This window comes from Coptis chinensis, chromosome 2 (assembly GCF_015680905.1).
Source record: "Coptis chinensis isolate HL-2020 chromosome 2, ASM1568090v1, whole genome shotgun sequence".
Classification (NCBI taxonomy): Eukaryota; Viridiplantae; Streptophyta; class Magnoliopsida; order Ranunculales; family Ranunculaceae; genus Coptis; species Coptis chinensis.
The window spans coordinates 6,056,262-6,116,436 of record NC_141457.1 but is presented as its reverse complement, the minus strand read 5'-3'; the positions used below and the strand labels follow the sequence as shown (position 1 = coordinate 6,116,436).

Here is a 60,175-nt window from a genome sequence, read left to right as displayed (position 1 = left end):
CTGCTTTGGGCATGCTTAAGATGCCTTCTTTTGGTTAATAACGTATACACCAACAGCCTTCTAATTAATTGGTTTCTAGCATAATTTTTAGTTCGGTTACAAAATCTGGCACACACAAAAAGTTTTGTTAGTTGCGTTGACAATGTGCAGGCGCACATTCACCAAAATGTTGGTGTCTTTATACTATTTCTCAAGTTTTCAGTTCGCACCTTCAACACAATTTTACTGGCTTTAAACTACTTTGCATGTTTTCAGTACCTACTGTCTTTCTGCGCATTCTTCTCTAACTGATGAGCACCCAATAACGCAAGACTATTTATTAAGTAATTAAAACCTTTCGCTCAGCTGCGCTTATAAGAGAATGCACACGCATTTGTTCCTCTATTCAGATTTGTTTGCTTCTGATTTGCAACGTCGACTTCCCATGTTACAGACGCCCAAAAGAATTGTGAATTAACTTGGCATATTTACCCGGCGTGGTTTTACATGCTTATCAGAAAAAAAATGTTTAGAGTTGGAGGAACACTTTTTTTTTATGTACTGAAAACCTAAGGCACCCAATTTTTTAAAATCTTACAGAGCCAATATATCATTTTCCGACTTTTGCGTGGTTCCTATATGAAAACACAAATCTTCAATTCTTAACGCTTGGCCCATGCACTTCGTCTCCCCTCCCACTCCAAAAAATTGTTCCTTTCCTCTTCCTCTAATTAAAGTTTTTAAGCAAACTCTTTTAACAATTTTAAATAGTTTTCCACCCATGCCTTCCCACTATATATCGTTATATATCGTTATTGAAAGGTCTCCTCAACTCCTATAAATACATTGTCGGAATGAGTTCATAACCAGCCAGTTGTTCATAATTTTGTCATCTCTTCCACGAGGTTCGTTTTTTTTTCCCACCCATTTGCTTAATTGAACTAAACTTTTTTTTATACTTACGATTTTGTCTCTTTGAATGTCCAGGTCCTCCAAGCACAAAGTTCCGACAAGTTACCCTGTAAGTTTTCTTCCTCATTTGCAAATAAAAATTTCATATTGTACTACACACTTACCAATTTCATTCAATTATGCTTTATTCTAATTACATCTTCTTTTTTGACACAATTCGTCACAGGCAATGGAAAACGGCAGCACAGTTGCAATTTCTTTCAAACACTTGCTAAATGACGTTACCCATCAAATAGGATTACCACTACCTATCTATGATGCAGTTTTCAGGTTTGGCCGTTACGAATCTTGGGTCGATATACAGACCCTTACATTCATCACATCTAAGAAGAGATGTTTCGGAGATCCATCTATCAGCCAAAATGGTTCTGATGAGGTTGCCGCCCGAAGAGCGATCAAATACCTTCGTTCTATCTACCATTTTGATCTTATTGACTTCAACTCATGGGAACTACGCCAAATGCGACTTCAAAATCAACAGCTCTAAGCCGAGACTCAACAACTTCAAACCCAGAACACTACCCTACTTCAACAAATTGCAACTCTGCAAACACAACACGTCATTCCTAATGTGATCGTCATTAGTGATGATTAGGAGAGTGTCGCTGACGACTCTGACTACATACCATCTTCGATGGACATGGGGGCATAAGGTGACCCTTGAAGAAAAAGAAGGAAATTAATTCCTTCCTACCTATTAGTTATTTAGTTTCCCTTTGCTTCCTGGATTGCACAACTACGTTTGCAACTTGCTTTATCTTAACAGGCTTTGTTGGTGTTTAGTACATTATGGAGTGTCGTTTATATATACCATGTTTGAATGAACCTCTGTCTATCTCATTGAGCTTTTTCCCCTATCTATCTCATCAGTGTTGTTTGGCATTTTTTTTTGTGTTTTTTTCCCCCCTATTTCCCTTTTTTTTCGGTCAACATCAATGTTGTTTGCTTAGCACATACCCTTCTGCCAGCAACCAATATATATTTTCTTCTCAGTTGATTACTGCTGCCTACTTCTATTAAAAGATCGTGTCTACTTAAGTTTAAATTGACTGAGTCTTTTACCAGTACTGAGCCATAAGTCAGGTATACAGCTAACCATTTCAGTCACAAACTAGCCAAGCCTTTATTATTTTATTGTCTTTCAGCTCATTAGTCCAGCAAGAATAGAGAATGGTAATTTAATTCAGTGGTCATTGTGGTAGCAGACGGTTGAGCTCTTAAACCAAGAATCTAAGACATTAGTTAACGCCTTAAAAAACCAAAATTATCGCCTCTCCAATTGCTCTTGAGAGCCCGCATTGTGTGGCACTTGAGATTGGATTCATGACCAGATTAATAATGTGCTCAAAAAATTGTTTACAGCCCAACTTAACCACATAAGCCAATGCCTACAGGATCCACCCAACAAGTGAATGCATTATTCCAAGTAGACCCATGAAAATAAGGTTCCCAAACCACCTCTTTTTTTACAACACGTACTAGCATGCACAAACAATCTTTGTTAGGTGCCTTAGAAAAGACCTCGGTTGCTACATATCCCACGCATAACGAATATGCATCTCTATTAACCAACATTATACGAGCACTGCTAGGCAGACCTTCTTTTTTTACCACCTTTTTGCGACACACTGTTTGTTAAACGTTAGCTTGCATTGATACACATGGGCGCATGTGTCAAGACAAATCAAAGATTATCTTCAGTAGGTCAGTTTGGCTGATTAAATTCATTGTTATGGGAATCATTACTCACATTATATTCAGTTACATTGCTTTTCAAACAAATTAATTCTGCTTTGTACATGATCTATTATACATAGTTAGTATGAAAACTACCGCAATTATGACATTAAAAACTTTTTTCATTCTACTTATTTTGACTCACTTAATCCTATATGAATATGTAACTCCCATACTCATCAATTCCCCACCCTTTTACATTCACTACATTACTTCCTTCCCCTATAAAAAATAACCCTCAATTCCCTTTCATGCGATAAAACTTGGTATCTATTTCTCATTACCTCGCCATAGAAACAAGCCTTCTCTTACCAACACCCATTCCACAGGTACGGTTCCTACTTGCTCTTCTTTATTGTTCATCTAATTTGTACATTGTCATTTATTTATGTGCCTAATGTTTGGTGGCTCTCATATATCTTTTGCAGCAAATGTCTCACTTATCAAACGAAGGCCCAGATACAAGCAAGCCACCAATAACATCCTATGAGGACAACTTCCCAATTTATAAGCCCGAAACTCCACCAGGCATTGTCAGTCTAAACGCAATGATGTATGTTTTTATCGTCTCACTGAGTCACACCTAAACTACCTTAAACCAAAACTCAAGGTTGAAGAGACCCCTGTCAAAAGCACCAAGACGCCGATCAAAACCTCCTATGATAAAGAGTTTAATCCCACTTCCATGGACGACATAGATTAAGTTGTAATCCTCACTTACTTCTGTTTCACCTTCACCAATAAATTTTTGACTATTTAGTTTTTCAAATACTAATGATTTCCCAATTCAAAACGTTAAATGCATGAAATGTTATTGACATGTTTCCCAGTGTTGTCTATCAAGCACTGCCAAAATTTTCAATATATTGCTTTGCGCAGCATCAACTCATCATCCCTGTAGATCATAACTAGACTAACCAATAACCATATGAATTAACTGCTTTTTAATAATTTGTTGCCACTTATTTTGAACGGTGTACTATGCCAAACTCTCCCACAGACAACAGTTTTCTCCTTTCTTTGGTCGTCTAAGTGGCATCATGATGGCTTGGCTGTTGGCTGACCTTGCCTCTTTTTGTGTGAGATGGTATATGGATGGTGTATGGTCGTTGAACAAAATAGAAGCATTTCAAAACCTAATTATCCCTCAATAAGTAAAGGATGAGTAGGATATCGTTCCACTTTTAAGTTTATGTTATGTGAAGGACAGGACTGGAAAGGGGCTTTAAGGGATTAAAAACTATGATTGTAGAGACTTTAGATTCTAATGTTAAACTAAACTAAATTAACTAAACTATTGAGAATTTATAAGAGAGGGAATTCAAGAGATTAGAATCCACCAATACTTTTGATTCAATGACCTTTTGCTTCATGGTTGTTCTCACAAGTAGACTACAATTAGGCAATCGAGCGAGTGTCGATGCCCTCTTGGACGAAACATCATTAACGAATAACTCTACTTAAGGTTGTTCATGTTACTAGTATCTTCTTTCCTTTTATGTGAGTTTGTGCAGTTATTCAATGAATCACCATCTAAGGCAAACACAAGGAATACTTCATTTACTCTAAAATACTACACAACTAGAAGAAAAGTAGAGAATAATAGTATAATATTCAATTACAATAAATAAAACCCTATTCTAGCATTGTATTCAATTGCAATAAATAAAAGCATGTTACTAACAAATATTCAATTGCAATACATATAACCCTAAACTAGCATGATATTCGATTGCAATAAATAAAAACCTTAATCTATACTTCCATCCCCTGGTCTTGGCAATGGAACTAATAACTAAAAACATAAAGAACTAACCTAATTGAAGAACACCATGAACCAGAAGAATCATTAAACCTTAAGCAACGACTTTATCTTCTCCCTTGAAGGAGAAGATTAGGCTTCCATAAAGAAGGAAGAACGAGAAGAAGAAGAGTCGAAGAACATAAGACTAGAAAAGACTAATTTATTAAGACTTAGCTAGTTAAAACCGATCTTTTATTATTAATCTTTCTCTACCTCAAGTTCTGGAGACAAGAGTATAAGTGAATTGGCAAATTACATGAGGCACTTAGGTCCTCTATTTATAGAGGTTACAATGAGCTCTAGAAGCATTCCAAACCGTCATTTGTTTTCTAATACAAATAGACTTCTTTCAGAGTCCAACTTCGTCTCCAAAACTGAGAAGAAATTGGCTACAGTGTCGATCCATGCGTCTAGATGCACTATTCATGCGTCTGGACGCTCGATCCATGCGTCCCAAACGTGTAAGCCGATTTTGTCTCTTCTACTCTATCCTTCTATCCTCTTTTATGGGCTTTGGTCCAAGCAACGAATCCTTTGGCCTTGGGCTTCTAAATAGGCTTTAAAATAGGTCCAAGTCATAATTTTAATAGCTCTAATTCCTTGGCCTTCTCCATGATTGTCCACGGGCTTCCCATGTGATCCTTAATGCTCCGAATTGCTCCGTTTTACCCCTTTTTCTCTAATATTCCACAAAACTCACTTTTTCTCCTGTAGAATCATAAAACATAACTTATAAACACTATTAGTTCACTAAGATGGCTAAACAAGAGGCATAATCGAGGGTTAAATAGCACTTTTTGAGCACTTATCACAACTCCCAACTAGCCTTTTGCTAGTCTCTTAGCAAATAAGATAAAAAAAAATAGATAAATGATCAAAATCACATCCTAATAACAAAAATAAAATCCTAACTCATTTTCACAGGCATCGCGATTGCATTTACCATATGCAACATGGCTTTAAACCTTTAAGTTCCCTAAAAAGGACGAGTTATAGTCTCGTGAGGGTTTTCAGGTGATATACCAACAAAATCAATCAATAGCATGTTCAAGAATGATAGTATTTTTTAGAGAGAGAAATTCTTTACCCATTTAGTACTTACTCCAATAGACGGTCTCCATTACTAACTACATTGCTAGAAAGACTCATAGATTATGATGGGAGATAGTAAAAATTGACAAAATTCTCAATCAAGGCTTATGTGTGTACTCAGTCAATCTCCTATACTTTCCTATCCAAGAAATGGAATCCCTACTTTACCTTTAGACAGATAATATAATCTCGACTTTCAATCCTCACCGGTCATACTCTCAGAAAAGAATCTCTTAGAAGATGGTCTACTATTTTACCTCATGTATGTGGGGAAAAGAATAATGAATACGAACATCCCACATACTACCTTGAAAAATGGACTTCTGGGTGAAATTAGTCTCATGGAAATAATGTTAATCACATATGAAGTGTCGGGTCCTTCACTTTAGCATCCTCTCACCTATTCTAGACTTCGTACCATACTGTAATGATAAGTCATGGGTTGTAACTTGGCTTAAGTATTGGTTTATGAAGGAAAGGTAAAAATGATTCAAATATTGTTTCTGAAAAACACTAAAGGTTTTGCTTCATTCTTTGGAAGATTTCTTCAAATTCTGTATTGCAGAGAAAATTCTTCCTTTGTCTTAGCTTTTCCATCCATTCTGTTCAACTTTTTTTTTTTTTTTTTTAGCTCAGTGGTATATCCTTGATTAGTACTGGATATGCTTGTTTTTCACTAGCTTCTTTCACTTAGAATATAATGATGGTCTTCATTGTATCTCTCTAATATTTCCTTGTAATCTTTCTTGTGTGCTCTTTCTTCTTCCTTGTTCCCCTCGTATTCTCAGAAACATATGGGTACGGCTGATAAAGGTTTTTGGCTATACTCCTTGTCTGGAGTTGGGTAAAGGGTAAAGGGTTTTATGAAAGAAAATGGCTTATTGTAAGGCTCAAAAGGGTTTAACATGATGGTCCTACTAGGTGGGATAAAGGCTGAATGTCACTACTTGACTTATCAGTATGATACTCTATTTCGAATAGACTACAAGACCTAATGGCTATCTCTCCAGTTGATGTCACTTCGTGATTAACCAAATCAACGAATAATGAGACTATATTATAACGACATAAAGAATTGAAAGATGTTGAGTCACTAAGACTCGGATTTTTCGTAAGACTCTCCAAAGAATGGGTATAAAGCTCAAGTCTCACGGGCTAAGTCTAAAAATTCTACTTCCAGTTTACTAGGGGTTTAAATCTCTCTTCTAGCAAAAGTACACAAAACTGACCAAGTATTATGGTGATGGTGCCTTAATAAAGAATTCTATCAACAAGAACTATGTCCGAGCATAATAAATAGTCTAAGCGGTAATGAAATCAATAATATCAACTATCTATCAAACTCAACACTAAGCAGTATAGAATCTATATCCCAAACTCATCATTAAAATTCATTTTTCTCATGCTACTGATATAGGAAAAAAAAATTGTTTTTGAAAACTAATTTTCGAAATTTATTTCTCAAGTACACCCTCCCCCAACTTAACATATGCATTGTCCTCAATGTATAGAAATTAAGTAAATGAAATGAATGAGAAAAAGAGAAGATGTTACTATTGATGCCGAATATCAAAATTAATCCCAAAAATAAGAACATTTCCTTTTACCAAGATTTTTTTTTTTTTTTTTTAGGTCTTTTTAAGTCAGATCCCTAAGACTATATATCATGCATTATCAATTTGGAGTGAGGAGATCAGATTTTTCTTACCCAAATCTGACAAATGTTTGGAGGACGGGGAGGTCTCACCTTGTGGGTTGTCAAAAATACTCCTTGATATGCCGAAACGATTGCTGGTGAAGTTGTTTCTCTACCTTGAACTATTTCAGGTCTGATGATTGTGTGATAGGCCTTGTGGTTCCTCTGTGTAGAAGATTGACGAAAATTTTTCTTTTTAACAGGACAATACACTACACCAGAATTGTCAAAAAAGGACGGGCCATAAGACGGGCTTGGTCGTCTTTAATTTAGGACGGGCTTCCTAGTCCCAATTGAGAAAAAACCCGTCGTGTGGTTTATCTTGAATAATTGTGTACGTTTTTTTTATTGTAATTAATATAAGACGGATACTTAAGTCTTAAATGGGGTTAGATATTGTCGCTATGAAAATACCCCTCTTCAGCCATCGCACACCTCTCTCCAAAACTATTCTTATCTCGTGTGTGCTTCCCTTCTTCCACCCCTTCCCAAACCCTAGTCTCTCGGAACCTTGTTCAACACACAATGCGACCGGGCTTTGTTGTTGGTGAGTGAATAAGCGGTCTTGTCATTATCAGGTGTGATGTTCTCAATGGAATCACCGTTAAGTAGTCGCTCGATTTAGTGCCTCTTGGATCGATTGCTTTATGCTATTCTTGTTCTTGACAAGCTCCCCGGTGTCAGTCTTGAGATGAAGACGAGAAGACGGTCTCTTGAATCAATCTCCTCGCTTATTAAACTAAACAATCATTCTTTTTAAACGAAAAAAATCAGCAACAGTCGTGAAAAGCAAAGACCTCCGTAGAGCTAGATTCAACTTCCCCCCGAGCTTGACCGAGGAAAGATAATCGAAGAAAGTGTGACTGAGGTATGGGTTTCTCATTTTTCCCTTTACAATTCTTGTTTGGTTTTTCAGTAATCATTTTGATATGTTGGACTTGTGGGTTAGGGTCTGAGAGACGTGCTGAGAAAATGAATTTTTTGTTGGGTTTAGTTCTATTTTTTTAAGTGATTTGGATTGAATCCCTTGAATCATTGTGTTTTAATTGTTTAATGTTTTGATTTAATTGAGAGTTTCTAGTAATTTGATGGTTCAAAGGTATTAACTTTACTATTTTTATGGATTGGGGTTAATGAATATTGGGTTAATTGTATGTAATTTGGATTCAATTGAGGATTTGTATTGTTTTTATGTTGTGGGCTTGTTCACATGTAAATTGTCAATAAATTTAAGTCAACTGAAAGTTTCTGTGATTTTTCTTGTCTAAAGTTATTAGTTTTATTATTTTTGTATTGATTGTGTGGTTTATAATGGATTTGGTATCAACGTTGGTGGAATTTGATGAAAACCAAATAATTTGGGAAGTATTGGAACTGTGGATTCTTTCTGACTCGACGAAGTAATAGAATAGTTCCACACCCTTTGACTCATCTACATTAACGTATCTTAATTTGGAACATAACTTCACCAATTAAAATGTGCACATATAATTTAAACATGTGTTTTATTTTTTGCTATGTAATCATGTTGTTTGCACAAGACATAAAGATGAGATAGTAAGTAATTAGGAACTCACCCGGTTTCAAGTTGGAATGGGAGCAGACCTGGATAACCTGGTAGAGTCCTTACTTTTGAGGAGAGTGCTACCACTTCAAAGAAGAGCATTCCATAGAAGCGGCACAAGTAGAAGAATAAAATGCATTTCGGTTCAAGGGACTGTTGTAGGAAAATAGGATGGGCTTCTTTACTAGTTATGTTATCGAAGAAGAAGAACAGAGCAAATTTGATAAGAATAGGTCGAGTGTTTCTTTGAACGAGTTGCTAAACTCTGAAAAACGATTTGCTTTCTATAAAAAAACGAGTTACAATGGTTTATCTTGAGGTTCTTTGTGGATTGCATTGTTAATTGGGATTGTTATTGGATGGGTTTGGAGGCCTAAATAGGTGTGTTTAGAGAGAGATAAACTGGGTTTTTCCAGTTTCAAAAGATTCTTCATTTGTCGTTTGGTTCTTTCATTGAGTTCTAGCTCTAATTGTGGATATTTTTCTTGCAAATTTTTTCACGCTAAGTTTAAAATAGGACCTTACAATCTTTGTGGAGTAGCTAAAGTGGATTTGCGTCACATTTAGTTTTGTTTGATATCCATTGGTGTTTTAAACCAGGCCGAGGTCTTTGGAGGATAGGTTATTCTTCCATGAATTTTTGTCATTCTGAAGTTAAGTGTTACTTCTTTGGATTTTTATGAACACTTGTGATGACTATGTACAGAATATATCTGTCCCTACAAGGATTAGCATATCGAAGTCTCAATATAGATGAAACTCTTGTTTTTGTTTGAATTTATAATCTGAATATATTAATTTCTATTTATAGTAGTCCTTTGAGATTTTAAAAGAAAAAGCTCTAGGTTTGATCTCCTACAAAACCATTAAATATAAAGAACCATGATTCTCTTAGCATACATCTTGTAATTTTAACCAACAAAAATAATAGAATTATGTATATAAGCTGTCACTACAAAGATGCCACTAAGGAAATTATTACAAGTGGAAAGGGCAAAGTGATTTCCAACAAAACCTAGTTTTATCCAATGGTTTCATTCAGAATTTTAAATCACAAGAAAAAAAAACTAATTGTTGAACATATTAGTGTAACATCCATCGTTCAAGAACATATTTCTAAATCGGGTATTAATCTTGGGGAAAAAAAAGTTGAACTTGTTGGATATAACAAATAGCTCACAGACCAAGGTTCACATTCACAACCCGAGGTGTAAATTGAACACTAATTAACTTTTAGTTGATAATCCTTCGTGCTAATGGATGTATCAATTAAAGGATGAGTGTGACTTATGGATTTTTGTTTCAGTAGTTTGTTGGTTACTCTAAGTATCATGTTGTTATTACCCTTGGATGATAAGGTGGATAACATATATCCGTGGTTAGGCCCATTAGTTTGACTTGTATTAAGTTGTCATCATTTTCTTATTGCGGTGTTGGCTACTAGAATGTATTTAATATTTCTTCAAATTAGCTCCTCGAGCGAGGTGCCTCTGCTTTCAATTTACACCTCGTAGGTTGAGTAATTGCTAATGGACATATTGTCATATTGTTTATTATTGAATCTTGGGCTGTTATGTGGTTTATAAAATTTACGCTGTATAAGATAGTAATAATGCATTATATTTATAATGAGAAAGGAGTGCAGTCCTACCGCTTTATAACTTTACGGTGATCACCATCCGGATAGTGGATAATATTTATGTGGATGATGAAATTTGTCTTACATAAAGGTATATTATTGCAAGTCAACAGTTTTTACTATGCTATAAAGCGTTCAAGTGCTCTTTCTTCATCCTCTTTTCTGTTTGTATTTCATAGTAATTTTTTTAATGCTCCATCTTTCTTGTTTGAAACACAATTTAGTTGGATCTTGTGGTTGTGTTGATATGATGACCCACCTTCTAAGCTTATTTTTGGTGCAAAGTTTCAGCTTTTGTGATTTACCGATTCTGTAATTGTAGTGTTCTTAGATATTTCTTGTGTTGTGCGAGAAAAGGAAAATCTGTGTTTGTATGGATTCCCGATTGAGCGTGGGAGGTTAATTTACCTCTTGAGGTTCCTCCCGAGCTCCCAAAGCCTGCATTTGCAGTAAAAAATTCATCTCTTCTTGCAAATTTCATATATTTTTTCATGTTTTTTTTTTTTTGATACACCAATTGGTTGTGGTAACTGGTGCGCCCGAGGTCTACATTACATTGTGGGTTCTCTTAGACATATTTGATTCATAAAATTTATGGCTCCAATGCATTTAACGATTCTTATAGCTGTGCAATTGTGGATATATATGTTGTATGGTGGAAATACTGATTGAGAAGGCAAAGGTTGTGGGAGCTCTGTGAGATGCAGGCAAAGGTTGAGAAGGAGATGGATCTTTGCCAAGGTAATTTGCTTAACCTTGAGCGTTTATAGTTTAGTTTCTTTTAATGATCCTTTGATAATGTTAGAATTATATGCATAATAGGGATTTTTTCCCTTTAATTGTGAATCCATTATTGAGTAATGAGGAAAAATGAGATGGTTTGATCATGCTCACACTGAATTTACACTAGGCTTGTTTAACAGTTCTAGTTGGGTAACTGAAAGAGGCATGGTTTAAGGAGGTGAAAACGTATGGAGGTGCTAGTACTAGTATAAGATGTTACTTTTCTTGAAAAACCCGAATGAAGAACTATGATTCGCTTGGGGACATTTTCTTTAGCATTCTGCATATGAATCATTATTGACGGGTGTATGATTACGTATTTGCCGTTTCCCGTAAATATTGCATTTTGTTATGTCTATCCTTTGGTTTGCTAGACTTAGATGTCGACTTTTTGTTTGTTAAAATTTTGATTGTACTTTAGCTTCAAGTTACTTGAGAACATCTGACATTTCCGTGGTGTTTGAACATTGATTGTGATGCTTTTATGATCTAAATTGCATTGTCTGCATAGAAAGCAAGGTTTCTAGCTGATAAAAACACTTTTGTAGGATTACATGTGTGTTTATAGCCACACTAGTCTTGGTGCTCAAATGCTTATGGTCGGTGTGTTGCTGATACTAGTCATAGTGTGGTGGTGGTGCTGGCACGTGGTCTGAGTGTGTGCTGGCTGGTGGTGGTAGTGTGTGAGTGTGTGTACGTAGGTGGCAGCATGTGAGTGTGTGTGCGTGGGTGGTAGTGTGTGAGTGTGTGCAAGTGCTAGTGTGGTCTTTGTGTGGTGAGTGAGAGTGTGGTGGTTGTGTCTTTGGGTGGAGTGTGTCTTTGGGTACACCGCTGGTGCTTTGCCCTTTTTCTTCTTGGTGTCCTTTCTTCTTCTGCCATGGACCTCTTTGGTGGTGTCATTTCTTTGGTGCCTGCTGCTTGGTGGTGGTGTGTCATTGCCTCTTGGTGGTGGTGTCGTTTGCTTGGTGATTCACACGAAAGAACAAAATGTGCGTGCAAAGGTGATGAAGATAGAAATTTCAAATTGTTTTTTCATTATGTTCTTATTCTTCTTTGTATATTTTGAAAGCCTAGCTGTTGGCAATCATAAGTTTGAAGATATTGTAAATTGGAAATTATCAATGTATATATCAATTTTTGAAATGTGTTGTTTTAGTATGTTGTTTGACTAATTGATTTTATCATCCGAGAAAACCTTAAATCGGTGGGGTCCGGAAAAATAGATTCTACAAAAAATATATATATATATATTAAAAAAATTACCTTAAACTTGTAATGACGGAAATGCATGTCCTAAACTAAGGACCCAAATTCTGACGGTTTGGTAGAGTTCCAGTTTTGAAAACATATAGTTGCATTGGAAAACAAATATCGACGGTTTTGAGAGTCCTATATTTAACGGCGGCATAAACTGTCTCAAGTCCGTCGCAGTTCTAATTCAACTTACCACACTCATTCCGTCGTTAATATTAACGAGCAATTATTCGCGACAGTCACGGGACACTATTTTCGTCGTAAATCTCGATTTATGGCCGGATTAAACCGTCGTTTTGGCCATTTCTGGTGTAGTGAATAGTATCGATGTGCCCTTTACCACCACGGTGATGATAATGGATGTCCGGGCCGATCAGCTCAAGGTGGGCGGTAGGCGGTTCACATACTTCTCGTTCGCATTAATGATGGTGTAGAAGAAGCTTCAACCGGTCGCAATGCTTCTTATCAATATGGTCCACTTTAAACTTCGGAAGACTCATTTCAGTTTCTAGATTCTATTGTTTTTCTAAAACTTCTTTAAGCTGATTCTCTAGTAACTGACTTTTCTGGGCAGAAGTCTATTGTTCATCCTGAAATGTAGAGTTCATCTTCTCAAAGTATGATACTCTCTCTGCTAATTTTCCATTATGCTCACTTAAATCCTGAATTTTCTGGAGAAATTCCAAGAACATGGCTAGCAACGCCTCTGTGGTGGGGTTCTCAGGTTCATCACAGTTTTCTGTAGATTGAGCACTTTCAATTGTATCTTCAAATGGGACGAATTCTTGTATCATGCTATCAAGGAAGTACACCTCTCCACCTTCGGTGTCATCACAATCTTTATGCAACAAGTGAAATATATTTATGTCCATGGACATCTTACCAAAGTTGATCTTCATTTCACCGTTGTGACAATTTATCAAAACTTTTGCGGTAGCGAGGAAAGGTCGGCCTAGAATAATTGGTATTTTATCAAAGGCTTCTTGGGTGTCTATCACAATGAAATCCACTAGATAGTAGAAATCGGCTACTTAAACAAGAACATTCTCAACTATGCCTCTGGGAATCTTAGTAGAACGGTCAGCTAACTTCAATTTGACTTTTGTAGGCTTTAGGTTCTCCAGGCCCAATGCTTGGTACACATGATATGGCAAGAGATTAACACTAACACCAAGGTCTAAAAGAGCATTACCCGTGAATTTTCTCCTATCTTGCATGATATTGTAGGACTTCCTGGATCTTTGAGCTTGACTGGAGCTTGTTGATGGATAATAGATGTTATTTGTCCAGCTAGAAACGCTCGCTTTGGAACATGAGTACTTCTCTTTATGTTGCATGCATCCTTCAAGAATTTGGCATATGATGGCAACTGCTTGATCGCTTTGAGAAAAGGGATATTGATGTTATCTTTCTCAAATTCGTCCTTCATCTCTAAAAATTGATTGTCCTTTTTGCTTTGAGCAAAAAACATAGGAAAAGGTGCCTTTGGTACAAACACATCAGCATGTGTTTGCTCTTCTTTCTCTTTGGCATTCTTGCATATCTTGTCTTGTTCATCTTGACAAATGGGAGTGGAAAGGATTTCCCCCACTTTCTTTTGAACTTCATTTGAAATCTTGACCGATTGCTCTGTAGCAATGTCATCATGAGAAGGTAAGTCGACCTTGTTGTCTATCATCAATCCTGATCTGAGAGTAGTAACTAAGTTGACATGATCATGGAGTTGATCAGTACTAGAAGTTGTCCCAATGTGGCATACATTTTCACTCTTCGATATTGGTTCCAATAAGCTAGGTTGAGTGGCTTGTGTCTTTACAGACAAAGCAGTGGTGAGTTGGTCGACCTTAGCCTCTAGAGACTCCATTCTAGAACATTGACTTGCCTAAGATTGCTGGAGATTGAGCTGAGACTGTGCAAGAAGCTCTAGAACACTTTCAAACTTCTGATTTTTTTTGTGATAGCAAAGTAATAGCATTCTCCAGGTTGGCAGGTTCGGCATAATTTCTCCTAAGACCAGGCACTAACTCTCCACTTGTATTGGAATTCTGTTGAGAGTATAATTGTTATTAAGGGACCAACTGTGAAGCTTGACTTGTCTGTGGAATATAACTTTGATCTTGAAAACCTGGGGGTCCAGCGTTTTGTCTCCAATAATTACCTTGAAGTTATTACCACCTTGGTTGGGCCTCTGAAATGAGTTCACATTGTACTCTCCAATTGATGCATGTTGATAGTAACCAGGACATTCTGGAGTTGCATGAGAAGTGTCCGAACAGACTTCACAGTATTGGCTAGCTTGCATGACTGGGAGAGATTTAGCTTGAGACTTGTTGATCTTGGAGGGATTCATAGAGAACTGGTTGAATTTCTTACTTAGAGTTTCAATGCTGGTGGCCAGGCTTGCCAATGTAGACTTCAGTTCTTGATTTGATTGTTCATGTGCTTGGTAACCAAATTGCTTTGGCTCCCCCTCCATGCTAACGACATCCTCGTTGCTAGTAGTCCATTGTTGTGTTTCTTCAGCTAAATTCTCGAGAAAGTTGTAAGCTTCCTCTCCATCCATTGATGTAAACTTGCCTTTGTGCATTGACTGTATCATCTGCTTGTTCATCATCGAGAGTCCTCGATAGAAAAAATGAGCCAGTGTGCTCTTGGCATATCCATGATGTGGACATGAGACTAGCAGATTATTGAATTTCTCCCAGCTTTGATGATATTCTTCAGTCACTTTTCCTTTGAAATTGTTGATAGCTTGCTGCATGGCATCTGTCTTCTGGGGTGGGTAGAACTTGTTCATAAACTTTGTTCTCAACTTCTCCCAGTTGTCTATTGAATTGATCGGCTGTGCAGTTAACCATTCAGAGGCTTTACCTTCAAGTGAGAGCGGAAAAAGAATCAATTTGATACTCTCATCTTTGATATTCTGGCTCTTGAAAGTTCTGAGGACTGATAGAAATTTGTTCATGTGAACATATAGCTGAACATTGTCTAAACCATTGAACTTTGGAAGCATAGAGATTACTGAGGCTCTAAGTTCAAACTGGTTAGCTTCTGTCTCTGGAAAAACAATACTGCTAGGTGGGTCTCCAATGATTGGCGAATAGAAATCGCTCAGCTTCTTCCTCTGCTGTGCTTGCATGGGTGGGATAGCTTCAGGATTATTGGTGTCCATAACACCTCCATCATTGCGTGCGGCCATTGTATCAATCCTGTCTAGTATCCTTGCTATGCGAAGATGATGAAAACTATCCTACTATGCTTTAATGCAATTAAACTAATATGCAACTATTCTAAATTATACTAATATGCAAAACTATTTTCCTTCAACTAGGTTGGGCTTTGCAGCTAGTATCTCGCCCATTGTCTAAAGCTGTCTCTTCTAGGGTTATGGTGAATCACTTGGATTGCTTAAGTACCACTGCCCACAGACGATATTCCGTTTGTCAAGATTCAGACAAGAAACACTAGAGTTTGATGTTTCGCTGTGTTGGCTTACAACTTCAATTGTTGAAAAGGTCCTAAATGCAATTATACCAGAAAGCAATAAAACTAAACTACGATGCAACTATACTAAGAAAGCAATAAAACTAAACTACGATGCAACTATACTAAAAATGAAATAAAAAGAATGAAGATTCGACTAACCTTGATGGTAGATCTTGTCTTCGAGATGTCCTTCAAGCTTCTTTCTTTCTCAAAAGGATGGATGATGCAGCTAAAATTACCTCAAGATCCAAAATTCTAATCTTGAAAGAAAATATTAAACATAAACAACTTAAAACGGCAGCGGCGCCATTTGACCTTGCCTCTTTTTGTGTAAGATGGTATATGGATGGTGTATGGTCGTTGAACAAAACAGAAGCATATCAAAACCTAATTATCCCTCAATAAGTAAAGGATGAGTAGGGTATCGTTCCACTTTTAAGTGTATGTTATGTGAAGGACAGGACTGGAAAGGGGGTTTAAGGGATTAAAAACTATGATTGTAAAGACTTTAGATTCTAATGTTAAACTAAACTAAATTAACTAAACTATTGAGAATTTATAAGAGAGGGAATTCAAGAGATTAGAATCCACCAATACTTTTGATTCAATGACCTTTTGCTTCATGGTTGTTCTCGCAAGTAGACTACAATTAGGCAATCGAGCGAGTGCCGATGCCCTCTTAGACAAAACATCGTTAACGAATAACTCTACTTAAGGTTGTTCCTATGTTCATGTTACTAGTATCTTCTTTCCTTTTATGTGAGTTTGGGCAGCTATTCAATGAATCACTATCTAAGGCAAACACAAGGAATATTTCATTTACTCTAAAACACTACACAACTAGAAGAAAAGTAGAGAATAATAGTATAATATTCAATTACAATAAATAAAACCCTATTCTAGCATTGTATTCAATTGCAATAAATAAAAGCATGTTACTAACAAATATTCAATTACAATAAATACAACCCTAAACTAGCATGATATTCCATTGCAATAAATAAAAACCCTAATCTATACTTCCATCTCCTGGTCTGGGCAATGGAACTAATAACTAATGACATAAAGAACTAACCTGATTGAAGAACACCATGAACCAGAAGAATCATTAAACCTTAAACACCGGCTTCATCTTCTCCCTTGAAAGAGAAGATTAGGCTTCCATAAAGAAGGAAGAACGAGAAGAAGAAGAGTCGAAGAACATAAGACTAGAAAGACTAATTTATTGACTCAGCTAGTTAAAGCCGATCTTTTATTATTAATCTCTCTCTGCCTCAAGTTCTAGAGACAAGAGTATAAGTGAATTGGCAAATTACATGAGGCACTTAGGTCCTCTATTTATAGAGGTTACAATGAGCTCTAAAAGCATTCCAAACCGTCATTTGTTTCCTAATACAAATAGACTTCTTTCAGAGTCCAACTTCGTCTCCAAAACTGAGTAGAAATTGGCTACAGTGTCGATCCATGCGTCTGGATGCACTATTCATGCATCTCATACGCAATCAATGCGTCTAGACGCTTGATCCATGCGTCCCAGATGCGTAAGCTGATTTTGTCTCTTCTACTCTATCCTTCTATCCTCTTTTGCGGGCTTTGGTCAAAGCAACAAATCCTTTGGCCTTGGGCTTCCAAATAGGTTTTAAAATAGGTCCAAGTCGCATTTTTAATAGTTCCAATTCCTTGGCCTTCTCCATGATTGTCCACGGGCTTCCCATGTGATCCTTAATGCTCCGAATTGCTCCGTTTTACCCTTTTTCTCTAATATTCCACAAAACTCACTTTTTCTCCTGTAGAATCAGAAAACATAACTTACAAATACTATTAGTTCACTAAGATGGCTAAACAGGAGGCATAATCGAGGGTTAAATAGCACTTTTTGAGCACTTATCATTGGCACTAAAGCAAAAAAACCTTTTGGCCCAATATTAGTGTCTCATCATTCTCTTAAAACAACCATTTTTTGGCCTGGGGTTTTCCTTTTGGAATTAGCTGGACATTTTGTGTTTTCATTAATATAAGCACTTGCTTTTAACAGTCACAATTAAGGATCAGCCTTCAATATATGTTATGCACTTAAGGGAGTGATATACAATTAAGGATCATCAATATGTTGTTTCTTCACTGTGCCGTAGTTGTGACTTTTTCTGCATGTTGCTTAATTTCCTTGGGCCTCAACAGTTTCCAGCCCACTAAACCCTCCTTAATAATAACCTTCTCACACTCCTCTTTTTTCTCCGCCCTCATCCACAATTCGATTAAACCCCTCCATCTTCTGTAACCACATCATCATCATCACTTTAACGGATGGGGCTCTTCTCCTTCTCCCTCTATACATTTTTTTCCAACAGCTATAAATTAGTATCGGAATTCTGTATCCACCACATTTGTTCACCTTCTTCGTATCAAGATACTTTTCGTGTTACAACCTCAGCAATCAGGTTTTGTGCTTATTCAATCTTCTTCCTTACTGCATGCTGGCTACTCACTACTTAACTAAGCTACCATGACTACCATAGTAGACATTATCGAGAAAAGATTGTCATAGTAGATGTTCTACAAATCAATGTTGAGGCACCTAATGTACTGCCTCTTAAGTATTGTGTCATTTTTTGTGTTTCTTTAAGAAATTGTTAGGTAGCCACCATTATCAAGATAGTTTATTCCTAGGCATATGTGGGATTGTAGATTCAAGATAGTATCAAAATTGTGTACTAATACTGATTCATGTGTTATGCCTCCTCAGTCTTACTAAAAAAAAGTAATTTGCAGTATTTCCTTACGCAATCTTCATTTAGTTACATCCATTTCCCTATTGAGTTGTTTGTGTAATTTAATCAAACGTTGTTGCTGCCCATCCTAACCCAGTTGTACGGTCAACTTATTGTCATTCTTGAATGGGTTGTTAAATAGTTGTGGCATCTGCCTTCACTGTCGTTTCATCGACACACTTTTAAGCAATTCACGCTTTGTTGTTGTTTTAGTTATAATTTTTCTTTCTTTTCTCCTCCATTTTGTTTTTTTTTAATACCATACTGTTTAATTTGGGCCTTTTCCTATCCTTAAGCGTCTCCCAATGTCGATGCAAAACTATCAAGACCTTGATAAACTCCGCAACGGCTCAAACCGATATAAAGTGAAGGGCCGCATTACAAGGTTGTGGGAGTCAGTGCATTTGAAATATAACGACACTCTTAGTTTGGAGTTTCTTCTTTTAGATCCAAAGGTGATTATAATTCTATGTGTGCTATCTATTTGCCAAAACCATGCTATAATGGGTTGCGGACTTTACTGTTGTTTCCCGCATCATACACAGGGTGCTGACATCCATGTCATTTTACTAAAGAAATATTTTGGGAATTTTCACGATTTGCTTAAGGATGGTGTGTTAAAAGAAGGCAATGTCTACACCATGGAGAAATTCGATGTATGGCTTGCAAAAGATTATCGCCCGGTTAAGAATGAACACAAGATTTTTTTCAATGCTAGAACGGTGATCACACCAGATGATGTGGAAGGTACCCACATTGCAAGGCACAAATTCAACTTCTCACAATTCGACACCCTTTCGAGTAGAGTTCACGACAAGACTCACCTTATAGGTAATAGCTTGCTACGAGTTTCCTCTTAATAAACCCTTAACAAATGTAATCTAACATTTTATGTCAACAAAAAATTTAGATGTTATTGGACTCCTTAAGCGAATTGGTGAGATCACACACAAAAATGGAACTACTTTTCGAGAGATTGTGCTCATAGATCAGAGGTAACTTGCCGACGTTCGTCTCTAATAAGCACTATGTATTTTTTTTCCCTGACACAACTGATCCTATAATCAGTGACGTGGAATTAACTATTGCTTTATGGGGTGCTTTAACCGAAGAGTTTCTGGATCATCTTTTGACACAAGAAGATGTGGTCGTCATTGCAACTTCACTTAATCCAAAAGATTTCCAAGGTACACATTTATTCCACCTTCCTGTAATCAATTTTTTTTATACTACGCAAAGCAAAATGATGCATATTTCATGTCTTAATACTATGTTGTAGGCCAATTTTCTCTTTCATCGCTTAGTGGAACGAAGGTCTACATAGATTTGGACATCCAAGATGTTATCGACTATAAAAATAGGTCAGTGTATCATCTTATTCTTCGTATTTATCATATTACCTCATGATCATGTCATGCGTTACAATATTTTTCATTCTTAATTCTATAGCTTGGGGGATACCAAAGTGCAAATAGCAAAGCAACATTCATCTACAAAAGAGGGCTTCTCTGAGGAAGAACTGCTTAGAAACTGTAGGGTTTCAGTAGACAAATTAAAGAAAATGGGACTAGATGAATCCAATAAGGTAACATTCAATCCATTAGAGGCAACTTTGTTTCGTTGCCCAACATTCTATTAAAGTTCATTACGATTGTAAAACAGGGAGCAACCTACACTTGCAAAGCAACCATAGGATATGTCTTCGACACGAATTGGTATTACACTTCATGCACCAACAACAATTGTAACAAGAAGGTTGTTGAGCGTGTTTGCCCAAACTGTAACCTTGAAATCAAGAGCCGCAATGAGAGGTCAATCATTAATCCTTTATCGAATTTTTTGCTTTTGGCGGATCAACTTTTATAAATTTTATTTGGAGTGTCCAGGTACCTTCTAAGAATGGATGCGGAAGATTCGTCAGTGGTCACTCAATTTGGTGCTTTTGATCGGGAAGCTGAATACCTTATTCAGAAGCCGGTTAAAGAATTGGTTGACTCCTACAAGAAGGCAACACCCTATAACTTTTCATATCACAAATTTTCTACTTTTAAACACAAAACACATTCTTCTCACCAAATACTAATAAAATGCTTCATAACACAGAAAAACGGCCCACAAATCATTCAGGATGCATTACAGCAAGTTGCTGGAAAAGAGTACATTTTCCAAGTCAAAATAAATTATTTCAGTCAGAGTACGAAGGAAAGCCAATCTTTTGTTATCTACAAGATTTTCCTAGCTACAATGGATGTTGATGACCCACTTATGAAAGAAATTATTGATGAGGTATTCTTTTGATCCCTTTATTTACAAAAACAGTATTGTTTCACCTACATTAAACTTATTGTGGTTAAATACAGGACACAAAAGTGGCAGCCCCAATTTAGAAGATGGAGTAACCGGAAAAGAGGTTTCAAGCCAAGATATGGAATCTGAACTCCACCAAGCAAAAAAAACAAGGGTTCAGTAGTGGGTCAGCACTTATTCAACCATTTGGTTCAATCCAATTCAGTTTTTTTTTGCTTTATCGTTTCCAAAAATATATTCATCAAAATATCACATGACTGTCTCCTCCCTGATGCAGGACATGTGTGCTACGCAACTACCCACTCCTGTCATTTTCTTCCTACTTCATAGTTTGGGTTTTTGTGCTTCGGAGTAGGAACTCATTTTGCTTGAGTCGTGTGCTTTTCAGTTTACTATTTGATCGCGTCGTCTATATTTACAGTTTTCAGTGTGCTTTGAACTTTCAGTTTTCTGTGTGTTTTAGAACTTTCTTATTTGAATGTGGTGTTGGCATTATTCATTTAACTTGAACACGGGAATGAATGATGATTGCTTAAATATTTCTAGCGAAGGGTTCCTTTTTCTGTGTGTACTTTACTTTAATGTGCATATGGGTTTTGCTCATTGATTCTTCTACGTTTACATACCACCCACCGACCCCCACACACACACACACACACACAAACACACCACATTGATTGAATTGAAGTGGATTTGAAGTGGTGGAGATCTTCTACTTTGTTGTGCTTGGCGTTGAATTCAATTGAAGGCAACACCCTACGTTTCTTCTACTTTGATGTGCTTGAATTGAAATGGATTTTGAGGTGATGGAGATCTTCACTGTAAGTTTTTTTTGTTTCCTTTTATAGTAAAATAGTGTTAATTTGAGCCGAATTTGATTACTTTTAGTTTGATAATTTTAGATTTGGGTTGTGTTTGTGATATATTGAAATGCCATGGAAGTGAGACTAAAGGTCTCGCGAGGATGATATTTTATTGTTAGGTGTGTGTGAGTGTGTTGCAGGTGTTGTGGGGTTTGTGCTGGCTGGTGTGTAATTGTGGTGTTGCGTGTGTGGTGCAGGTGGCAGGTGGTGGTTGTTTGGTGGTGCTGCTAGGTGGTAGTAGTGTGGTGAGTGTGTGTTGGTTGGTGTGTCAGTGTGTGTGGTGGTGATGTGCGGTGGTAGGTGGTGTAGCTGGTGCTGGTGAGTGGTGATGTGTCTACTACGTAGTGGTGTAGGTGCTGCTGGTGCAGTGGTGTAGGTGGCAGGTGGTTTAGTGGTGTAGTGATTGGTTTGTGTGGATTGGTGTCTGTTGCTACTGCCTCATGCATGCTACCTCCTGCTGATGATGATGCTAATGTTCTTTGCTACCGATGATCGATCTTGATGATGTTGTTCTTTAGCGCTTGGTCTTCTCTGAGTCTTGTCTTGATCTTTCTTGATCTTTGATGTTACTGGCTTTGTGTTGCTTGATATGAGTGTGATATGCAACTTTTTAATCACGTTAACTTTTCTATTTCCATCATTTCACTATGTAACTATGTTGCTCCCACTAGCTATAGTTTATATTGCTTATTTATTTTTTTCTTTGTTTATTTTATATATTATTCATTCTTTATGTAGAAAACAGGTAGTCTGTCGAACACCTCTAGAGATATAAACAAGACAACCACAACATCTTTTGAAGATAGCTTCCCTATGTATACTACTCAAAGCACCTCAAAACATAAAGTTTTTCTATATCTATATGACTACATCTACAAGTCACACCTTAAATCAAAACTCAACCTTAGACCCAAAACCTAAAAAAAAAAACGGACATTGAATTATATTCGAACTGGGTGGCCAATATATATTAAGTTGTTGCACATCACGGAGTTATGTCGCTTACCACAATTCCTCCATAAATGATTTACTTATTATTACGTTTTCTAATCATTTTGTATTGTACATTTCCCTCTTCATAATGTTACACATTGCTATCCTACTTAAAAATGCTTTCAATTAATTTGGAACAAAGATGATCGATCATATTTTCCTTTTTTTGGCTCGCATTATTTAGACTTCTTCACCGACTTGGCTTGCTTATCAATTTTTTCCTTCCCTTACGATTAGGAAAATAGTCAATACACGAGGAATTTTAAATCACATTATAAATTGTGCTTCTTTGTGGAATCCGTACCGAAGCCACGAGCATTCACTAGTAATCTCTACATTATATGATAGCCTCCCTAACTCTCGAGTAGGCAAATCAAAATTTATCATATTTTATTAGGTATAAATACAGAAATATGCAACGTACTTAGGTCCTATTAACACTTGTATCAACATAGAATTTTTTTTCACAAACGATACAATGTACTATGCCCGATTTCACAAAAATAGCAATCTGTTAGGTTCCGTCAGTTAAGTGATGATGTGTCATTGTTTTTTCATTTTCGTTTTATTTGTATTTTCACTTGGCATGCCACATCAGCATTTTCTACCAACTCAGCATTTCCACCTCAGCATTGCCAACTCAGCACTACCAACTCAACATTTTTCATTTTTTTTTTTAAGTGACTGAAAAATAAATTAATAATTTTTTTTGAATTAATAAATATATAAAAAAGAATAAATTAATAATTATATAATAATAATAAAATAATTATATAAATAATAAAGAAATATATAAATAATATATTATTTTATTTATTATATATATTTGAAAATTATCAAAAAACTATAAATAATAATAAAAAATATATATATTATTTTATAATAAACAAAATATATAATTTTATTTATTATATATATTTGAATATTATAAAAAAAAAACTATAAATAATAAAAAAAAAAAAATTGTATATATATATAATAAAAATATATATTTTTTTTTTATATTTTTTATATTATAATATTTTTTTTATAATTTATAGTTTTTTATAATTTTCAAATATATATAATAAATAAAATAATATATTATTTATATATATTTCTTTATGTATATATTTTTTTATATTATAATCTTTTTTTATTATTATTTATAGTTTTTTGATAATTTTCAAATATATATAATAAATAAAATAATATTTTATTTATATATTTCTTTATTTTTTATATAATTATTTTATTATTATTATATAATTATTAATTTATTTATTTTTTATATATTTATTAATTCAAAAAAAACTATTAATTTATTTTTCAGTCACTTAAAAAAAACGAAAATGTTGAGTTAACAGTGCTAAGTTGGCAATGCTGAGGTGGAAATGCTGAGTTGGTAGAAAATGCTGATGTGGCATGCCAAGTGGAAAATACAAATAAAACGAAAATGAAAAAACAATGACACACATCATCATTAACCGAATAACCTAACAAATTGCTATTTTTGTGAAATCGGGCATAGTACATTATATCGTTTGTGAAAAAAAATTATATGTTAATACAAGTGTTAATAGGACCTAAGTATGTTGCATATTTCTGTATTTAAACCATTTTATTATTTAGCCATTCCTCTTTATGAGTTTGAAATTATCAAACAACTTAAAAAATATTTACAAAATAGTCTCACTATTCTTGATCTACGTTTCTTCCAATCCTACAATCAAAATTAGAATTATGATGATGTATGTTTCTTCCAACCGATATTTGTTTATAAATAATCTCAATGAAAAGTATTATTCTCCTGGCTCTGCCTTAAGTTCTAGTGGCATTGTTGGCAAAGATAAATTGTCCTCAAGTCTTCATAAATAAGACAATCAAGCTAGTAAATGCCCCAATTAGTTAGTACATGTGTAGAGAAATAAGTTTAAAATTTAAACTCGCAATAAGTTTAAAAAATTTCATATGTTCTTATGTGTAGAGAAATAATTGTTGGAACCTTCATACCAGACCAATTGTTTCATATAGGCTAGTATTAATGTATATTCTTTTCTAAAATTAATCTGCATCAGTTGTGTGAGCAAATAAACAATGACGCCGTGCTGGGAAAAAAAAACAAACAAATAAGGTCATGACAGCTGTTATAATGTTACGTTATGAACAGTAACGTTATGACAGCTGGTTCTAACGAGTTTGTTTTTAGAAAGATAGGATTTACTATTCAGAAAGGACTTGCGGTGGAGCTTGTTACACGTTTGTCCTAATTATTTGTAAAATTCATCATCAGTATCAATAAAATTTCCACTTACAACCAAAAAAAAAAAAAAAAAAAAAAAAAAAAAAAAAGAAGAAGAGAAGAAGAAGAAGAAGAATGAAAGAAAGAGAGAAAGAAGTAACACCAAATACATGTTTTTCACCTTTAAATTTGACTTCAGCGACGCTTTACTTCCGCACAAGGTCTAGGGGGTTTTGATAGAAGCGGGTCGAGCCGTTTGCCACTTGACTTGTAGCGCAATTTACTGTTTAGAATCTTAGAGGTAGGCCTTGTGTTTGCCAGGTGGAAATGCTTAATGGTCTTACCATGAGAGTTTCACGTTTTTATAGTTTTAACAGATTTTTAACCTGTGATTTATTTGGTCATTGCTGTCCAAGGCTGATACACAAACACTACTAAAGCTTTCATGGCAAGGCACTATGATCTAAATTAGCTAGCTGTGTTCAGTGTGTTCAGTTTCAGTTCCTAGTTTCGTGGAGCACATCAGCAAGCAAACAAAGGGTTAAGGAAACATGTTTTACACCTGTTAATTTGCATGGCTGTTCGAAAGAAGTGGGCCGGCCGTTGGCATCTTAACTTAAAACATAAGCTACTGTGTTAGAGACAAGGTTTTACATTGTCAAGGAGGATAATGGTCATTAGAATAAAGGAGTTTTTTCCATGCTCCACCAGCTAAAATACCGTACCAAATATGTGATCACCATTAAAAAAAAGTTGAGCAAATGAATTTGAGGATATATAGGTCAAAATCTATTGGGTCTTTATAAGAAAATAAATATTTGATTAAGTTTGTTGATCTGCTAAAGATTCAAAATTTTGCATAACTAAGATTGATGAAGAAAGATATCACACGATCTCTACTGAGATTTCTAGATTTTAATGCCCCATGTTGGTGGTCTGAATTCTGAAATGCATATGTTTCCCATGGGTAGCAGAGATGCAACTCTTTCAGAGATTGCTTAGCAGCGTGTATGTTTGCAGAAACATTCCCATCTCATTCTTCCAAACATAATGGTTTCACACTTTGAAAAGACTCAAAAGAGTACAAGACTCAATCTCATCATCAGTTTTTAGTAACCGTCTCTTTCCGCGTTAATTCTGTGAGCAGAAAGTGAAAAGAAACAAGAAAAGTACGTTGCTTCCCGCGTTTTCCATCTCTTTCCTTAACACACTCTTCACACTCTCTCACTTTCTCATGCGTGCAAGTCATTCTCATAAACAAATACACACTTGTTTTTAAAGTTCATCCTCATATCTTCTTCTTTAACAGAATCTCATTTCTCTTTTTCCATTCTAGCTCTCTTGATCTGCTTTTAAGTGTTGTTGACTCAGCTTCAAACTTCAAAGTCTATGTTCTAAGCTTCCTTCCTGTCCAAGTTTCATTGGGTGTTTCACAAACTTGTTAAGTCACTTGAACCAGAAATCATTTCTAGCTGTTGATCAAGGTAACAAGTTCATTTTTTTCCTTGTGCTTCCAAAAAAATTAAAAAAAATATATATATTCTTTTAGCTCAGGTTGGGCTTTCTGAGTAGAAAAAAAGGATTCTGTGAATGCCCAGTTTGAAAATTATTGAAAAAGATTAGATCTTTTAGCTCAAGTTGGGGTTAAACTAGGATTTTATCAATACCCATTGTGAGAAGTAGGAGGAAAAATCTTATTACCTACATTTATAATTGGATTGGGATTAATGGGTGGGCATATGAGTAAGAAGACAGGCGAAGCGCCGTCGGTACTAGACCTTCATGGAAGGTTAGAATATACGGCGGGTTTAAGTTCATATGAAGATGAATGTAGGCTTGATCCAGAGTTACAATCATTTGATGCTACATTACAAGACAGAACACACCGTGTTATTAATTCGCTCGCTGCTGGCGTTGAGGTTAGAGCACTTTCTATTGATTCCTTGAAAGAGGTGACTGGGTGTTTACTTGATATGAATCAGGAAGTGGTTAAGATAATCTTAGATTGCAAACAAGATATTTGGAAAAACCAAGAGTTGTTTGAGCTAGTTGAGGACTATTTTGAGAATAGTTTGCAAACTTTAGATTTCTGTACTGCTCTTGAGAAATGTTTGAAGAAAGCGAGGGATGGTCAGTTAATTATCAATGTCGCGCTTCAGCAGTTTGAGGAAGAAGATGGGGCGAATGAGAAAAAGTATTTGAGAACATTGGAGGAGTTGAAGAATTTTAAGTCCGCGGAGGACCCATTTACAGAGGAATTTTTTCAGATTTTCAAATCGGTTTATAGGCATCAGTTGTTGATGCTTGAGAAATTGGAGTATCAAAAGAGCAAACTTGACAAGAAGTTGAAGTCTGTTAAAGCATGGAGGAAAGTCTCAAGCATTATCTTTGCTTCAGCTTTTGCTGCTGTACTGATCTGCTCAATAGTGGCAGCGGTGATGGCTGCACCACCTGTTGCAGCTGCATTGGCAGCTGCAACTTCAATTCCTGTAGGATCAATGGGAAAGTGGTTTGACTCTCTTTGGAAGAAGTATGAGGATGCACTAAAGGGGCAGAAAGACGTCATTAGAACAATGCAGGCCGGTACTTATATTGCAATTAAGGACCTTGATGGAATCCGTGTTCTTGTTGATCGTTTGGAAATTGAAATTGAGTCCTTATTGCAGAATGCTGATTTTGTCCTAAAAGAAGACGAAGCAGTGAAATTTGGGATAGAGGAGATCAAAAAGAATCTGGGGGCTTTAATGAAGGGCATTGAGGATTTGAGCGAACAAGCAGACAGGTGCAGCCGAGACATTCGAAGGGCAAGGACAGTGGTGCTGCAAAGGATTATTAAACAGCCCAATGCGTGAAGAAGCTGCTGAATCTGCCAGACTGGTGACTCTTTCAAAAGTGGTAATTTATGTGATTTTCATGTTCTAGGTATGTTTAGTAGACTATTGACTCTGTGTGTTGGGTCCTTTGCTATGGATCCTTTCTATTATAATAAATAATAACTGAGCGAGTAGTAGTTAGTTACAATCATGTCATTTCCTTTTTATTTTGTGTGGTTATATTCACGTCAAGTACAAGGTCTTCACTTCCATAGTGTTATTTCTTGTGAACTCATAGGTTGCTACAGTATGATTTACATGAACTGTAAATGTCACTTTTGTTGGATTATGGAGTGCAAAATCTGGATCTCGTGTAGCGGATAAATCTGCCAACTATGTCTTGTTTTTACCAAGTGATCATTTTGTTAGAATGATAAAAATCCGTGTTGTTGCTCTAAAGGATCATTTAGAAAAGATATAGAAGTATGCTCTTTCTGAGAGGATTATAACCCTAGAAGTAATCTAGATTTGGTGAGAAGATTCGAAGCTGACAGAACAAGGAGATTAGACGAGACAATTCAGTTTTTCTGTTCCAAAACCAACATACTAACACAAGTAGATTTCCAAAACCAACATACCAACACAAGTAGCTATCCTTAATGATTGATATTGTTTGTCAACTAGTGCTTGACAAGCCATCAGCTCAGTATGGTTATTCTCACGCGGAATGGATTAGGTGTTTATGGACGACCTCTCGTCGATAGCAAGCACTTATAATTGAGAAATGCTCTTCAGTGGTTTAGCCATTAGGCGATAGCGGAATGTGTTGATTATCAAGAAACAGCTTATTATAATAACAGTATGAAAATGAGATTTTTCTGATTATTAGTAGTGGGCGCTATGACTTGATAGTTATGCTGCCATGAACTATCTGTATATGTAACTACTTTCCACCTTAGTTAACTAGCTAGGAGATGATTTTGATGTTGACTGATCAATATGATCAGAAATACTCTGTCCATCTGTTCAACAACTTTTATGTTTAGGTTATTCTAGATTAACTAGCATCTTAAGTCGTTGTGATCATCCAATTATGCATCTAGTGTAAATGAGGTTCGTAAATGCAATTATACTTCTTAATCATTCTAATAAGAGAGTTCATCTGTACTGTTCCTTGTACAAGATTTGATAATTCAGTGTCGTCTTCTGCTACATGTGCTTTAAGGTATTTGTTCACTTTAATTGGCAACCCTGGTCACTACCAAGTATTTGGAAAACAGAATTGAACCTAAGTTGGTCTTGACACTTTCAGACTGCTACAACCGTACAAGCATATATCTTCTCTTTATACTGAACTTTGTGTTAGCATATTTTTTCATTATAGTGTCAAACGCCTCTACCAGTTAAGAATTAGGTTGCAATTTGTTCCATAGGTTGACTGCAATAGACAAAGCTCCTGAAATAGCTAGTTCAAGGTTGTCTTATGTTGAAACCACACACAAGAAAGCAGTTTTCGCACAAGACGCTGCTCTTGGTAGTAGTAAAAAACCGTTAGCTTCTGCTGTGATGCAAAAAAAAAATGTGTAAATCGTATAAACTATGTAATTGGAAAAATTCCACACTTCCACCTGGTGGCTGTGACATGTTTTTAATTATTTTGTGCGTGTGCATGGCTGTTAGAAGTAACTCCAAACTTGGATAATGCGTCCAAATATATACAGTGTCGAGGATTTTGCTGTGTAAGGAAAACATTTTTGAGCTTTTTGTAGCTTTCTCTTTCGGTGGTTGCAGTTTAACTGTCTCAGCTGATCCTATATTCCTATGGCATAAAATGCAGAATGAGTCAACGAGTTATATTTGAAAGCAAAGGCTTAGGAGGACCTATTTTTAATTAAAGCTCATTAATTTGTGGGCTCTTTGAGGAACGAGGATAAACGGGTTACTGGCTAGTGACTAGGACCCTTGAATGAGTATTATGTTCTTGTCTAGCATTTATGAATTATGAGAATATGAGATGTTATTGCACCTAGAATATTAGTTTCTTTAAAGATTTCTATCCCCATATAGATGCTCTCTGCATAGAAATTCTGGTTCTCTTCTGGGTGATTTTTTGTTTCTTTTTAACTGCCTAAACTCCATCTCTTGTTAACATAGAATTTGGAAGTTCACTAATGTTTATGGTACGTGAAGGGCTATCCTTCTACCTGTTGTAGCCACCTAAGATGCTACAAGCATCTGATATGTAGACGCCTGATTGAACTGCTCGCCATACAATTCTGCACTCTGGCCATGATTAGACTTAAAGAATATGGATTCATTGATCATTGGGCACTCTATAAATGCACAAGTAGAAGACCTGGACATATTTACCTGCCTGGAGTCTTCTGGGTGATTTTTTGTTTCTTTGTAACTGCGCTAAACTCCATTTCTCTTTTGCTATCATAGAATTTGGAAGTTCACTAATGAATTCAAGACCTCTCAAAAATCAGAGGACTCTGATACCATGTTAAATTGCAAATTTATTCATAAGCTTGAACTTATATAAATGGTCAATTCTATTAATATATTAGAGTTGGTTCGGAGACACTTATATATGTCAACATGTAGTCCTATAGATTCCCATGAACTAAAGTAAGAAAAATCACTGCTTAAAAATTTTGTCCTCTGGTTCCATCATTGAGCTACAAAACCCTTAGAATTCTTTGTTTTTGTGATTTCTGCATAAGTGATCTGTAACAAGAAAAAGAAAGATATAGAATATATAACTATGTAAACTGGTCATTTCAGGGAGTTGAATATGTTTTAGATAAAACATGCATTAGTTCATCCGCTTCTTCAGTCATCTCATCATCTTCATCCTCTTGTTATTTACGCGAGAGAAGATGTACGTAAGTCCTGAAGTACCATTCAAGCTGAAAGGAAATCTACCTAATGTTAACTGGATTACTAAGAATGGATTAAGTGAACGAAGTATCAATTATTTGGCGAAGAACAATGAAACCATTGGTGCTTGTACACTGGAACCTTACTGTTGGTATATTAGAAATTTGCCGACCACAGCTACCTTAAACAAATTGCTTAGATGCGCCAAGAAGGTATCTACTGTATTTGGCATGCTGGGCCTGGGAGTGGTTCAATTTTGAGTGTGGGCCGGGCCCAACATGATCTGAGCATGTGTTCTCGACATGGTCCATCTAGCTATGGTGCAATCGTGCTTGTCCTAATTTTGCCAAATGCTTATGCAGTGTGTGAGTGTCATGCTATTGCAGTCGTGGGCTCGTCGTGCAGAATTGCAGATGTCCCAACTCCACAAGAGGTTTGTTTTTTCTCTATACTCTTAAAAAACATTTCTCAACGTCGTACGAGGTTCATTAAAAAATTCATCAAAATACTTAGAAAGGTTGAAAAATGGATAAGGCTTAATAAAACGATATCTTCCAAATTCCATTATTCCGATATCAAACCGACAGCCCGACATTTTAAGGTAAAATCCATTATTCCAGATTGTGGAGCACGGGGTGAAAACGGGTATATACCGATGAAAGTACTAGGGGTGTTTATGGGTCGGTTTTTAACGGTTTCGGTTCTGAGTCTATTTTTAGCAGTTTCTATCGGGTTCGGTTCTTTTAGATTTTTTTTCTATATTTTAAAAACCCAGACCCATACCCATTAAATAAGTCGGTTTCGGTTCCTTGTCAAGTTATATATTTTTATTGCTAAAATTATTTTTTTTAGTTATATAACCGATATAAAAATTGGTTTATGGGGACTATAACACTTGTCATCGATATTTTTGTCCTCTCATAAGAAATAATGGTCCTAAATTCAATAATAATATTTGAAAGTTATCTAAAAATTTTAAATACATTTTCATACATTATATGTATGTGTATATTTTAAATCGAACATATGTATATTATACTATACGTAATGCGTCATATATAGAATAAATATCATATGTACCACAATTGTTAGTTAGCATTGCACGTATTCGTTATCTAATATATATACATATAATATATCAAACAAATTACCGCGTTCATGTATTAGTTAATATAGGCGAAGGCATAAGTTAATTCATAGTATACGACTATCATATATAGACGAGACACGTAAATATTATTATTAATATTTATAATACACATATTTAATGTAATATTATAAAAAATGCATTTAATAACACACATTTACTATTATGCTAAATGTTATATATATTTAGTATAATTTTACACCTAACAAATATAGACTATATATAATACTATATATAATAATAATGTTTGGATTTGTTTTTATTTAGTGTAATATAATACTAAATTCTATATATCAAAATCAAACAAATCGGTTTCGGTTTCGGTTTGGATACCCATCGGTTTTTTACTATTCGATTCTAACAGGTTCGGTTTTTTATCGGATCGGTTCTTAAAGACCCATTTTAAATGGGTATAATATTTTAGAGCCCAGACCCGCTATAAATGGTTCCAGTTCCGGTTCAGATTCGGATAATTGGGTACCATGCACACCCCTAGAGTGTAACTTCAGCAGTAAGTTATTATTCCAGTGAAATCAGTGACCAACAACTCACACCACTAAGTCAACCGGTCCACTAACTCCACCCAATGACTCAAAACAAAAACTAAAATTTAAAACATTTTCCCCTACACGTGTCCTTGACCCATTAGTTGCATTCAGCTAGTTCGGATTCAAACTAGAAGAGAGAGAAAACAATATACACAAGTAAGAGCGTCACTCTCACTCTGTGTTTCTTCCCACTCCGAATTTCCTCATTTACTTGAAAATTTTCCATTTTCCACACCAAATATTTTCCCATTTCCTTATTCTCCATTCTCAAATGTACATTTTTCACTAAAAAAAAAATGGTTGAAGTAATGGAAAACAACAATGGAATTTCACAGTTAGAGAAAGAAGAAAAACAGAGATGTGTAGGAGGAGGAGAGAGTAGTGAGGAAGAGTTATCAGTACTGCCACGTCATACTAAAGTTGTAGTAACAGGAAATAATAGGACAAAATCTGTTCTGGTTGGTCTTCAAGGTGTTGTTAAGAAAGCTGTTGGACTTGGTGGCTGGCATTGGCTGGTATGTAATGTTTCTTTTGCATCATCAATTTAGATGTTACTTTATTATAATTCAGAGTTTCCCCAATCAGATTAGCTTTCTTATTCATGTATATTATTGTTATCGATTATCTATAACTAGTTGTAATATTTTGTGATTCACAATCTATTCTTGCACACATTTTACGTTGAAAAAAGGATTTAGTCCTGCTATAAAAATAACAGAGAATCAACAATATCTATAGAAAAGAGCCAAGGCTTGAAATACATGTTCTTGATTGGTTGCTTTGTTATACCCTTATTAATCTGTAATCAGTATACTTTGGCTAACAAAAATCGATAACATTTAGTACTAAAAGTTGGGTTACTTTGGATAAGAGTGAGAAGGTACCCGACATATCTGTCTAATTTTATCAATGGTCATAGAGTTTCCCTAGTTAGTGTTGCTTGTTTACACATAGTGAATGCCATACTTTTCGAGTAATGTTACATGTTTAAGGACAAAGAGACAAAGGATCTTAGTACTAAGAACATTATAATGAAAATCTAGAAAAGTGAGACGCCAACAAGACTAAAGTGGTCAAGTTCATTTTAGTGATGCACTGATACTACATTGCAACCTTTTGTGTGTGTGTGTGTGTTTCTTATTTAACACCTGACCCTGCATCTCCGCATGTTTATCCGTTTATAAGAGACTTCACCTTCTTCTTTTTTAATCTTTTTATTTGTGAGTTCTCGTATTGTTTGTTGTTAGGGATTGTTTTTCATATAAATCAAATGTGTATTTAAGTGTCTTGGTGTAAGAGATTAATTGTTTCTATATATTTCTTGTTTCTGCTTATACAATTTTTCTTATTTCGTCACTTGGAGTTGCTGACTAGTGACTACCTTACATCCTTTTATTGTGTGATAGATTAGTTATATTTTTAACCTCACTACACTGTAGGTACTTACGAATGGTATAGAAGTGAAACTACAAAGAAATGCCCTTAGTGTGATTGAAGCTCCAACTGGTCTTGAGGATGATGATGACCTTGAATGTGAGAGTATGCAGTGGAGTGTCTTAGATACGGGTGAGTATAAAATTTGTTTTGTAAATATATAGAAGTTCTTTTTACATTTGGTATCTGGACTTAAAGTCCTCATTCACAACATAGATGCATTGTGTGACCTTTATTTCTGCAATTCTGCTTTCATATTTTCATCTGTACAAGCTTGGCTTATGCAACTTTTTTTCAGCATCTGATGACACTCAGAAGTCCCAGAGGCCAAGAAATCGTCCTCGTAAAGCGGTTGGGTCAGCTCACAAGACAATTAACCGGTCTCTTTCCTGTCATTCACAGTCTAAAAGTTCCATTTCAACTCGAAATGCTACGGTATGTGGCTGCTAAATTAAATTTAATGAATCTTGTATATCTTTTTTCTTTCAAGTGCATCTTTATGATCTTTTCATTTAAAATGTTCAATTTGCTAAACTTTAAATGATTGTACAGAAGGTTGATCTCCGCAAACTAGAAACCACAGCATTGCGTAGATATTGGCGGCACTTTAAACTTGTGAGTATGTTCATCCGGTTTTGCCATGTGGCTGAAAGTTTGACATCCTTATTAGTTTTAAATCCAGAAGAATCAGTTACATGAGTACATCCTTTTGTAATTGTGTGTGCTCATTTGCATAACCTTTCTGTCATTAACAATTACCGTATCAAATTTTCATTTAGGTGGATGACATCCCCAATCCATCTAAAGAGCAGCTGATTGATATTGTTCAGAGGCATTTCATGTCACAGGTACTTATGACTAACCTTATTATATCCTTTCAATTAAAGTCCCAAAGCGCTTGCCTTTTCCCACAATTATCTCATGTTGTGATAGGACCATTTTCACTGAACAGATCTTGATGAGAACATCATACTATATAAAGTGAGGGTTCTGTTACTTCAAAATATGAAACATCATTTTCTCCTTGCCTCTTTGGACATGGGATTCATTGATGTAATCGGGTGCATCACTGCATAAATACCGCTAGTATTTCTTAAACTTTTGAGATATGTGATAATTGTCTGATTCGTGTCTTAAACACAATTGCTTTTTGCCTTGAAGCAATTGGATGAGTTGCAGGTCATTGTAGGTTTTGTGCAGGCTGCAAAGCGACTGAAGACAATCTGCAATTGACCTTTTGAGAGACAACCGTTGCATCTTGGTTGTGCATACTAACAAATGTCGGCATGTTTCCTTCCCTAGGTCTGTATCTATCATCTGTAACATATTTATGCTGGGGGTCTTAATTTATCTTATTCTCAACAGTTTAGTTAACTGAGTTGGTTAGAGTTATGTAGAGGGTTATCAGGTTATGTTAGTATTGTAGATATTTTAATTGAAGAGACTAAAAGAAGCTTATTGGCTTCCATGTTTGGTGGAGTGTCATGCTAACTTATCAGGGGATGTGAAGGTTGTAAATATGTCCTTGTTTTCCTTACATATCCCTTGTGAGTTATTTATCCAATCTCTTGTGATTGATTAGTCACAATGACCACTGATGTTTTGTCTGCATCAACTTTCTTTAACTGTTGGTACTTGGACAGTTAGACTCTAGTTGATCTATTACACTTGAGAATGCAAAGAATGCGTTGATTGTGTAGAAGGATGATGCTTAAGGAGATTTTCGCAAAACTTTTTCTGCTGGTAATGCTTGCTGTGATGTTAAAGAACGGTACTCTCTATCATTATTGCTGTTTGCCTATGTGACCTTCCTGAAAATAATGCTGAGGGTGCGATATGACCTCTAGGTTCAGCGTTCACTTGTCAACCTATTGCCCTAGGTGAACATTGCATCCTCGACTTTCAATGTCTCCGAACCATGTCCCTCTGAGGCTGAGTAATTGAGTATAGATTTCTTTGTATGGTATAATTTTCGATTCCATTTTGCAGTCGTAAGCCTTATACCTAACATGGCCTTAGATTGGAAATGGTGCTTCTTGGCAGTATGTGCTAACCTTGATGTTTTGCACCGCGAATGCAAACAGAAGAATTGACTTGTTTCGGATAATGTTCTCTGTTTTAAGTGAGCATTACAAGTGGCTTCCCTTTTTGTCATGTATAGGCTTCATTGAACAAATCGGTGAAATTTGGTGTAGTCGTAGATTTCCTATTAGGATCGGAGAGGGAACATGTGATATTCCAGTGTTTCTAGTGAAGCATACCAACAAGGAAAAGGTTTTTAAACCCTTTAAACTTTTAATTAGTGCCTGATGTCGTCAACAATCTTTGCTTCGGAGTTGATGAGCCTTCAGGCTAGGGTCTAACCGGTGTGTGTCTGTTTTAACCCTCTAAATATTTTTAAAAAAAAACATGATATTACTGTTACCCCCCATAATCCAATGAGAGCGAAGTTCCGCCTACCTGGCTCGTCTAAATGATCAGCAGGCCACACCAATAATTGATATCATTATCGAATATCAACCCTTGGTTACACTTTTTACCAGGGTTAACTTTATGTTCTTCATTGACATGTCTTCTTCATTATATAAAATTCATCTGAAGTAGGTGAGTGATCATCCTATGGTCTTGAATCACTTATAGAAAGATATCTATTTTATTGATAGATTCTTTTTTCTCTTTTAAAAGCCCTAATAATTTGATAACAGTAAAGTTGTGAGTTTTTCCACATGCGTTTGTCGGTTGGAAGTGAGGCTTTAAGTGGGCTCGATAAAATGTCGCATCATTGGCCCCTCTATGTAAATGTTGCTTGGCACAAAATCTTATCTACAGTCTACGGTCTACCATGGATGGTTGATGTAGTTGGTAAAACACGCCATCAAAGCCTCAAAGGGGAACTTAAAAATGGAATTAAAATTGATACTTCGAATTGAGAATGAATACTCAATACTGTACTTAAAAATACATTTATCTCACTTCTTTTCTTCTTGAAACTAAATATAGCAAAAATTAAAGCTGCTTCAATGCAAAGTATAAGCAGATCTTCCTAAACGTTATTCCAAGTTGATAATGATTTGTTGGGACCTGTAGGTTCTATTTCTTATTGAACCACCGTCCACCAATCCAGTTCCTCGGTTGTTCGTGACTTGAAAATATAACTATCTAGAATCCAGATGATGAACAATTCTGCAAAAGGCGATAGGTTTCCACAAACTTCTTACCAGTCTCACCTTGTCTAAGCTATGAGGCATTGAGGCCTTGCACATCAAAAACTTCGCCGATTTCTGCATTCCTATTTCCTAGTTGTAGGGCTGTCAATAGGCGGGATTCGAACCGGACCAATTATATAACATGGAGGTCCAATCCTGGGGCAAACCCGGAATCAAATCGAGGGGATCAAGCCCGGCCCAACCTTTGAAACCCAATGCAATTACGTAGTTAACTGATTAAGTGATTAGCACTTACTACAATTTGAACTCTGCCCTCTTTTAGCTTTCCTCTGTCTTCCATAATTACATTTGACGAAGATTAAAATGCGTGAGTTGAACTTCAAAAGCAGACCTTCTAATGCTTCCCAAGCAACCGTGTCATAAGACTTACTTGTGTCAGTCTTTAGGGAGCTTCTGGGAGAGATGTACTGTACTTCCTGCTGTAACTCCAAACGAGTTCAGGGGATATGACTTATGAGCAAGTTATCTTATGTTAATCTTGGAGGGACAAAGATAGAGACAAAGATAGACCTGTTTAAACGATAGAGTTCATGTAAGGCATCATCCTATTGGATAGGATCATAGGATCATTGGACTTTGGCAATGCATCTAAATTCTAAAGGTGAGGTCACAAGTTTCACAACAAACAATTGGCCTAGAGTCGGTGGTTTTTGAGGGATCTGTCATTTTAGGAACTAAACTGATGAAAGTAAAATTGAGGATTTTAGGCATGGAGTTGAGGTGCTGCACATTCTGCATAGCATTACTGAAGCGGCGAAGCCTCTCCTACTATGCTCCAACAGATGTTGTAGAATAGGCGTTAATGTAGTCATGTGGACAGGGGTCTTTTCAGTCTCCATGCTGAATCAAGTTACATAGCAATAATTTTTTACAAAAAAAAATTCTGGTATTAATCTCCCAGTATTTAATTTTTAGATATTTTTATGTGCTTAAACACCTCATTACTGCATTTTCTCGATCCTGAAATTCGATCTTTGTGTAAATCAAAGAGGGCTTAGCTAACAACTTCAAGGTTCAAATTATTACTCAAAAGAATGCCTACAACCAACGTGAACAGATAAAATGTTTTTTTTTTATGGTTTTTTTTTTTTTTTTCTATAAACTGATTATATGTTTTACCTATAAATCATAATTAAATTAAATTAAATTTTGACTTGTGAGAATTATTTTTCAAAGAAGTATATACTCTCATTACTCTGCGCCCTATAAAAAGGAGCACTCCGTTCAATCTCTGAGCATGAAAACAAGCTAGTCATGGCGAGCAAAATGTTTAATTCTTTTGTTCTACTAATTGAATTTCTACTTGTGCTAGCAACTGCCATGGCGGCAGGACGCATCTTAACTGATGAAAGGCCGCTTTATTTGATCAGTGCACCTGCGGCAGCAGTGTCCTCCCTATATCACACCGGTACTGTTCCCGGGTTTCCTGCAACCCCGCCCTTGGATTAACAGTTTCCTGGTTGTTAGTTTGAGTTGATGCTTGTAGGGATGATCGATGTCTTGTGCACCCATTATACTAGCATTTTGAATAATACGTATGAAAAGTATGAGTTGTTATGATAATTTGATCAGCTACAAACAAATCATCAGAGTTAGTTTATTGCTTTGTATAAGAGTATATTGGTTTCACGTACTGTTTCAGATATATATGTCTTTGTTTTTTACCATCGATCCCTTCTGGACCTTCTGGACCTTCTGGCAATACCGCAATAGTCTTGCACATTAATTACCAGTAACTCGAATTTTGAGTATTTTTGTTAAATAGGGTCTTTTTAGTTGGCGAGAAATAGGCTGGAGATAGGTGATATGCACCATGGGCGTGTGAGTTCAACCTTCAACCGTGATCCCTGTAGTATAAACAGTATCTTCTGATGTCATACAATTTTTAGCCTTGAATATATAGGATGATGATCATTGATCAATGATGGATCTCATACAAAAGCATGCAATGATGTTGATATGCATACATATGGTTTCTTTCCCAAGAGAAACTTTGAACCAATTTGCATTGCCATTAAATCCGTAACTAAGACCATTGTTAACTGTGACACAAACAAAAATTTGATAAAATCTAGTAAGATGACCTGAACCACTCCACGCAGATGAGTCAAATTTAGTTTAGTAATGTGTTCAATTAACTGATTAAGACCAGATGTATTGCAATAGATGGTAGGGTGAGATTAAATTCCCACGACTGGATTTCGGTGATCTTGTTTTCTTTGTTTTTTGAGTTCCTAAATCAATTAATTTCCCGTACCTAGCTAGCTAGCTAGTTATACTGAAATAACTTTAAAAACGAACGAAATGTTTGGTCGTGGTGTCATACCCACAGACTTACCGAAGCTTAATTAAATTAGTTAATGCTTATTTAAGCATAAAACATTACATGCTCAGGGGTCAAAACTTGTTTCTCAACAAAATTATTTGGAAGATGACTGCACTAACTTCTTGATTTACATTCCATATCAAAGTGAAGAGCATTCTAGGTTCTGACATTATCATTCAATTGTTTTAAGAACAGTCGAATTGACCTTGTTTGCATAGAGAAATAAATAAGACAAAGACTATAATACCCCTACAGTGTTCATAAGATGGCTAGTAGCCTTATACTAATACCACATATATTTCTAATACCCCCTTCAAACTCACAATGCAGTAGCAACACCAAGAAGCATTGAGAGTTTGCCAAGCAAAAAACGGAAACATGGAATAGGATGAAACTTTGTGAAGAAATCGGCAATATGCAAAGAAGATGAAATGAAGGGTAATGTGAGGGTACCATGCAGAAGGTGATGACGCGTGATGTGGTAATCAATCTCTATGTGCTTTGTGCTCTCATGAAAAACAGTGTTGTGATCAATTTGGATAGCACTTCGATTATCACAATACATCAGAGTGGGTGCATGAAGAATAACACCTATATCCTCAAGTAACCAACGTAACCAAACGATCTCCGTAGTAGTAGATGTCATGGCACGGTACTCAACCTCGGTAGAAGACAAGGAAACAACTTATTGTTTCTTGCTTTTCCACAAAATGAGCGAATCACCCAAGAAGACACAAATGCTAGTGGTGGACTTGCGATTAGCAAGAACGCAAAATACGAGATTTCATCTGGGGATTGACAGAGGAAAAAAGAAAATATCACTTAGTAGGATGGGAGAAGGTGTGCTCAACAAAGGAGAATGGAGGTTTGGATATCAGGATATTGTCAATAATGAACCGAGCATTACTAGGCAAGTGGTTATGGAGATATATTACCGAGAACAACTCTTTGTGGCGAGTGGTGATTATTGCCAAATATGGTACTGGAGAACATGCATGGGTGGTGGCCAAATCCCACATCGCAATCATATGGATGTAGTCTCTGGAGAGGTATACTTAACGTCCTTCCCGACTTTACGAGTAATGTCGCCTTCAAAGTGTGTAATGGTCAGAGATGTCATTTTTGGTTGGATACTTGGGTTGGAGATAAACCATTGGCTGAAAAATTCCCACTGGTATTTCAAGCGTCTACAAGGAAGAGAGGTTTTATTAACGAGTTTGCTTGCATGGACAACAATCAATTGGCATGGAACCTGTTTCTTAGAAGACAAGCTAATGATTGGGAGGCTAAATGAAGATGCAAACTTGACTCTAGCACTTGAACAGGTGAGACTCGATGAACAGATAGATAAGTGTGTATGGATTGGGTCAAAGAATGGTACATTTACAGTGAAGTCTTTCTATACCACTTTGAGCGAACATAGTAGTAATGAGGAGCAAGTCACTGACCCTTTCCCAGTTAAGTTGGTATGGAAAATTCCAATAACATTAAAGGTGAAATTCTTCTTCTGGGGGGCAATTCATGGTCGCATGCTAACAGCCGACGCACTTATTCATAGAGGAACTATGATATCTCCCACATGTTCGATGTGTAAGTTGCATGATGAAACCATAACACACTTGTTTTTGCATTGCTCTTTTGCACTTGAGCTTTGGGCAAAACTGATGGAACCGGCAATGAGAGCATTCCCTGTGCTAGCACAAGCTGACTCAATACAAGAGTTGCTGCAACGATGGCCGAGAAGAAATAGGAGAAACTTTGGTAACAAAGTGTGGCAGTTACTCCCTTATGCGGTGATCTGGGTCATCTGGAAAAGGAGAAATAACCATGTTTTCAAGAATCGGAAACTTTCTATGCAGGGAACTATTTTGGAAGTGAAAGGTACCTTGTGGTATTGGATGTCAACATCTGGGCAGAAAAGGAATTATGTTTTCAAAGACATGGTGCTGGGCTGGCCTGTTATACTGGGGAGGTAGTTTTAGTAGGGAGTTAACTTGTTTTGAGGTTCCAGAAGGGGTACAAATGTGTAGTTCTCTTCCTATATATAGTGTGAGGAATTCACTCACCTTTTGTAATTGTGCTTTGCAGTTGACCCCATTAATAACATTAAACTTATCAAAAAAAAAACCAACCCAATCAGTGTCAAAATATGCCCGAAGCGTGAGGGTACGGTGGATATCGACGGGAGAAAAACACTCTGATAGATGGTGCCTCGAAGATACCGAAGTATACGAAGAACTGCAGCCCAATGAACTGTCCAAGGAGAGGCAACAAACTGACTAACAATGCGAACAACATAGGCAATGTCTGGGCGAGTGACGGTAAGATAGACTAAGCTACCAACAATAGTGCGATATATGGTCGGATTTTGGAGAGGAATGCCGTTAGAAGGAGTGTATCTAGCATTAAGCTCAAGTGGAGTCTCAACTATCCTTGTGTCTGTGAGGTGAGCACGAGTAATGATGTCTATTGTGTACTTAGATTGGGAGAGAAGATAGCCTTTTGGAGAGGAGGCGACTTCAATGCCACGAAAGTAATGAAGAGAGCCTAAGTCTGTCATCTCACTCTGATGAGCTAATTGCGATTTCAACTCCTCAATTCCATTTATGTCATCACCGGTAAGGATCATGTCATCAACATACAAAAGGAGAAGTATAAGTCCAGAGGAGGTGTAGCAAACAAACAAAGTCGAATCATAATCACTAGAGCAGAAGCCAAGGGAACTGACAACAATAGATCGAGAATCTCTCAAACCAAGCCCAAGGAGCTTGCTTGAGACCATATAATGCTTTTCTAAGACGGCAAACCTCCCCGGGTTTATGGGAAACACCAGGAGGAGGTACCATGTAAACTTATTCTTTAATATTTCCATGCAAAAATGCATTCTTAACATCCATTTAAGAAATAGACCAATGACGAACAGAAGCGAATGCAATCAAAGTACGAACAATAGTCATCTTTGCAACCGGTGCAAAAGTCTCCTCATAATCCATACCATATTCTTGTGTGAACCCTTTTGCAACCAATTGTGCTTTGTATCTCTTAACATAACCATCACATTTTGTCTTTATCCTAAAAACCCAACGAGATCCAACAGTACTTTTACCATAAAGGAGCAACACTAGATTCCAAGTACCCATCTTATGTAAGGCAGATAGCTCTTAGCTAATAGCTTGTTGCCAAAGTGGATCAAGAATATCCTCCTTATATGAGGTAGGTTCAGAACGACTGTGAATAGAAGCTAAAAAAGAAGTGAAAGAAACTGAATAGCATGAGTAAACAAAATCAGGTTATTGTGTAGACTTACGTAAACACTTTAGAGGGCAAGGTTCGCCAGAATCCTCATGTAAAGGAGGTGCTTGGTAGGCCACAGGAGGAGGTGGAACATCTTGATCATTTGCTAGTGGTATAGCATTTGCAGGATAATGAATCCTCTCTATCACCAGTTGATTCATCTCCCTTCTCTCCTTTGCATATAGTAGAGGATTAACATCTGCAGGAAGATAGGTGCATCTAGAGGAGGAGGAACTATATGCAAAGGAGAGAAGGGAGATGAATCAGTTGGTGATAGAGAGGATTCATTATCTAAATCAACGGAAAATGGATCAATTAGTATTAATAAGGTCAAATGGCAAGAATAGAAAAGAAATGAATATGCTCAAAGAACTTAACATAGCGAGATACATACAATTTTTGTGCAACAGGGCCAAAACAACAGTAACCCTTATAGCCCTCACCATAACCAAGAAACACACAAGTGGCTGAATGGGCAGATAAGTTATTGTGTTCAACATGAGGTTTAAGGACAAAACAAGTACAACCAAAAACTTTTAAGGATGAGTAGTCTGGAGTGTGACCATAGAGCTTCTCAAATGGTGATAAACCAAAATTGAGAGTGGTAGGAATCATATTAATTACATGAATGGCAATGAGTCAGCTTCAGCCCAAAAGGCACTAGGGACACTAGCTGAAAGAAGGAGTGAATGTGCGGTCTCAACAGTGTGCCGATGTTTCCTCTTAGCAACACCATTTTTTTGGGAAAAGGGAGGTGAAAGAAGGAGTGAATGTGCGGTCTCAACAGTGTGCCGGTGTTTCCTCTTAGCAACACCATTTCGTGTGGGGGGGTAGGGACACTAGATGAAAGAAGGAGTGAATGTGCGGTCTCAACAGTATGTCGATGTTTCCTCTTAGCAACACCATTTTTTTTGGGTGGGGGCCGGGGGGCGGTTGCAAGATGACTGGTGTATGGTTCTATCAAATGCAAGTAAGGTAGAAAAATCACCGCTAGTATACTCTCCACCCAAATCAACTCGAAAATATTTAATAGTACTTGAAAATTGAGTTTTAACAAGTGCACGAAAAGTAGTAAATATGTTGAGAAATTCAGAACGGCATTTCATTAAAAACACCCAACAATAACGGGTACAATCATCTATAAAGGAAACATAATATCAAGACCCACCTTTAGAGGCAATAGGAGTAGAATCCCATACGTCTGAATGAATGAATTAAATCAAAAAGTGCAAAGGAAAGTGAAGTACTTTTATTAAATGGTAAAGCAAAAAAATTTGCTAGTTTGCAACCACTATAATCTGTAATATCATGAGTGTGTAAGTTACCTAATGCTCCAGTAGATCGAAGCCAAAAATTCCAAACGAGAAGAAGAAACATGTCCAAGATGGAAGTGCCATAAATAAAAACTAGATGAAGTAGGGCCCAAATGAAATGAAGAGAGGTCAACACTAAAAGCTGCCAAATCTGACACTCACAAAGTCTCCAAAATATACAAACCCCCCTCTTTATGGCCTGTCCTAATCAGCTTCTTCGAATAAGGATCTTGTACATGACAAGAAGTAGGAGAAAAATGAACAGAATATCCGAAATCACATATAATTGATCAACATAAATCAAATTTAATTTAAGTTGAGGAATGCAATAAACATTAGAGAGAGATAAACATTGAGTGTTAAGAGACCCAATACCCACTAATGGAATAGGTGTACCATCAGCAGTCATAACATGGATAGAAGAGCTAGGTGGATGGACATAAAGATACAAATAAAGAGAAATCATACGACATATGGTGCGAAGCGCCAGATTCAAAAACTCATGCGAACAAAGTTCATATGGCAAAGAAGAAAGAAAAATGAGCAGAATGTATAACGAAGTGTCGTGCGAAAAGAAATAATTGGAAAATTGACTGTCGAAAAAAATTCGTGAATTATCGGGAATGAAATAATGTCAAACTAACGTATACGGGACACAATGTAGTTAAATAAAAGATGACCGAAAATGCACAAAAATAAATAAAATATGCACAGAAATAAAATAGCAAAAAAATTCGATTATAAAAACTGTACGAGCAACGTCAACCACGTAATATCTGAAAAATTTGAATTCGACGATGCGTGCCAACAGAATAGCGATACTTGGATTATACCGTTGAAAATTAAATGTAAGGGCAGTTTAGTAATAATAGAAAGAAAAGGGGTAAATACGAATTGGATTCGAAGGTGAAGACTTTAGCGTCTAAAACTGGATGCCAATTTCGGATTAGATAAGAATTCGGATTAGATAAAAATTTGCATTAGATAAAAATTCGGATTAGATAAGAGTTTGGATTAGATAAGAATTTGGATTAGATAAAAATTCGGATTAGATAAAAGTTTGGATTAGATAAGAATTTGGATTAGAGAAGAGTCCAACCAGCAATGTAAAACTAAATCGAAGAAATATTATATACGTGCTGGTTAAGCTCCATATACAAAACAATATACTGAAAAAAACTAAGTAGAGAAAGATATACAAGGATGAGTGAGATAGCGTGGCAAGGCAGCATGCCATGAAGAATTGGAAATCAAGTTTCGAATCGATGGAGACGTTTATGCACAGACAATGAAAAGAAAAATGTTAGTAGAACAATCTGATCAACTGACAAGGTGTTTTCTTTTCTCGCTCCTCCTATGTGGTTTTTGTTCCATCTTATTCGATAGGTTCTAATCGACCCTGGTAAGTGCAATCAAATAATTTTTGGGCGTGTGTCAAGTGGGGGTAATAAACTGGGGAAACATTATCTCTACTAACACCGAAAATTTAAATGGTGGGGCTTGGAATTGAATTGCCAGAAATTAAGGCCATGAATTATATGGAGCATGTGAACAAGGAATAATGATTTGGGGCAAGTGGGGCATGCCACTGTTGAATACAAATTGTAAGGTTTCTGAACCAAGGAGATAAAGACGAGTATCAAGAATAATGTCGTTGGAACATGAACATGAACGTAACATAATTTGGATGAAGCTATAAAAAGTTTAGAAGGAAGCTATAAACTCTATTATATATGAAAGTGGGAAACTAATTAAGGATTTTTATATGTGGTTGTAAAACACTTAATCGGTATGGTTAGAGAATTTTGCAATTTTGTACTTGCAGGAAAAGAGGAGTTGGGAAGATGACAGTGTTGACACAGGATGAGCCGATGAGGAATACGAAGATGGTGATGGAAAACACGCTGCAAAGCAAGTCGCAAGAACGAAGTAACCACCGAAAATTGACAAGTACCATCTCATGTAACACCATTCACGGAGGGAAACCGTGAAACATGTTAAAAGTAAGTAACTAATGTTAATTTGGAAGCTATCGAGCATATTAACAAGAACAGTGAAAGAAATTCGTGGATGAACGCGATTTTTTTTTTGTAAGTGTGATGCCCAAACTATGAAAAATCGCAGAGATTATAACAAAGTGGTGTCAATGACTTCTGATAGCCATATAAAGAGTATGTCAATATTTGTTATTAGTTATTTTAAAATTTGGTTAAGTCAGAAAGACTGACGAAAAGTTTATTCTTATCGTCGCAGGTAGAAACGGCGGTATGATGGGCGAAAGAAATTCACGAAAAGGCCGCGAGGAAAAGTTTCGCTCCGCATGATCTCAATGCCTTGGAAAAAAGAAAGAAGGTGAAGATAACTTTCAATTTGCTCAGAAATTTGACGTAATGCAAATTTTCGCCGCACGGAGAAACGACGGTTTTACAAGCAAAATATAGTCACAAAGAGTCGATGGAGAAAAGTTTCATGCAGAAAGGCGTCAATAAATGTCGTAAAAGAATTAAAAAAAAGCTGACAGAAGTTTCGTTGAGAAAGAGCGGCACAATGCCTTAGAAAAAAGAATGACTGCGGAAAGTAGTTAACCGAAAGCGCTAAGCGAAGCGAATGCAGATTTCGAAGAAGAAAATGAAGATTTAATCAAACAACCGTAAGACAATTGACATAGACAATTGATTAGGTAATTGTGTGAATGTAATATCATAGAGCTAAAACTTCTTTTGATGAAAAATAAAAAATAAAAATGGGTTTGCTATTGAATATTGTTGTTGTGTCAGATAACATACCTGTGGAAAACTGACAATGTTATAGATTTATGTAGTTAAAATGAAATAGAACGAGACGCCCCCAATGCTAACTTTAAGCTTGCAAAATTAGATTGAGCGAAAAAATGCTCCGACGCAGAACTGACGAAACGAAACGGGGTAACTTCATCAAATGTTGACATAGCGCAAGTAACCGACTAAGCGAGCGTAAAATTGTTCAAGTTAGACTGGCGAAATGAAATGTGGTAAGTTTGTCAGATTTTGTCGTAACGATAATAATACTAAAGGCGCGAAAATTTTCATCTTAGGATCCGAAATTAAACGTGGTAATTTAAAATTTTTTTGTCGGAGCGATAGTAACGACTAAGCGAGCGTAAAAGCGTTCAACTTAGACTGACGAAATTAAACGTGGTAATTTCGCCAGATTTTGTTGTAATGATAGTAACAACTAAGCGAGCGTAAAAGCGTTCAACTTAGACAGACGAAATTAAACGTGGTAATTTCGCCAGATTTTGTTGTAGTGATAGTAACGACTAAGCAAGCGTAAAAGCATTCAACTTAGACTGACGAAAGTAAACGTGGTAATTTCGCCAGATTTTGTTGTAGCGATAGTAATGACTAATTGATAAAAGCATGCGAACAACTTAGACCAAAATTAAACGTGGTAATTTCGTCCGATTTTGTCGGGCGATAATAACGACTAAAGCGGCGTAAAGCGTTGCTTAAACTTAGGACGACGAAAATTAAATGTGATAATTTCACCAGATTTTGTTGTAGTGATAGTAACGACTAAGCGAGCGTAAAAGCGTTCAACTTAGACTGACGAAATTAAACGTGGTAATTTCGCCAGATTTTGTTGTAGCGATAGTAACGACTAAGCGAGCGTAACATCGTTCAACTTAGACTGACGAAATTAAACGTGGTAATTTCATCAGATTTTGTCGGAGCGATAGTAACGACTAAGCGAGTGTAAAAGTGTTCAACTTAGACTGACGAAATTAAACGTGGTAATTTCGTCAGATTTTGTTGTAGTGATAGTAACGACTAAGCGAGCGTAAAAGCATTCAACTTAGACTAAAGAAATTAAACGTGGTAACTTCGTCAGATTTTGTCGTAGCGATAGTAATAACTAAGCGAAGCGTAACGGCTAAAACTTAGGATCGACGGCTTAAACGCGGTAACTTCGTCAGATTATGTCGTAGCGATAATAATGTTGCGATGGAAACATAATTATACCATTATAACTGAAGTGAAAGAAAGACTTTATTGATCACCAAATCTTGAAAAGTGCAAAGATAATAACAGAAAAGAAACAATTGAACTGGAAACAGACTAACAAATTTTTGTCTGGTTTTTCGTTCAACTTGTTAATTTTGTCCGCTCACTTAGTAAAATAATTTGTTGCGACGAGCAAGAAATGAACACTGTCAGGGGCTGTCGGAAATAAACCAAAAATGTTAAGGCCCCATTTCGTAAATGACCAAGGTTTATAGATTGGATGACGTTTCATCGCGAGAAGTTGACCCATATCATATATCATGTGTTTGACAAGGCACACACTTCTCGGACAAACGCTTAACATCCTTTGGCATGTATGGCCACCAATACCATTGGGTCATTTCTATGTGAGAGAGACTTCACCCCCGGAAATTCCTGAGCATCGTCAGCTGCATGATCGTCGTCGGTAGATACCGAGACATTATCAGTGCCAAGCTCGTTGGAATCATCTGACAGCATAAGTGGTTAATCCAGTGTTGTCGTTACAGTGACGACTTGATTTTTCACGGATAAGTATGCGATAGAATCAGAATGCCTTACATCATAACACGGATACTGTACAATACTAATAGATGTAAAATTTCATGCAATTCGTTGAACGAAGTCCAAATAACGCCCATTCTATCATTGTGAGCCGCATATTATCATTCAAAGTGGCTAGTGACTAATTTAGAATAATTAATCGTAACTTAGTTAAGCCTAACCAAAGAAGAGTTGTCGTATATACGCGAAATGACAGTTTCGGACTCGGCCATATTATTTGACGCGTCAAATCCCCAATGTAGAGATCTCTCAATTATGTCTTCATTCAGCTTCAAGATGACACAAACAAGACCGGAGGCAGACTTATTATGTGAATTATCGGTGTAAATCTAGCAAGTAGCTGATATATCCGATAAATATTTCAAGTCATCGCCCCCGGGAGGTAATGACAATTAGAGATCGACGTTTTCCTCATCGAGTAATGCTTTCGACATAGGAATATCATCAATAAGAAAATCAGTCATTAGCGAAACCAAAATTTGTCTTTGTTTAATTGTATGAGTGTTAGAGACAATGTTGTAAATGCTAAGGTAACTTTTTCATTCTGCGACTCGATCCGTAGACGTTGCAAAAAAACTTGCGCAGCGGATATTCAACAAGTATAAACTTTGACTATTCCTTCTTTGAAATAAGCTTAAGGCGCCCCGACGACAAAGATGAAACAAGGCCGATTAATATTTTTCAATACAAGAATGCCTCGAGACATATGACGGACATTATCCGCTGACGGATGATGAAGAATCGTCCGAGGCAATAACCGTCTTTGAATAATTTGGCGATCGGTGGAACGGTAGCGGGTTAAGTATGCTGTCGGATGTTGAAAAGGAATAGGAGGGAGTAGTTCGATCTTGCCAGTTGACTGGAATCACACATTCGCGATGATCGTCAGTAAGTGCATCGAGAACTTAGGCTCGTCGAGTATTCGTCATAACTTTTGTATAACGTGATCGTCAGTTTTGCATAAGAACCGCAGACGGCGCCAATTATATTTCGACCAAATATGATCAAAACACCAAGTGTTGATGAAAAAGACGAAGAACGTAGAAAAGTAATTAGAAAAATGATGGTGATCGGGGGAATGATGAGACTGTACCTTGCGGTTGCCTACGTACCCAAATTACCAGTGGGATCAAGTCTCAAGAACCTAGTTCTGAATGAAAAATAGTTTGGTATTTATATAGGTAGAGTAGAGAATCCTTATAGCTCAAGTATTCTTGTAGCTTGAGTCATTTGTGATAGAATAGAACTCTTAACTGATAATTATCTCTTTTGATAAGAAACGAATCTGGACATAAATTAACGTACATTAATGGCAAGCCATGTGGCTAAGGTTCAGCCTTAGACACATGAGTTAATGGGCCTGTACATCGATTCATGGTATTGCGAATTGGGCTTTAGCCCTGTCGATTAAACGAATAAAGTGGAGATTCCTACCAATGGACATTCGCCACGTAGGTGGGGTCGAAACAGGCATTTCATTAAAAACACCCAACAATAACGGGTACAATCATCTATAAAGGAAACATAATATCAAGACCCACCTTTAGAGGCAATAGGAGTAGAACCCCATACGTCTAAATGAATGAATTAAATCAAAAAGTGCAAAGGAAAGTGAAGTACTTTTATTAAAAGGTAAAGCAAAAAAATTTGCTAGTTTGCAACCACTATAATCTGTAATATCATGAGTGTGTAAGTTACCTAATGCTCCAGTAGATCGAAGCCAAAAATTTCAAACGAGAAGAAGAAACATGTCCAAGATGGAAGTGCCATAAATAAAAACTAGATGAAGTAGGGCCCAAATGAAATGAAGAGAGGTCAACACTAAAAGCTGCAAAATCTGACACTCACAAAGTCTCCAAAATATACAAACCCCCCTCTTTATGGCCTGTCCTAATCAGCTTCTTCGAATAAGGATCTTGTACATGACAAGAAGTAGGAGAAAAATGAACAGAATATCCGGAATCACATATAATTGACCAACATAAATCAAATTTAATTTAAGTTGAGGAATGCAATAAACATTAGAGAGAGATAAATATTGAGTGTTAAGAGACCCAATACCCGCTAATGGAATAGGTGTACCATCAGCAGTCATAACATGGATAGAAGAGCTAAGTGGATGGACATAAAGATATAAATAAAGAGAAATCATACGACATATGGTGCGAAGTGCCAGATTCAAAAACCCATGTAGGGGGAGATATACCTGGGGGTACAGATGAAGACAAACCTACGGGAGAAGATGTCGACATGGCATGTGGTATTGTGGGGTGAAAATTATGAAATTTGTCGCCTATAGTGCCCAAGGATGGGTGAAAATGTGAAGACTCTCCATATCCAAAAGAGGGTGATGGTAGCAAAGTCGGTAAAACCTTTTGGTGATGATACCAGAGGTCGAACCCCTCCAGCATCAAAGAGTTACTGATCTTATTTAAAACAGGCTTGCCAATAAAAAATAATAATAATAATAATAATGTAGCCACTGCTACGCGGGGCAATGGAGGCCTTTGAACTCTTGGTTGCCATTGTGGTGGTTGCCCTCCCAATCTTGGTGCCAACTGTTGTTGTTGCTGCGTTCTACTAATTAGGATAGGGCAATTAATTTTCCAATGACCCGGTTGTTCGCAAAAATTACACCCACCGTCACTACTTTTCACATATCGCTTACTTTGTGAACTATAAGGTGGTCTATGAACAACTATAACATATGGAGAAGGAATTGGGAGATGACCACTGTCAACTTGTGTCTTGAGACACGCCTCTCAGCCAAAAACTCACTAACTACAGAATCAACAGATGGAAGCGGGTCACAATGGAGAATAGAGCCACGAAGCCCCTCAAATTCATCACGCAAAGCTAACAAAAATTAAACTAGCTAGGCATTTTCTTTTTCGATGTGCAATGTAAGGTGTGAAGGCACTAAGCTCAGCTCACTACACTAAGTAAGGGCTAACTCATCCCAAAGAGTAGTCATGGCAGAGTAGAAAGCCTGAATACTTTGGTCAGCCTGCGTGCAAAGATGTATGTCGCCCTCTAACTGATATTCCTTAGCAAAGTTGGACTGTATGAACAACTTTGCCAAGTGATCCCAAACTTGTTTTGACGTGTCATACTTAGCTAATTGAATGCCGATCGATTGTTTAACAGAGTTATTGATCCAAGTTATAATCTTCGAGTTGTTGGCATCCCAAGCGTCTAATAGTTCAACATACTTTGTATCATTAAGGTCGGCAGACTTAACCAATGTACCATTAATGTAACCCCACATCTTTCTTCCTTTCAAAAAAAAATTCATTACATAACTCCAATAGGAGTAGTTCTTCCCATCTTATCTCATACCAATGGACTAAAGTAAATCGGCTCTTTCACCAACCATTTCAACGAAGCAAGCAAAGACAATATCTTAACAAACAATCAAAGGACAAAAGCACTAAATATGCAACACATTCAAGCAATACCCAGCAATTTCAGTGAACATTCTTCTAATCCCAAACCTGATTGTGATGTCGAAGAGCTTAGAAAATCTTAAAGAAAGAAAATCTCAGCAAGACCATCGAATGACAAACAATTTGTGGCGGGAAGAAAAAAATAATAAAACAAAAACAAAACTTTCTCCCAAACATTAGGCGATCAAGATGAAAGAAAGAGGATTGTGCTATTGTGAATTGTTCCATGATCCCATATCGATGGCTCTGATACCATGAAAGTGAAGAGCATTCTAAGTTATGACATTATCATTCAATTGTTTTAATAACAATCGAAATGACCTTGTTTACATAGAGAAATAAATAAGACAAAGACTATACTACCCCTATAGTACATAAGATGGCTAGTAGCCTTATACTAATACCATATATATCTCTAATACGATACATATATGTAGTAATGATTGCACTGACTTCTTGATTTACATTCGATACATGTAGGAACTAGAAAATGGATACATAGTTGCATCAGTATGTCATCGTGATGTGTCTATTTGTTAAAGACTTTGACTCGATCTTATGTTGCTAAAGTCAAAGTAAAATATATTGTAAGTGTGTGTGTTTGTAACTCGATTCTCACATGTATGGTTTTGTGAGACCAGCAAAAACGATAATGATGAAGTGAGAATAGAGAAGAGGTCTTCCAAAATAGGAAGCTTAGTGCACCACATTAAACTTTTGAGAATCCACACTCACAATTATTTTTGGGTAGGGAGTGATGTGCACCTGAAAATGGGCCTTGGGACGGGAGGAAGGAACCTGTGTTGGGTTTGGGCTCTTTGTGGTATACTAGATGGATGAGATTGGGCCTATTTTCATGTTCATGATCCACAATACAACACTTAATATTTCGAATTGGGCGTAGATTGACATTTAGGTTGGACTGGATGGAGCCCAAACGTCTGGGTCGGGATTCTGGTGAGGTTTCGGGCTTTGGGCACATGATATTGCTCGTTTCTTTCATACGCACAACTTGTTATGAAGTCAAGTAGTCGACTATCTACTCCCCGGTCTCCACAGGCATCTTTAATTCGATTCAACTTAATCAATACAATCTGAAGTAAGTATTTCACCTTTCAGTAAATCAATCACGAATTCATTTGCAATTTACTTATTTTTCTTCTTGTTGAATATTTAAAAGGTAATCCTCTTACAAATATGAAAACTGTCTACCAGAATAATCTCCATTTCTGCTATTGAACCCTTTGCACACGAGTCGCATGACTGAGGAGCACACATGAGTTTAGGCGTCAGCCCATTGTCTTCGAAAAGTATCTATGATTGTGCTTATGACGGAATCTTTGTTAAAAGCAGGTGAAAGATTCAGTAGGGGAAGTCAAAGATTCGTGACCTAGCCTTATATAATGTGGAACAACTTCAACCATTTATAGCCAGTTTTACAGCTTTCTCTCTTTTGATTAGCAAATCGCAACCAAATAATAACATCTAAAATTATATAAAATGTACTTAGTCAAAGATTAAATTTTTTATTTGATTAACGTGAAACTGTAGTCCAATCAAGTAGCAATGTGCAGAAACTGTAGTCCAATCGATCAAGTAGCAATGTGGAGAACTTTTGGAAAGCCTTTTCCTCTCATCTTGGCTCACAGGCTTAGTGGAGCTTAATTATTGATTACGTTCACTAAAATGTTGTGCCTAGCTAAACTTCTCTCTACCGATCTTTCTCTGTTTTTGTTTTTATTTGGTTTTGGAACCTCTTTATATATAGAGGTGTTGCTTACAACCCAAGCAATTAGGTGTTACGGACACATGCCGCTACAACTCAAGTAGGCTAATCGCCTCCACATCACTTGGGAAAGACTTGCGAAAATATTTAGCAATTGTAGCCATGCATCCGTAATTCCAATTTGGAGTCTCAATATTTGGCCTGAAATATATACCTACAGCAATAAGAATCAGAGAATTTGTTGATGCCTTCGATGGTTTCGCTTTATTAGAATCCTGGCATGGCATCTGAATAATGTGGGTGACGACACATTTCTTTCTTGTGTCATGTGTGCAATTCACTGTCATCAATCACTTGATTAACCATACTCCAAACGAAAAATACTAAACCAAAACACTGAGTACAAAAAGTAGATGTCGTACTTGGAGCCTTAATCAAGATGATGTTTTCTAAGAAATATAATTTAAGCCCATGCACCATTTAAACAAATTGCTTAATAAAATGGATCGGAACACAACGTTTGCTTTTTTAAATAAAATATCAGACAGTTTCATAAACAACATGTGGTTCCAAACAATGCACTGATGCACCCCTAACTTACTACATTACGTCTCACTCCTTGATTTGCAATGTATAATTAATTAGTTGTGTGGGCGGCATGTGGGAGGGTGAAGTGACTCTTGCTTTTCTAAATTTACCACAGAATATTTTGGACTCTTGGTGTAGATCGAATTTATGTATAACTTCTGCAGGTGGAGAATTTACTCAATCAGTTCTCCATCTTCAAAACTTGGATGTACAGGTTAATATGTTAGATAGGGCAGGGGGAAGGGGGAATCTGATCTTCTACCGTGATTTAGGGCCTGTTTGGCAGTCTAGTTTGGGTAGCCTATATAATATATAAGACTTCTTATAAGTGTTTAGTTGTTTGGTCCGTATATTTTCAGAATATGGGCCACAACTTATGAACAAGGAGAACAGAAATGGCCCGATAACAAGAATTATATTGTCTCTTAAGAAAGGTAAAATAACGATATTCATTCAATTTAATCATGTGAAAATAAAATAAAAAATAAAATAAAGAAAACTTGCAACAGAAAGCCTTCTTCTTCTCCATCATCTCCATTCCGATCTCAACCAACTACTGCAAATATTTGCTACTTCTTATGTTTTGTTAAATTCTATGTTAGTGGTGATGCTAGGAGAGTTGTAACATTGATATATTAGAGAAACCAAGAATAAGAACAGAGAAGACTAGAGATTGATTAGGATTAGAGAGTTCTTGGGTCTGAGAGAGAGTTTGTTTTCTATCCAGAGTTACATACTTATACTAATTAACCTAAAATATGATAATAGCAACTACTAAATATGGATGTCCACACTTATAGAAACATGGGACTTTCCATATTGGACATATACTAATACTAACATATTCTAATACTCCCCCTCAAGCTGTAATTACGCAAACTATGCAAATTATAACTTGGATTACAAAAAAAACAAAGGATAATAATACTGCTCCTCCTTTTACATAGAACTGTCTTTAGTTGAAGAACTCGAACAATTGTTGAGACGTTCTAGAGGTGAAACTGTCGGTGTAGGCAATGACCTAACCTGAATACTGAAGGTGTACCACATCCTGGCCCAAATCATAACACCAGTTTTAGTGTGCCACCGCTTGGCTACTACTACTTACTCCATTCATTTGTTATGGTCGTCATAATATAAAATGAAAACAATAACACCGACTTGATGTGCTTTCTTAGCTACTATCAATGTCATTGTTAATGTTAACAAAATACTATTATGAGTACTCCTGAAACATACTTGCAGTTGAGGCTTGATCAAGCACTAAACATACGTGCGGTTGAGGCTTGATCAACGAATCTTTGAAGACTAAATAGTGGATATGCCTTGTCATGAAGAGTTCGTCAAGGCTTGCTGGAGTATGGAGACGTGAGTACTCTTCCTCATACGTCTCCATATTCTCCTTCCTTCATATACTACTGAATGTCTTCATATCTCTCTATTCCCCCTCTCAAGTTGGAATATACAAGTCTGTTGAAACATACAAAGGCTTGTCTATTCCGACTTGAACTTGAAATTGAGAAAACTAAATACCAACTTATACAACCAACCAATGCCCACTTCAAAAAACTATACCTCATACTCCAATTCACAAAAAAAGTTATAACAGAACATGCATCAAACAATACTCACTATAGAGGATGAAAGGTGGGTCGCGCCTTTTTATGACTGCGAACTTCGGGAACAGTGGAAGATGGAAAAAATAATTCCTCGTGAGATAGAGGTCATGTGCCCCTATAATACTTCCAACAAACAACTTGATCATGTTCTAAAAACTAAGACAGAAGACGGCATCAATACCAACTGCGCGGAAGCTAGAAACCCAAACATCCATAATGGCATACAAACAATAATACCCCTCCAATCCTGGATGAGAGTGCAAACTACCTTCCAAAGGCTTGATACTTCAAAAATCTCGAAAACTTATGTGTGGAGGCATGAGCGCGTGCGCGCTTTCGTCAAGGCCAAAGACTCCGGGATACAGAGAGATTGTACCCCTCTTATCAATACTAAGACAAAGAGATTGCGGAAGACATAGATTGCAGAAGTGAAACAATACTAAGAAACCAATACTGAGAAACTTCGGATCTCTCTCCTAACATTCTTCAAACAAACTTTAAACACTAACGGAATCTTTAAAACTTACTTTAACATGACGATGAATAGTACCGTGAACAGTACCGGTGAATAATACCCGTGAACAGTGCCGGTGAACAATACCGTGAACAGTAAACTCGCCAAAGAAAAAAATTGAAACTTGAATTGAGATATAAAAACTTCTTCTTGTGAGAAATCTTTCTTCTTCTTGAAACTTGACTTGAATACTATACTGAAAAACTTAAATAAACTTGATTTTGTTTCTTGGTGAGGGATTCCTCTCCTAGCATACCACTGAACCTCGCTCTGATACCATGTTAAATTCTATGTTAGTGGTGATGCTAGGAGAGTTGTAACATTGATATATTAGAGAAACCAAGAATAAGAACAGAGAAGACTAGAGATTGATCAGGATTAGAGAGTTCTTGGGTCTGAGAGAGAGTTTGTTCTCTATCCAGGGTTACATACTTATACTAATTAACCTAAAATATGATAATAGCAACTACTAGATATGGATGTCCACACTTATAGAAACATGGGACTTTCCATATTGGACATATACTAATACTAACATATTCTAATATGTTTTAAGTTCTAACTCTCACCATCTTCTTTTTTGTGTATTTGAAAAAACAAAAAACTAAAGTATTGTCTATAAATAGAATTTGGGCATTTAAAGAATAACCATCTTCACAATTTATTTTTTTTATATACTTTCAATATTCTCTCTATCTTCACAACCTAGTGGAGTGCTTTTGAATTATCAAATTTTTTTTGTTGGACTTCAAGTAATGGGTTATTAGATATTTAGATTATATTGAATTGAAGTTTGGTTGTCATTTTGAAATTACTAATCTATATTATCTTTTAATTGATTTGTGGTTATTTTTTATGGAAAATTTGATGTTATTTTCGTTTAATTTGGAAAATTTATAAAAAAAAAAAAAGAAAAAAAAAAGAATAATAGTACGAGACAAATCTGAGAGACCAAACAGTCTCTGATTACTTTTAGGATATCCACCACAAATTATACAAAGGTTAAACATAAATTATACATAGCTTAAACATGGTCAGCTACTACAAAATTTCACGATGCCAAACAAAATTAAGTTTTCATTATTCTTAGCTCACAAAGTTTTATTTTATCTAATTTTTTTCTTTTAATCAGTAAACTATTCCTCCATTTGTGAAATATACACACAAGCATGTATGTACTTTTGGCGCGCTACAGCCTACATGTTTTTAAGGTTTGAATACACTTATCGCTCCTTAAGTGGGAGGCAATAAAAAAGCACTTCCTGATTTGCTACTTTTTACCGCTTCCATGTGTTCCAACTGTGTCAAATCACGAACCTCTTTTTTATATTTTTAAATTTTTTCGCCGGAGTGAATTTTCTTTTCAGTATCTTGGACAATGACTTAAGTTGAATTGGGCTGTGTCTATTTCATGATATTGCTCCCTTATACAAACTGATGAACGGAGTAAAAAGAGAGCTAGACACCAATAATATTTAGTAACTAGTAGGATGCGTCCACCCAGAGGCATATATACGTAATGCTTATATTCTAGTTGGGGATAGGTAGACGTAATCCAACCTTAATCCATGAAGTCCTAATTAAGAGTCCAATTCAACGGTTTCTAAGCCAAGTACCTGATGTAGGATTATTAGTCCCTCTTTCTTATCATAATTTTTTGTGTTTGTACTAAAATTATTATTTTCAAATTATAATTATCATTTATGAGGAATTTGGAGTATTTAAAATTTTCTATTTAGAGTTTAATTAGATTTAGAAATGTATGTTAGATTTAGAAATTTAGGTTTTTTGATTATCAAGTATGGCTTATCTATATAAGGAGGTCATTATAGTTTAGAGCATCATCAACGCATTGTTATAATGTGTTTCCAATGTGACAGTTGACAATTTATTTAGCAATTTTCATCACCAACGCGCTGTTAAATCGTCGTTTTGATTTTAAGAATTGTCAAAACTGGAGTCAAATTGGTGAAGAATATAGAAATGGTGTGCACGGGACAACTTGACCCGTCCAAGAGTGGGACGGGACTACTTTAGCCGTCCGGCATTTTTTTGTTTTTTTTTAATAAAAAAATAAAACTTTTCAATTTTGTATGTGGGGTCCAAGATGTTGGACGGGATAAGTTTAGCCGTCCAGAAATTTTTCAATTTTTTTTAATAAAAAATTAAAATTGACAAATTAAAATGGGCTATATTTTTTTTGGCCCAGCATATTAGACGGGACAACTATTCCCGTCCGAAATAGAAACCCCAAATTTGTCAAAAATGCGTTGGTACTTGACACGAAAATAGAAATTTTGATCGACGAAAAAAGCTGACGTGTCACAATTTTTTTTAACAACGCGTTGATGATGCTCTTAGTTCATTACTTTAATTATCAATTATCGAATCTCTAAAACCCTATTATACTTTTCTCTCTCAAATTTCTACAATTCTTCCTCTTTAAATCTATTCTCTATTTTAAAAATCTTCACACCATTTCTTCTAAATCTAAACTCTTGTTCACATCATTACCAATACCTAATTATATAGTATTATAGTTATATATCTATGGTTCCAGTTCCATATAGCTTAATGCCTAAATCTTAAAAGAGAATTCAAATTGCTGACTCTAATTTATGGGCCGCGATAAAGCAAATGATTGTGATGTGATCGCTAATCAGGGAACAATGCTGATGCCCATTGTCACCTGGAATGTTTTTTTTTTTTCACTTGATTAATTTGTTTATGTCATTGATAATTGATAAGGATTGCACTAATTAAGGACACTTAATAATTGGCCGGCCATAACTAAATACAGTATACTAAGACATCATCACCTTGCCTGAGTGGCTAAGTCCTAACCAGTGTAGTCTATTATTTACGCATGCATATACAAAAGTTTAGGTGGTTGCAAAGTTGGAAACTTGAAAGCCAACTGATGTCATTGAGAAAGCTCAAGCTGAGTGCATTTCACACTTGGACATGCCACAATCGGTCAATGCCTTTCCATTTCATACTGTACGATTCCTTCACGAAAATGTGCACTACGCCACTATCAACTTATCAAGCATTGTGTAAAATTCTCTGGAAATATCTATATCGAGATATCTACTAAAATTATGGAATCAGTACGATGCTGTACAGTCAAAACTAGGTAGAATGGTACTAACATTAATTTTCCGCTTTGTAGCAGTAGCATATGCGTATGTATTCCGAGATTTTCAGTTTTTATTGGTTGGCATTTAAGTATTAGGCTTTGAGATTTTGAACCATGCTACAAAGTATCAAGTGCCTTGGTGACTCGGTAGACTAGCCAATGTGGCCTTGTGGACTTGCTGAAGCTAAAGCAGCTCATTTGTGTGACAATGGAATAGTCTTTATTTGAGCCTTATATTTCAACATTCTAAAAGCAATTTCTTCTGTGAACTTAATTTGGATTTTTAGCTGAGGAATCATTTAAAGCAAGGTGATGAAATGCAAATGGATCAAGATCGAGCATCAAATGTAACAACATTAATTGTAACAATATAGTAGGATACGGATTTAATCTTATGAATTTTGCTTTAATTCA

At 36.2% G+C, this 60,175-nt stretch overlaps 3 protein-coding genes across 4 annotated transcripts; all 3 read left to right on the top strand.

The window, feature by feature from the left end:
* Nucleotides 1-19,277: 19,277 nt before the first annotated feature.
* LOC147514560 (replication factor A protein 1-like) lies at nucleotides 19,278-22,436 on the top strand. Its single transcript, XM_086592623.1, has 10 exons — nucleotides 19,278-19,605; nucleotides 19,685-19,769; nucleotides 19,843-19,961; nucleotides 20,054-20,135; nucleotides 20,224-20,359; nucleotides 20,437-20,585; nucleotides 20,661-20,781; nucleotides 20,878-21,060; nucleotides 22,142-22,189; nucleotides 22,290-22,436. The coding sequence occupies exons 1-10, from the start codon at nucleotides 19,278-19,280 to the stop codon at nucleotides 22,434-22,436; spliced, it is 1,398 nt and encodes a 465-aa protein (XP_086448749.1).
* Nucleotides 22,437-26,141: 3,705 nt separating this feature from the next.
* On the top strand, nucleotides 26,142-28,179 carry LOC147514559 (UPF0496 protein 1-like). Its single transcript, XM_086583889.1, has one exon. The coding sequence runs from the start codon at nucleotides 26,886-26,888 to the stop codon at nucleotides 28,008-28,010; it is 1,125 nt and encodes a 374-aa protein (XP_086440015.1). The 5' UTR covers nucleotides 26,142-26,885; the 3' UTR covers nucleotides 28,011-28,179.
* Nucleotides 28,180-32,667: 4,488 nt separating this feature from the next.
* Nucleotides 32,668-35,605, top strand: LOC147514558 (uncharacterized). Of its 2 annotated transcripts, none has more exons than XM_086583901.1 (6): nucleotides 32,668-33,064; nucleotides 33,989-34,115; nucleotides 34,282-34,418; nucleotides 34,536-34,598; nucleotides 34,763-34,831; nucleotides 35,145-35,605. In XM_086583901.1, exons 1-6 carry the CDS (start codon nucleotides 32,846-32,848, stop codon nucleotides 35,214-35,216), a joined length of 687 nt encoding a protein of 228 aa, XP_086440027.1. In that variant the 5' UTR covers nucleotides 32,668-32,845; the 3' UTR covers nucleotides 35,217-35,605. The 2 variants fall into 2 exon arrangements, with proteins under 2 accessions (XP_086440027.1, XP_086440036.1); XM_086583910.1 differs by lacking the exon at nucleotides 35,145-35,605 and adding an exon at nucleotides 34,936-35,064.
* The last annotated feature ends 24,570 nt before the right edge of the window (nucleotides 35,606-60,175 follow it).

Bases quoted from the DNA above. Each gene is read 5' to 3' on its own strand.
- LOC147514560 (XM_086592623.1), top strand. From the start codon at position 19,278: ATGGGTTGCGGACTTTACTGTTGTTTCCCGCATCATACACAGGGTGCT. The intron at 21,061-22,141 runs GTATTCTTTTGA...TGTGTGGTGCAG, and splicing joins TGAAAGAAATTATTGATGAG to GTGGCAGGTGGTGGTTGTTT. The intron at 22,190-22,289 runs GTGAGTGTGTGT...TCTACTACGTAG, and splicing joins TGCTAGGTGGTAGTAGTGTG to TGGTGTAGGTGCTGCTGGTG.
- LOC147514558 (XM_086583901.1), top strand. From the start codon at position 32,846: ATGGTTGAAGTAATGGAAAACAACAATGGAATTTCACAGTTAGAGAAA. The intron at 34,599-34,762 runs GTGAGTATGTTC...ATTTTCATTTAG, and splicing joins ATTGGCGGCACTTTAAACTT to GTGGATGACATCCCCAATCC. The intron at 34,832-35,144 runs GTACTTATGACT...TTTGCCTTGAAG, and splicing joins AGAGGCATTTCATGTCACAG to CAATTGGATGAGTTGCAGGT.
- LOC147514559 (XM_086583889.1), top strand. From the start codon at position 26,886: ATGGGTGGGCATATGAGTAAGAAGACAGGCGAAGCGCCGTCGGTACTA.